This window comes from Poromitra crassiceps (assembly GCF_964638095.1).
Source record: "Poromitra crassiceps genome assembly, chromosome: 7".
NCBI classification, from domain to species: domain Eukaryota; kingdom Metazoa; phylum Chordata; class Actinopteri; order Beryciformes; family Melamphaidae; genus Poromitra; species Poromitra crassiceps.
In genome coordinates, this window is record NC_139628.1 from 32546744 (window position 1) to 32618832 (window position 72089).

A 72089-nucleotide genomic window follows, 5' to 3' on the forward strand; every position below is an offset into this window, starting at 1 on the left:
TGGAAAACTATCTTAGAACTAATCTCAAATTTGTCTTTTTCACTTCCCACCAAAATTCACCTATTCTGTGTCTAAAAGGCAGGAAGCAACACAGGTGCAAGCAGAACATTATTGAGGGTTTCCAACTTCCAATCCATTTGGTGATCCAGTGCCGGGGCCCTCATTAATGTTTTGCTTGCACCTGTGTTACTTCCTGCCTTTTAGACACAAAATGGGTGAATTGGTGGGAAGTGAAAAAGGCTATTGGCTAAAGAATGTAAGAAACGCAGATATTAAGAGGAATATCGAACATTTAAAGCATTCTGGGAACTTGAGTTTTACTTTGTTTCGAACTCAAGCTCTCACTCTAGTGCCAGACATTTTAGAAGACGATTCAGTCTGGAAGCAAATGCTATTACTGTTTTCATAGCACATATGAGCATCAGTAACCTTAAGCATTGAGAAGTTGGCTTGTGAGCATGTGGAGGCTCACCAGTTTGAAAAACCAGTAAAACAAACCTTTTGTTGTTCAGATGGAGAAGAAGATGAAAGAGAAGGGGATCAAAGACGTCAAACTTCGATGGAGAAAGAAGCCTGACAGAAAAGTCTTCCACAAAGAATTGTGAAAATAGAAGAATGCTGTTTTGGGTTGATTTATTAGTTTAAATCTAACTGGTAATAATTATTACAAACATGACCAGTTTGCCTGTTTCGTTTGATGATTTTTTCATTATGTCTCTATAGTGTAGTGCAGGGCTGGGCAACTGGCTGCCCGTGGGCCGCATGCGGCCCCCGACCTCACTCAGTGTGGCCCCTGGGTCAATTTTATTTTTATTTTTCTTACAAGGTGGACGTTTTTGTTTAGGTAGGTTGGACCACGAAAATCTGTGTTTTTATTTTACTGTACAACCCAGAACATGGCGCTAATGGCGTTAACATTGTCCATCCACATACTGTTTAACCTTAGCATTTGAGCTAACGCTATTGTAACAAACTATATCCAGGATGCACATTGCACATGCAACATTATTAATCTGATTAATATCACATATTTGGGTGATGTACCCCATCAAATTGATGTAGCGGGCTGTTTTAAAGCTAGGGCAAAGTTTCTGGTGTCATCTGAATGGAAGAATTACTCAATTTGAATATGAAAAATATAAATGTTGGTAGGCTATAATAAACTTTGATTAGCAGTCCTTTTCATCAAATTAGTAGCTATAATTGGGAGTGATGGTGTTACAGTAGGCTACTGGGGGAAGTGCACGGTCACAATCTGGCCCTCTGGTAGTGAGGATCTTTCTTTGTGGCGCTCTCTATCATCAAAGTTGACCATCCCTGGTGTAGTGGATGGAAACAGCGTGGCTTCTGCGTATGGTGTGAACGACAGCTAAGAGACTATGGATTATAGAGACAGCACATTCCAGGCTCTGGCAATGAATGGGTTTCTTCCGGTCTCCTAAATGGCACCTTGTGATTGGCTATCTCTCCATGTTATGAAACTTCATTAGCCTTTTTCACTTCCCACCCAATTCACCCATTTTGTGTCTAAAAGGCAGGAAGTAACACAGGTGCAAGCAAAACATTAATGAGGGTTTCCAACTTCCAATCCATTTGGTGATCCAGTGCTGGGACCCTCATTACTGTTTTGCTTGCACCTGTGTTACTTCCTGGATCTTAGAGACAAAATGGGCGATTTGGGTGGGAAGTGAAAAAGGCTAATTGGCACCTAAGTCTGCTAAGGGGGCGTGTCTGTGGCAAAACAGATACAGGAAGTGACTGGAAATTGCAGTGTCTCTATAATCCATCTTCTCTGGCTGTGTATCTAGGTTTTATATACTGGGCTGTATTCTCCAGAAATCATTCTGTTTAGAGGTGTGCTGACTGTCAAAGATGAGACGTAAATAAAACACTTACATAACTGAGATGTTCACTAATTGTACATAATTGGTTGTATCGTTTGTCAAAGCACTGTGGTTCTGAGCTTTGCACTCCTTACTATCTGTTCCTGTTAATGTTGATAATATAGAAATCTAAGCTCATTGTACAGTTGCCACCATTGCAAATCACTCTGGATAACAGCTTTGAATAGAGAGACAAATACCTGGAGGGGACAGTTTGTCCTTCTCATGTCCCCTCATGTCAACAGAGTGGCAGACAGGACTTTGAGAGTGAATAAACACAGGAGAAGAAGAAAAAACAATCTGTGTATCAGTGTTGTATGTTGCTCCATAGAGAAGTGTGTGTGTGTGTGTGTGTGTGTGTGTGTGTGTGTGTGTGTGTGTGTGTGTGTGTGTGTGTGTGTGTGTGTGTGTGTGTGTGTGTGTGTGTGTGTGTGTGTGTGTGTGTGTGTGTGTGTGTGTGTGTGTGTGCGTGCCTGTGTGTGTGTGTGTGTGCATCATGTTGACCTCATCATGCCAGTGTCTGTGTCCCCATTTGCCTCATGCAAACGATAAGGAAAGTTCAGAGCTTCACTAACCTGGAGAGTCACCTTGTGGCATCAAGGTACATTTAAGGTACAATTTAATGCTCCTTCCTTCTTCTTCTTCTTTTTTTACACCTCTACATTCAAGTGTCACAGTAATATTAGTTGCATCTTTTTTCAAAACACTGGTTCTGACGTTTCCACTCTTCCACTCATCTGTTCCTGTTAATGTTGATAATGTAGAAATCTAAGCTCATTCTACAGTTCATCAATGTAAAAAACAAACTAACATCTCAGCTGTATAACGTCAAATTGACCAAAAAAGAAATGTTGGAGGTTGGTTATTTGGGTTGCTAGTGAAGAGAATTTGGAGTAAACCATTTTCATCCAGGGGAAAGGGATGAAGGATGAAAGAGACATGTGATCCTGTCAGACCCCCCCAGATGAAATGAAATCAGAGTTGGTCTACATTGTGTCTCCACGTAGCCTATCAACAAGTTGGAAGCCATTTGTGTTTGTGTTGGTGACCACCTGACAGTTTCTGTGTGTCTCCATTTGCCTCATGCAAACGATAAGGAAAGTTCTGCATTTTACTAAACAGGAAAGATCACCTTGTGGTGGCACCAAGGTTTAATACCAGGGTTTGTGTGTTGAATATCTTTCAAGTGGAATAAAATAAATAACTTGTACCTTATTAAGCTACTGGTATTATTATTCTTTCTCTGACCCTTCTAGTCCTTACTGTTTGCTGCTTGTAATGTTGATGAAGTTGATTTCTTTTCTTTTTTTGCAGGCGTTCATATCTGGAGGAAACCCCAGGGGAGCACGGGGAGAACATGCAAACTCCACACAGAAAGGCCCTTTTGATGACCCCACCTGGGCCATAGTCACTGAGGACATGGGGATGGGGACACACCCTCAGCCCCAATAGCGTCCCAGGTGGGAATCGAACCCAGGACCTTCTTGCTGTGAGGAGACAGCGCTACCACTGTGCCACCATGCCCCCAACAGTTGATACAGTTGCATTAATTGCAAGGTCATCATCTACATATTCAGGTTTTTCATTTCATTCAGGATATGGGCTTCTCCTCAAAGATGTAATTTACGAGGGGGACACAGGTGTCATGTCCCCTGCACCTTTTCAGAAGGCAGTATTGGACCCCTGCACTTTCTTCAACTCGAGGCCGACATTGCTGTGTTTCAGCTAGAGGCTGTTGCAGGTCCCTTTTCAAAGCTGGAGTGAGGATACTGCTATCATGTGAAACTAGAAGACCTAAGTCATCCATTAGTACTAACCATGTCACCACCATGTCATGCTAGATTGTCAGGAAGGATAACGCTCCAAATATAGGCAACATTTGGGCAAGGGGAAAAGCTGGAATGGTCATTTTCAAAGGGCTCCCTTGACCTCTGACCTCAATATATCTGAACGAGAATGTGTTCTATGGGTACCCATAATGAGTTTCCCCTTTACAGACGTGCCCACTTTATGCTAATCCCATGCAGTTTTTGGCAAAAAACCATGCAGTTTTTTGCATGTAGTATACATGTACGAAAGTCTATTCATTTAAGGTTGAAGATTGAAGATTCACTTCAATAGGCATAGTGAGTAATCATATTACAAATGAGGAATATGACTTTAAAAAATCCTTCCCTGCTGATTTCCTCAGTTGCCTTTTTATACCCACTCGATACATTCAAGTGTCACAGGAATATTTGGTTGAATCTTTTATCAAGGCACTGTGGGTCTGACCTTTGCACTCCTTACTATCTGTTGATTTGAATGTTCATCATGTAGAACTCTAAGCTCATTCTACACTTGCAACCATTGAAAATCACTCTGGATAACAGTTTTGAGAAGATTAATTCATTTATTAATTTATAAGGCATAATGACGAAGATAGATTAATAGATTTGGCCAGTAAAGTTAAGAGGTTATCAACAACTAAGGTCTTGAAAAGTTTTTGTTCATGTAAAAATAAATTATATCAGTGGTCTTCAACAGAGGCCTGGCCCGGTTGTTGTGTATGTTGTACTGGGCCCACCAAACTGGATTTGAAGGTACGTACTGCGTAGCAGCCTTCAAATATTTGGCCTTCAAATCTAGTAGTTTAGATCAAATTGCTGTTATGTTGTTTTATGTGTGGAAGCAGTGGTAGTAAGTGTGCTGACCTGGGACCAACCTGCCTGTTCAGCCATAGTGAGGTTAAGTTAAGTTATCCTTGATTTATCCCAATGGGGAAATTAATCCTCTGCATTTGACCCATCCTCTACTAGCAACCTTCCTAGAACTAGAAGCAGTTCATATGGTTGTGGGACTTGACCAGTTGTCCTAGACTGCTATGTGAGGTGTGCTTGATGGACCTATTTACAAGCGTATAAAAGACAGACAGAACACAACAGTCTTCAGTTACTTAAAGCAAGGGTTCCCAAACTTTTCAGCAATGAACTTGGCAAGCAGGCCTTTATGTTCTCTGCCCCTGCAGCCTGGAACCAAGCAGGCCTTTATGTTCTCTGCCCCTGCAGCCTGGAACCAAGCAGGCCTTTATGTTCTCTGCCCCTGCAGCCTGGAACCAAGCAGGCCTTTATGTTCTCTGCCCCTGCAGCCTGGAACCAAGCAGGCCTTTATGTTCTCTGCCCCTGCAGCCTGGAACCACTTGCAGACAGACTTGCAGCTAGCTGAGCTGATCCCCATTAGCACATTTTAAAATATAGGAAAGGGCTTAGAGGCAGATTCAATTGGAGGTTGTGAGTGCTTCCGTAGCTAGGCCCGTTTTCCTCCCGTCTCTCCTTTAGTCATAGTGATAGTCATGTCTTTGTTTTATATGTGCTCTTAATGTTTGCTTTCATACATGTTGTTATACATGTTTTGCTTTTGTGTTTTAATGTTTCCTTATGTGCTGCTTTGCGTTTCTGTCTGTCTTTTTGGCTTTTGATTCTGTGATCTGTTTGCAACTGTATGCTTTGACATATGTGCTTTTAATATTTGATTGTCTGTCTGGTTGAAACTGTATTGCTGCTATCTTGGCCAGGGCTCCCTCGAAAAAGAGATCTTGTCATCTCAATAGGACTCACCTGGTTAAATAACGGTTTAATAAAAAAAATAAAAATAATAACAAATGTATATTATGATTTGTTGTGTGGCCATCTTGGCTATTGTAAATATTATATAGTATCTTGTAAGCCCATATGGGCTGGGCACCTTAAGGTGCATGACACTCAAATAAAAATATCAATCAATTAATCAATCAATCAATCAATCAATCAAATAAAGGCTGAATCATGACTACATAACTGTGCCTCCTGTTGCTCCTCTACTGAACTTCCCCCCAAGTATCAAGTTTATTCACCATTTACATTAGATGTTGATGTTAATGAGAGTGTGCACACTTCCATTTGACCTGAAATCAACAATGATGACAGATGACAGTCTTGGTGACATTTAGATCAAAATGGTTGTCAGTGCACAACTCTATCAGCTCCTTCACCTCCTTCCTATAGGAGGATTCATCATTATTCTAAGGAACTTTCTTTTCACGTAAATGTCAGTATTATCCAGAACACTACAACATATTTGAATGTTATTTCCAAAGTTATGTAGTTATATAAGACTGTAAAAGCTTGGCTTCCAGGACTTATTTGAATAGTCTTAAAGTCTCAAAGGGAAGGGCAGAGAGCAGGTGACCTGTTGACAGGAGATGAGATGGTCAATACTTTGCATGTCAGAGGGATTAAAACGTGCTTTAAAGAGGATGTGAGCAGCACACCTGAGGTTATTTTAAAGGAGGTCTGGTTACTATGTTTTGGTTACTATGTTTTTCCAAATAATATTTTGTGATCGGCAGGAAAGATAAAGACAACAATTAGAGAGTTTGACAATGGCATCAGTCTCCAGTCCACTATATCCAGGTAAGACATATGTCTGACAAAGTTTGGACTTTAAGACAACCTTTATCCTCAGAAAAGCATACGGAAATGGCTATTGATTTTTGATAGGATGAATGCACTTGTGTAAATCTTAGGTTGCCCATTGCATCCCTTTGCTCATAATTGTTTTATATTGAAATTGTAATTCAATATTTCTTAATCCAACATAGAAAGTAGTCTGGGTGGACATTTATGATCCCACGAAGGTGCCCCTGAACATTTATTAAATTAATTGAAGCGTGTACAGTAATTATAAATGTCAACCACCTTAATTCCCAGGTAAGAAAATATTTTTGTTGACTGGAGAAACTGTGTCAAGTCTTACCATTCAACAGTATGTCACTGTTACATTGTAACACATGTTCAACAATTCGCCAACATCAACCCAATGGCCGCAATTATGGAGGCAACAAATACCATCTGAACTTGTGTGTCTTCAGATTAAAAGTCATGGATGGATGGATGGATGGATGAGGCTTGTGAAGGTTACATAGCAAGTCAAAGTGAGAAGGAATGACTATTATTTCAATTTAGAGCTGGCCGATTTGATCAAATAATTACAATGTATGGTCTAAGAAGATGTGTAAAAAAAGAAAATTTAGTTAACCTGCGCAAATCCACAGTATATTTTTCTTTGAGTGTGCGACTTTAATTTTTTCTGTGTATTTGCGCAGGTTAACTAAATTTTCTTTATATATATATATATACACACACACACATACATACATACATATATACATACTGTACATACATACATATATGTATATATATATATATATACAGTATATAATATGTATTTCTATGCTGCATTATTTCTAAAAATGTCTTTGATTTTCTTTTCGCTCAGTCTCAGTTATTAGATGGACGATGCTGTTAATTCTGCAGCTCTCAGGTCAGTGTGTGTGTGTGTGTGTGTGTGTGTGTGTGTGTGTGTGTGTGTGTGTGTGTGTGAGAGAGAGAGAGAGAGAGAGAGAGAGAGAGAGAGAGGAGGAGACTAGAGAGGAAGAAAGAAGTCGCAAAGTGAGCGCATGATTGAGAGTGTGTGTGTGTGTGTGTGTGTGTCCGTGCGTGCGTGCGTAGTGTGGTGTTGTGTCTGTGTGTGTGTGGTGGGGGTGTCCTGTAACGATATCACAAAAGTGAAATATAGAAATTAATTTGCAATTAGGTTTTGCTGACCATCGTAGTCATCTGCAGCATCTGTGTTATTATAAGCAATGACCATCAGGTAATGCTTAATGTGTCTTTAGTCACAGGTCTCTGCTCAGGTCTTTATCATCAGTACCACTTTGTTCATGAGAAAAAGAGCTGGGATGAAGCCCAAAGCTACTGCAGAGAGAAGTTCACTGACCTGGCCACCATCGACCACATGGACGACATGAAGAGGCTGATTGATTCTGCAGGCAGTGGTTATGATGGAGACGTCTGGATCGGCCTGTATGACAAACCAGACAGCTGGAGGTGGTCTCTGTCAGATAAGAGCATCTATGGAGAGGGAGGAGCTGTGTTCACAAACTGGAAGAGTGGTGAACCTAATACCTGGCATGGCATTGAGTTATGTGGTGTTATGTGGAATGGGGGGTGGAATGATGATAATGGCAAATCAAAGTATTGTTTTGTCTGCTACCATGATGACACAAATACCCATGGTAAGTCCCCGAATAGAACAGCTCATATTTCAAGTATTTTTTCAAATACAGTATATAAGGAGATCCGTTTGCAAATACCAATGGTGAGTCCCATAAATAGAACCTACATTTTCTTATTTCAAGTACACGTTTTAAGTATGTTTCATACTTATCTTGAGTTCCTGTTCCAGCATGATTAAATTGTATTTAATTTCACATAATTGCCATCCATGCACATTTATAATATGTCATTTTCAACTTTTTTCCTTTTTTATTTCTTTCCTTTGAACTTTGTTTGATCATATTTGTATGTGCAAATTAACTAAACAAATACATGCATTATTTCAGGTTTGCCAGCTGGTAGATATATCTATGTCAGCGAACCAAAGACCTGGACCGAAGCTCAGAGCTACTGCAGGCAGCACCACACAGACCTGGCCAGTGTGAGGAACCAGACTGAGAACCAGGAGATCCAAACAGTGGTACCAGCTCACACAAATGTTTGGATCGGTCTGTTCAGAGAGTCCTGGAGGTGGTGGTCAGGAGGGAACGACTCCTCATTCAGATACTGGCAGAATGGACAACCAGGAAATGAGCTCTCCCAAGAGAACTGTGCTGTCAGTGAGATTGGCAATCATGGCAAGTGGTCTGACAAGAAGTGTGAGGACAAATATGATTTCATTTGCTACAATCGTGAGTTATTACCATCACTAATCAAAGTAACATTGATCATGTGGCATTATATTTGTTTTTGAAGTTGATAAAAGTAAACTTGTTATTAATAATATCAAGTATGTATCTATCTATCTATCTATCTATCTATCTATCTATCTATCTATCTATCTATCTATCTATCTATCTATCTATCTATCCTGTGTTAAAGTGGCAGAGAAGAAGAAGAAGCAGGTGTTCAAAATAAAGGTGACATCAGCAGACTCCACACTCGACCTGAATGATCCTGCTGTGATGGAGGCCATCTTGAAACAGGTTAGTCTCTAATAAATTGCCTTTGTCACTTACAGGCTTTTAACTGTCGCCGAATGCACCGAGGGGCGCGTCGAGGCCAGCGAGCCTGCCGGCACAGCAACACACACAGCAACTCCTCGAAAATGTGACTCGACGCATATGGCACGAACAGCGCGAGTATAATAATGTAGATTGGGAGATAACAGGAGAGAGTGAAAGCTATTACCAAGAATATGCAGTACATTCTCTTCCTGGACTAACCTGTAGTCATTGAAATCCTAGTGAAATCACACAATTGTACTCATTTTGCTGGGGACTCCCCTGCGACCCCTCGTCAAGCTGACGTTCGAATATACAGGACTAGTTGCTGCTGGCAAGGCTCCAAGTCGAGGCGGCCATATAAGTATGTTTTCCACTTTACCAATATGGGATCTGTACTGTATAGTGCAGGCAGTGGCGCCGGAACGAGTTTGCAATAAGGGGGACACAATTTTTTTTTTTTTTTTTTTTTTTTTTTTTTTTTAATGTTTTCTTCCCCCTTGTGGGCGCCGTTTTTTCGGCGCCCACAAGGGGGCCGACGAAAAATTGACGTTTTTATGGACGTTTGGATGATTTTTAGCCATATTTAGATGAATATCTCATTTTAACACATTCACTGCCAGCCGTTTTTTTTTTACTGTAGGTAGCTTCTGCCAGAGGGTTTTTTTGAGGATTCTGGCTCATCTTTCAAGACCCGAGGATTCTTTTCTGCTAAGATTTTGTGAACACAAAATATCTCAAAAGAACTAATAGAATGTGTGCTTTCTCTGTCTAAAAGAGTTAGTTTGTAGAGTTAGTAGTTATGTAGGCATTAGCACTTGAATACAGCATGGTTTCAGCGTCTGAAAATTTAAGCTGAGATAAATAGCTTTTTGTGAAATTCGATAGAACAGTCACTTTAACCATTCATTTTTGGCATCAGTAAGACGTCAGACATCTAAACAATAGTTTTGAACAGTAATTTCCTCCATAACAGCAGGAAACACCCCTCTCCTTCAAACTCCTCCCTCCGTGTGTGTTCTTCTTGGCTGCAGCGGGCGTGTCACAAGCTCGTTTCTGCTGCTGCTGTAACCTCGCGTCACCAGGCTCACTGCTTCTGCTGCTGCTGCCTGTCTGCTGGCGGCCGCTGGGCAAGTCTGGATGGGCTCGCTCGTTTCTTGTGGTTTCGGTTGAGAGCTTTGATGAAGCTTTTGCGATTCTGGTCTTATTTATGCTGCGTGTTTCAAAGTGTGTTCCACCCGTAATCTATTATGCAAATTTGCAATCCCGCACCGCCAGCAATCAGCGCGAAAACGAAAGCGTTTTCGCCAATCCATTTTCATGAGAATGGCTTCCTCACACTGCTTTTTGCTTGCCTTCCTCTACTCTGGAGAGCACTGTCGCCACTTAGTGGGTCGGTGGAATGGGTTGTACACGTTCGGTGGCTCCAATATTTATATAAGAGATGTAAAAGGGTTAGATGCACATCCCACGGTCAAAAAAAAAATATTCTTTTTTTTGACGTATTAACACGTCATTGGCAGTCAACCGTTGGATTTTTTTTGACGTATTAACACGTCATTGGCAGTGAACGTGTTAAATTAACATTAGGATTATACTGTAGTGATGTAATTATTCAGTATTTTTCCTTTTCTCACTCACTTGGTGACCTGCTCTCCCTTTAGGTCATTTTATAATTACACTACAACAGACAGCAACACAGGCAGAAACACTGAACTTATTATTATTATTATTATTATCACTTCGAAACACAGTGCAAAACTTGTCATCTCAACACAAAAATAAAATAACAATAACCGTATACGATTATAGCAGCAGCCAATGACAGTGAGTGCAGTACAGAGTCCAGGTCTGTCTGTCTCTCAGGTGTAATAATCCCACAATGATCACGGCTTTAACAAGTGTCACAGGCTGTGTAAACAGTGTAAAGTGGGCTCTCTGTAACTTGATCCCTGGGTCTGTCTGTCTCAGGTGTAATAATCCCACAATGATCACGGCTTTAACAAGCATCACAGGCTGTGTAAACAGTGTAAAGTGGGCTCTAAGCGTCAGGGGCAGTTGCCCCCTCAGATTAATTTTTTTTTTTTTTTTAGGGGGACCAAATTTTAAGGGGGACAAAATGTCCCCATGTCCCCCTTGTTCCGGCGCCAGTGAGTGTAGGCCTACATGAGTCCGGAAGTAGCACTTCGGTTCATCAGGGTTAAAGTGAATGGGGTTTTAGAATGGGGATTTTGGTGAAATGAACAAGACTCTACTTAAACAAAAGTTTATTTGTGTTTAACAGGATAATCTTCACAAACGAGGACCACTTTTATGACTTTATATATATATGTATGTATATATATATATATATATATATATATATAGATAGATCATATATATATAGCCTATAGATCAAAATCAAAATAAAACAAATCTCTCTGCAGAATTAATCTCAGGTTCCGTGCTCTGTTTTCAGGTGCGCAAGACAAGTGCAAAACTAGCTTAGAATGAACCTAAAATTTGCCTTTTTCACTTCCCACCAAAATTCACCCATTTTGTGTCTAAAAGGCAGGAAGTAACACAGGTGCTAGCAGAACATTATTGAGGGTTTCCAACTTCCAATCCATTTCGTGATCTAGTGCCGGGGCCCTTGTTAATGTTTTGCTTGCAACTGTGTTACTTCCTGCCTTTTAGACACAAAATGGGTGAATTGGGTGGGAAGTGAAAAAGGCTAATTGCTAAAGAATGTAAGAAACGCAGATATTAAGAGGAATATCGAACATTTAAAGCATTCTGGGAACTTGAGTTTTACTTTGTTTCAAACTCAAGCTCTCACTCTAGTGCCAGACATTTTAGAAGACGATTCAGTCTGGAAGCAAATTACTGTTTTCATAGCACATATGAGCATCAGTAACCTTAAGCATTGAGAAGTTGGCTTGTGAGCATGTGGAGGGTCACCAGTTTGAAAAACCAGTAAAACAAACCTTTTGTTGTTCAGATGGAGAAGAAGATGAAAGAGAAGGGGATCAAAGACGTCCAACTTCGATGGAGAAAGAAGCCTGACAGAAAAGTCTTCCACAAAGAATTGTGAAAATAGAAGAATGCTGTTTTGGGTTGATTTATTAGTTTAAATCTAACTGGTAATAATTATTGCAAACATGACCAGTTTGCCTGTTCCGTTTGATGATTTTGTCTCTGTTTGGAAACAAACATTAAGATAAACACATTTTCTAAATTAATTTAAATACCCAAATGATTTTGCTTTGTTTCTTTTTTGTTTTGTTTAAACAACCTTTAATTTAATTTAAAATATAGTTTATTAAAAAGCCAAATTAAATGAGTTGTAAATACTGTCAAAACATTGCTCGAAATGGCTCAATTTAAAACTCACTTGGAAGCCAAAAATCTTATCCAGTGGCAGAGGAGGTAAAATATCATTGTGAAGCTGTATCTATAGGTTTATTGGGGTTTTTTTTGTCCAAAAATCTGTTTAGAGGTGTGCTGACTGTGAAAGATGAGACATGATGAGTAAAAAAAACACGTTATATGGCATTCATTGTACTTCAATCATGAGAGACTAGTAAGAATGTTCAATAAACTTTACACATATAAATAGCAACATGGTCTATTTACACCCGGGTGCAAATAACATCTGCTGTGAATTTAGTAGCCTAAAAGTACTCTTTCATCAATGTGATCCTATCAAAAACAAACAGAAATGCATCTGATTTCATTTATCCACTGATGTCATTCATGCACAAATGACATCACTGTTCCACACCTGAACTCAAATCAACTCTCAATAACTGTCAAAATGAATGAATGCCTGCAAAACTGTTTACAGTTTTCTGATAAACTACTGATGTTGTAATGATACAAAGCTGGTTGAAAATCGCTGGAGTGTTACTTTAAGTCCCATTGAAGACAATTGCAAGAATTAATTTGACATCTCGGACCCTGCCCCCCCCCCCCCCCCCCCCCGATGAAATTGGTCTACATCATGTTGACCTCATCATGCCAGTGGCTGAGTCCCTATTTGCATCATGCAAACGATATTGGAAAGTTCAGAGCTTCACTAACCTGGAAAGTCGCCTTGAGGTGGCATCTAGGTAAATTTAATAACCCTTCTTTTTTACCCCTATACATTCAAGTGTCACAGGAATATTGTTTGCATATTTTTCAAAGCACTGGTTCTGAGCTTTGCACCCATCTGTTCCTGTTAATGTTGATCATGTAGAAATCTAAGCTCATTCTACAGTTGCAACCACTGTCAATCACAAACTAACATCTCAGCTGTATAACATCAATCGGGTCATGGGTGGTCTCTTCATATAATGTTGAAAGAAATTATATTAGTGACTTAAATCCAGTTTTATCCTATTATACATTCAAGTGTCACATGAATATTTGGTTGCATCTTTTGTCAAATAACTGTGGTTCTGAACTTTGCACTCGTTATTATCTGTTACTTTTAATGTTGATGATATAGAAATGGAGCTTACAGTTGCAACCATTGTAAATCACAAAGTAACATCTGAGCGTCATAACATCAAAATGACAAAGAAATTTTGGAGGTTGGTTATTTGGGTTGCTAGTGAAGAGAATTTGAAGTAAAATATTTTCATCCAGGGGAAAGGGATGAAGGATGAAAGAGACAGGTGATCCTGTCAGACCCCCCCCTTCCCCCCCCTGTTCCAGATTAAATGAAATCAGAGTTGGTCTACATGTGTCTCCACCACGTATCGCCAACTTAAATGATACTTTTCCAAAAATTGTTGGTAGCCATTTGTGTTTGTGTTGGTGACCACCTGACAGTTTCTGTGTGTCTCCATTTGCCTCATGCAAACGACAAGGAAAGTTCTGCATTTTACTAAACAGGAAAGATCACCTTGTGGTGGCATCAAGGTTTGATACCAGCGTTTGTGTGTTGAATATCTTTCAAGTGCAATAATTAAAATCAAGTGTCACATGAATATTTGGTTTTATTCCACCAATTTTTGTATTTCAAAATGTATTTTAGACTAACTCAGTAATATAACTTATTACAAATAGGATTTCAGTAATATTATACTTTGTCAAGTAACACAAGTTACAAATTTACTTACTTTTTTTTCATCAAAGCACATATTTAAATAAAGATGCAATAATTTCCTAATCAAATTGTGTGTTTTTATGCAAACAACCACTATAGATGACAATAACAAAGGAAAAGGTTAACATTTAGAATTTTGGACGGTTTACACTGACTTCAAGATGATTAAAGTTATTTTTCGGGATGGTTCCGGGGCGGCAATGTCATTCTGCTACTGCTGTTATTTTGGTGAAAGTAATGCAAAAGTAGTGTAATAAGTAAGAAGTTACTCTACACAGTCAGTAATGTTGTAAAGTAACATATTACTTGCAAATGAGAGTAACTAGTAATATGCAGTATATTACATTTTGAAAGTAACTTGCCCAACACTGTTAATACGCAATCATAATTTTGACAAACATTATTTACAAAGCAAATCTGATGAAGCAATATTATTATAGGCCATGCTTAATTACATTGCTGTAATGTTGCTTATCTGTGGAAGCAGTGGTAAGAGCGCTGATCTGGGACCAGCCTGCCTGTTCAGCCATAGTGAGGTTCATATGGTTCTGGGACTCAACCAGTTTTCCTAGACTGCTATAGATCATGTGAGATGTGTGTGATGGACCTAAGCTCATTAAAGACAGACAGTCACAGGCACAACAGTCTTCTTCAGTTGTTTAAAGGCAGAATCATGACTGCAGTACGGTGCCACAGTTGCTTGCTCCACTACTGAATTCCCCCCCGCCCATAATTTCAATGTCAGTATTATCCAGAAAATGACAACATATTTGAATATAATTTTGAAATGTATTGTCAAAGGAGCTAAATTTTAAATTTGAGTTATGTACGGTTGTAAAAGCTTGGCTTCTTCTTATTTGACTACTCTTACAGTCTCAAAGGGAAGGTCAAGTGACCAGCCAGGTGACTGATGGTTGCCAGGCAGGGGCAGACTGGGACTGGAGCCCTGGAGTTGTAGATGAATTTGGCCCCTATCGTTGCATCGGCGCTGTTTCTAGGCCGAGCGCCTGGCGCAGCGCAAATCAGTGGGCGTGGACCAGCGCACTTGATATCTTGGTCTTGGCGCTAGACGCAGCCTCAACCATTACAACCACGCCTTTTAAGCGTAAAATTATGCACCGTCAGTTCATTGGATAAGTGCAATAAACGAATCGCATGCTTGCCTTTTAAGCTCCATTCCAGTGGTCCAGCAAAACCAGACGAAACCCAAGCCTCTGATCCCCCCCCCCCCCCCCACCTCCCTTCATCCCGTCTGTCTCCATATATCGGCTATTATTCCATATTATGATGCTTCTCAAACCAATATAACTGCAGTTTAAATACTGCAAGCATGTAAAAACGCTACACTATAGCAAGATCAAAGTGAAAATAATGTTCTAAACGCATCGGATAGAAAAAAATATAGCCGGCTGGATGTCATGAGATTAGATGAAATTTGGCCAGAATGATATCGTTTTCTCTCTTCTCCCCTACTGCACGATGCAACATCCTCTGAATGACACCTATCACTTTTACTGGATCTGATTACTTTATTCTATTTTATTTAGCCTACTGGATTTTATTATTGAGTATTTGTATTTTATTTGGCCTATGCTTTATTTGGCCTATCCCCAGGTCCCGGTGGAGGGGAGGGGGAGTGGATGGGAGGAGAGCCCTCGCCCTCCGACTCAGTGGTTTCCACTGCTGTAAATAAAATAATTGTATGAGCACTCAATCTGTTTGTCAGTCAGCTCCACTGCTGCACGACCCGCCTGCACGACCACCAGCGCCTCATAGCGCACCAGCGCGGCTCCGCTCCCCGGATCTCCTGCGTGATGCCTGGCGTCCTGTGAGGAGGAGAGGACGGCCCCGTGCAGGGAGAGGAGAGAGGACGCCCCTATTAAATTAATCTTTTGCTTTGTCATTGTTTTTCATATTTTATTTAGAATTGTAGCCTAATTAAATATCCCCCTCTCTCTTTCTCATTCTTTCTTGCACTTAATGTAGGCTACACGGCACCTCGGACAGCTCCGCTGCCACAGACGGGGGAAACATTTGGAAATAATTCTAACTACTCTGCTTTGCAAACAGAAAATATAAATACAACAGACAATTCTGTAATGAATAGCTGTAATGAGAGTGGGGTTTGAAGAAGCGCTACACAAATGTTTATCCAGTTTCTTTCTCTCTTTCTTTCTCTCTCCCTTTCTCTCACATTAAACGATATACATGCCTATAATGTCAATTATCTGAATGAAATAATAATACATATTAATTAGGAATATTAGTAATATTAGAAGCCTAGCTAATTTCGGGGGGGGGGGGGGGGGGGGGGTAATAAAACGTTGAGCTATATTAATACAAAGTTAATATTGCTAATCAAAATGTTCCAAAACGATTTTTTTATAGATCAAATATGTGTAGTTAGACAGCTATCCCATTTGAAAAAGATCTGACAGATATAACTCTGCTGCTGTCTGGATGCTGCACATAAATGGGGATTATTATGATAGCCTAAACTAAATAAATGAAACTGTGCATTGCAGCTTCACCCAAAGCCTGAGAAGGGTTGCCACTGCATGCTGTAATCTTCCAATCTTATATTCTATTGTGTTCTAAACTATTTTTTTCTATATATTCTATTCTCCATTCACTATCCTGTCCCCGGCACTGAATAGGCCTGCTTTTCAAAAGCGCAAGGCGCTAAATTTAGCCAGCTCGGAAGATATCAGTAGGCCGGTATTTAGTGCCGACACGCCCACTTTGGCCCATTCTGGGACTGCGCCACGCCCATTCGGCCTAAAGCGCATTTGGCAGCGTAAAGCCATATTGATATTGTCCCAAAACAGGCGCAAGGCACGTTTTTTTGCGTTTAAGGCCCGTTTTAGTGCCGAAGGCCTGTGGGAGAATAGGGGCCGAAGAGGCCTTTTTCCAAGCGTGTGAAGGGTGCCAGGCCAGCCGCCAGGATCGTGGCGGCTTCGCACGCTTTGCCCGCCTCTTCAGTTTGTATAGGCACATCACCACTGCACTGAATCCCGTGTTTCCCACAGGATTTGAAGAGATTGTGGTGAGTGGACCTCACACCCACTAGGGGGGTTCAGGGGGGGCTGTGCCCCCCCCCCCCCCCCCCCCCCCCCCCCGAAAGAAAAATTTGCACGTTTTAAATAAAAATACATCAATCTGGTGCACTTTGAGAGTAAAATGGAAGATCTATGAAGAACTACACACATGACATTAATATCCTCTTTACTATGCTGTGGCTTTCCCCAACAGCAGAACAGCGTAACAGTCTGGCACAGCTGCTAAATCAGAGGTGCCCAAATTCTTTCGTATGAAGGGCCAAAAATTAATCTGGATGGAGGGCAGTGAGCCAAAAATAAACGTTACGTGAAATTACATTAGACTATTATTTTGAAATGGACATCATCATGAAAGTATGTACTTGTATCGATTTGCTGGCAACACAGCAATTTTTACGAGACACAGCATTTTTACGAGACACATTCACTCTTAAGGGTACACACAATAACGAAGATTTTGTGTTCCAGCATCATTTTACAATCAACTTCTTTGTATATATTTAGCCTACTACTCCCATGTAAATGCAACAATAGTGAGTTCTAATGTGAAAGAAAATAGGTCCAAAAATGTCAGGCAAACTTGTGTTTAGTAATCACTGTCTAGGCCTAGTTGTCAAATGACCGTTATTGCGAAGAGTAGGCTACTATGTTGTTCTGTATGGGACTGTGGAGGGTAAAGGTACTTGGGTGAGGGAGAGGAGGTACTGACAGTGGTACTTTAGGATTGCATATAATGTATATCTTAAGTGACTTTGATCCAAACGATCCAATTGTATGTTACTGACTCACATTATTCAACCATTTCATTTTTGTATGAGTGACTATAGCCTATAGAATATGTATAACCGAACCATAAGGTGCTAAATGAAGAGTCAACATTTCAAAAGAATGACATTGACACTGTCACATTTTTTGATTTCATATTGTCACCTTGTTTGTGTATTTGAGAATAAATTTGATAATTACAGTATATACTATTCTGATTTATATTCATTTCGAAGGGGGGGGGGTCAAGACTTCATGATTTTTTAAATTGTTTAAAGTGGGGATGCACAATATATTGGCAATCATATTGGTATCAGTTGATGTTAATCCTTTTTTAATACTAGATTAGCAGAACTCTACGCGGCCTTCAAACCTAGTTTGGTGGGAATTTTGGTGGAAATTTAGAATGACAAGAAAAAATACACATTCATATGCCTGCGCAATAGGCTAAGTAGGCCTAAATAACTCAGTTATACGGTTTGCAATTGTAATGTTTAATATAATAAAGTAAGATCTCACACATAACCTTTTGATTCTATATGCTGCCATCTCATGCTTGTTGATTTAATGATTGTTTTGCACCTGCTGCTCACATTATGAACAAATTAATGCTAAGATGACCCTTATATCCTCAGCAGAAACTAACTGACTGCATAGTCATTTTAATAAGTAATGTAATAGTAATAATGCTTGGAAGTAGCCATTGAATGAAAGTAGGCTACACACTTGATTATTATTATTTCCGTGAGGGAATATGCTTTTCACATTTCAAATCCTGTCAATAGAAGCAATTCCGGTGTTATGCACCAGATGGCAACGGAACATAGCTCTGGCCGCAATGCTGCCTTCAGCACTGAATATTATCATCATGCTGCGTGGACAGGGAACACACATCTAATGAAGATGCATTGTCTATCTGTAGGTCTGTCTATTCACTTAATTTTCTTGCAAAATTGTCAAAACCAAGAAAGCAGCCAGATAGGCTATAGGCTACTGGCTTGAGACTAGCCATGGTCTAATTGATAAGAATGTAGGCAATGGTGAGTTTTCTAAGGGTAGGCCTAACATTATTATTGCTACAATATAATTTATTATTTATTATTTCTGCGTGTGTGTGTGTGTGTGTGTGTGTGTGTGTGTGTGTGTGTGTGTGTGTGTGTGTGTGTGTGTGTGTGTGTGTGTGCGCGCGCGTGTGTGTGTGTGTGTGTGTGTGTGTGTGTGAGTGTGTGTGTGTGTGTGTGTGTGTGTGTGTGTGTGTGTGTGTGTGTGTGTGTGTGTGTGTGTGTGTGAGTGTGTGTGTGAGAGAGAGAGAGAGAGAGAGAGAGAGAGAGAGAGAGAGAGAGAGAGAGAGAGAGAGAGAGAGAGAGAGAGGAGGAGACTGGAGAGGAAGAAAGAAGTCGCAAAGTGAGCGCATGATTGAGTCACACACAGTTTGAGCGCACAGAGAGACGATGCAGCCGCTCTATGACCCGACAACAACGGACCCAAATCGGACATGATGGCCTCACCATACAACGGCACCGGGCCAGCGGAGGCAATAAAGGACTACACGTGCGTGCGCTTCTACGTGTCGAGCGTGTCCTTCTCGGTGCTGCTGCTCTTCAACCTCATCATCAACTGGACCATAGTGCGTGAGGAGCGGCTCCGGGGCCATGCGCGCTTCGTGCTGGTCTTCCACCTGCTCGTGTCCGCGCTGCTCTACCTGGGCACGAGCAGCGTCTTCTACTACCAGATCCACCTGGAGGCGCGCCCGGGCCGCACGCTCTGCCTGGCCATGGTGACGCTCCTGATCAGCAGCGCCTCCAACATCCTCCTGACGCTCACGGCCATGGCTCTGGACCGCTATGTCGCCGTGTGCCACCCCATGAGGTGAGGCCAGGCCAGGGCCAGGCACGCTGGTACACAACGTAGAGTAGGCTAGTTATAGGGAACTAATGAGGAACGAATAAGGAACTAACGGTCAGAGTAGCTACAACCAGTAATGATTAAGCAAAGATTCAGTCATTCCAAGTAACACAATGACAGCTATGACTATTTTGGTCATGCGTAATGGGGAGACCCTGGGACAAATATTATCAAATGGGGGTCGGTGGTAATTTGTGGCAGTTTAGGTGTCAGGTAAAATATAGGCTATTACCTTGTGTCCCCTAAAGTAACTTGCTGCATCATACTGAGTTGGTGAGTAGGCTACTACTGAATCATATTACCGTACTTAATCATTAACTATTGATTAGCTGCTCTATGAACTGACCATTAACTAATAGTTAATTCCTCATTAGTTTCCTGACTAGCCTACTCTTAATTGTGGCTACCATATTGTAAAGTGTTACAACATGGGTATTTGCCTATAGCACATTGCATACACAGAGGCCATTCAAAGTGCTTACATGAAATAGGGGGGAATGTTACCAAGCAAAATAATAAACAATAAAATCGCAGTGCAATATAGCAGCAAATTAAGTAAAAAAAAAAAACGAACAGAAAATGTCCTAGATTAAACTTATTCCGCCTAGCTTCGCTTCGTTGAGTTTTCCTCATATCCAATCACACTTTTGTGTGTGATTCAGTGGTGGCCTTAGTGATTTTGGGGGCAAAGGCAAGCATGGGGCCCCCTGAATCCCAACCTTTTCCCTTTTTAATCCATACATTACCTTCAAGTTGGGCTGAGCAAAGTATGCATGCAAGGACCCCCCCCCCCCCCACCCCCGATCTGCATGGCTTTGCTGCTGCTGCTGATCATGATAATCATGATGATTATTTTAGTTCTCTCTACTGACGCAGTCATAAGTAAAATTAGCTTAAAGTCAAATGGTACAATCACAAGAAGTGGAGAGCGTTGTCTGAATGACTATTGAGTGAATTCCTAGGTGTATCGTCTCAATAGCTACATCTTCCTGTCTAAACGCAGGTACACCGTGGGCTGCTGCGTGTGGCAGTGGCCGTGGCTGCTGGGGGTGCTGACCTGGCTACTGGCGCTGCTCATCCCGCTCAGCCTGCTGTCCGACCCGGGCCTGGCGGCCGGGCCGGACGGGGCGTGCGGCCAGGAGCAGCTGAAGAAGGGCCACCTGCAGAAGGTGCTGTTCATCACCCTGTGCACGCTGCTCATCCTCTACAGCTACGTCAGGATCCTGGCGGAGGGACGCCGGCTAGGCGTGCTCAACCGGCGCAACCGGGTCGGATGCAAGACGATCGCCATGCACGGCACCCAGCTGGCCGTTTACCTCCTCCCCAACTTTGTCACGTACGTGCTCACCGTGCTGCATCGACGGCAGCTCATTCAGCAGGAGACCAGAGACCTGTCCGCCGTGGTCATCTTCACCTTCCACAGCTTGGCGCAGTGCGTGGCGCCCGTCGTTTACGGCCTGCGTAAAGAGGAACTTTTGGAGCAGCTGAGTCGCCGCTTCCCCTGCTGTTCCCGCTACTTGAAAAGTATGCTTGGCTGGACTGCGGTGCGCGCCGGCTGGGCACCTACGCACCCCAAAACACGGTATGTCCCCCCAAACTGATGCACAGCCATTTGAATTTGTAGCCTTTAAAGTCACGTGTGTGAGTGAGGTCAAAGCACTCTATGTGACTAGGCTATCTGAAAGTTAAAACTTCCCATCTTTTGAATGTGGAGTCATTTTCACATGTGAAACAAATATCATTTAATGAAAGGTGGGAAAAAAACACCTATGAATGGCTATTCTAAAGTCGTATTTTCACATCTAAAGTAGGAAAAACTGTCACATGATGTCAGGATCAAACTTCTCCAAAAAGCACAGATGCTTTGAATTCACTGGTGGTTTTCACAAGTCATCTTAGTAAGTAATAAGCCACTTGAAGTACTGATTGACAGTGAAGAGCTAATAGCGGGGGCATAGACTTATGCTTAAAGGAATAGTTCCCCCAAAAATGAAAATTCTGTCATCATCTCCTCACCTTTATGCCAGATGAAACAACACAGTTGAAGTATACAGATATACAAGTCTGTCCCACTATGTCCATAAAACACAGGGAGGTTGCCAGCACAATCTCCAAAACAGCTGAAGCCAGTGAGGACCAGTTCTACAGAGTTCCAAAAAATACCTATATTTATCTCCGCCAGGAGATCATGTGAGAGAACATGCTTGTTGTGCTGATTTTGGGACGTGAGAGTTGAAAATAAAACACTTCCTTTTCATCTGTTTTGGTCATTCGACCATGTAAGATTGCCACCTGAAACCACTTCCTGTTTATTTTCTCCCGCAGAGAAAGAGCCATGACCACCCAGACCATGGTGTCTGTGGAGGTGCCACAGGCCCTGGAGGAGGACACGACGAGGTCAGTGTTGGTCAGGAGTTCTTCACATGACCTGCACTCGTGCCAAGGTGATATGGATTTGGATAACGCCTGACGGGGGAAAATACCGGTCGAATTCAGGATCCTGACTGCCATGAGAACATTTTGAATGTGTGGTTGGATATAGTTGTTCTCAGCTCAGGGCAGGGGATTGAACTGTCGAGGAACCGCCTTGGATGTGAACATTGTCGGCCTCCTGGACTAAGCAACGGTTGGAATTCTTTTCAAAATTTCAAAAGATGCGTGAGACACATGGATGAAGAGAGGAAGGGGGCCCATAGAGACTGCTTATGTAATAGGGCCCAGACTTTTGTGCTACACCCCTGTATACATAGTGTTCAAGATATATTTTATTCTTTTTAACTTATATTCATTCAAGGAAGCACACATGCTCTGCTTCACGGGGGACAGTAGAAGCACATATGCTCTGCTTCACATGGGACAGTAGAAGACTCTTCCAGTGGAGCAGTTGGTGGTTCACTGCTTTCTCCATGCAGTTTTTCCCGGCTGGTCCGAGGATTTGAGCCTAAACCCTTGAGGAGACAAGCACACTTCTCTGGCTTCCAGGCTACGGAGAGCATCAGTTTGGACGTGACGGGGCGTCGTAGCTGTGGGGAAAGTGGGACCGACTCCCCAGGGCCCCGATGCGCGAAGGGCGCTCGCATTTCAAAAGATGCGTGAGAGACGTGGATCAAGAGAGGAAGGGGCCCCACACACCACAGAGACGGCACTCATGTATAGGGCCCAGAATGTTGTGCTACATGGCCCCTGGATGTGAAAGGACAGTGTAGCCACGACTGATTCTTCATAGGGATACACTGAATTAAAAAAAGGGGGGGTGGAGAGATTTTCATATAACACAGAAAGAGTCCAGTGACACCAACCCACCCCTCCCCACACACACACGTTCTGAACTGAAAACTGAAAGTGCTGTCATCATCACCTACTCACTCTCGTGCCAAATGAAACACATGTGAAATGTGTTTGTCCATATCGTGCTTCTCAAACGTTTTCTAAACTAAACTGACACAAATTAGACCACGGACCCCCATCTGATAAGATTTTGGCCCAGGGTCCCCCATCTGATACGATGTTTGCTTTTCGGCGTCTCATTACAGAAGGTGTATGAAACCCATAACCAAAATAGTCATTCTGTCATTCTGTTAGTTATGGAATTGTAGCGAAAATAAAATATCTGTTTTTGCTGGGGACCCTCCTGCAACAACCCACTCAAGGACCCCTGTGGGTCCCCGGACCCCACTTTGAGAAGCAGATGTAACACACGTGGGGGGTTTGCCACCACAACTTTGTAGTAGGCGTCTCCAAAACAACTGAAGTCAATGGGAGCCTTGGAGTTCTAAATCAAAAACAGATCCTCACACTGTGAATAGAAAGGCCTATAGCCGACACCAGGGATACTCAACTTGCTTTGCCTGGGGGCCACTTTCGTGAAATGATAGGAGGCCAGGGGCCACTTAACAAACAATATACATTTTTCTGTAGCAGATTGTAGGTTTTTGGGGTGTCATCCGGAGTTTAGTCTGACAATGTTGTGCACACTGGATAGTTAGGTTAAGTTAGTTAGGTTAAGTACATACATAAGTGCCTGGGTGTAGCGAGCAGACGGCGGTTCATTTCATTGTGAATTCACAAAGAAAACTAACGTGAATTTATTAGAAAATGAATTGATTAAGTTCATTTTGTCTTCTTTTAAATTATGTTTTTAGTTTTCTTATTTCCAGACAAATTAGTAGAGTATGATGTGATTTTACCTGCTGACGGTTTCGGCTGTAACCACAGCCTTCTTCAGAGGCCGGGCCGGGAACCCTATGTTGACAGGTTTCCCGGCCCAGCCAGCTGATAAGACACATCATCACCAGGAAGTCAGATGACAGCTCTGAAGAAGGCTGTAGTTACAGCCCAAACTGTCAGCAGGTAAAATAACATCATAGGCTACTAATTTGTCTGGAAATAAGAAAACTAAAAACATTATTAGAAAATGGTCAGGGGGCCACTCTGCACCCTGTAGCGGGCCGCATCTGGCCCCCGGGCCGCAAGTGGACTATCACTGGCCTACACCATTATGTTGCAAATCAATCAGCTGTATGTAAGAATTACACTAAATTATGGTGTAAATACTTGTTTTTGGTCTCCATTGACTTTGTTGTGCTGGCAACCTTCCTGTGCGTTATTATGTCCAAACTTCACCACGTTTCAACTGGCGTGAGGGTGAGTAGATGTCATGATGACCGTTTTCATATTTGGGTGAACTAGTCTTTTAAGTAGACGGCACTTGAGGCATTTCATATTCAAAGTTATACAAGTAATGAGCCAAAATGTTTGACCCAGTTTGATTTCCGGTTTCTCAGCCAGAGATGCAAAATCTTTGAGTGAAAATGGTGACAGATACCAGGGCAGACTCAGAAACTACTCTGAAATCATTCACTCAAGTGCCCTATTTTTGAATCAAAATGGTGACTTGTCACCTAAAGGTGACTAGTTTGCATGCTTAAGGGTTCATAAACTGAATATGAACGTAGACACTGAACCTGTGATAAACCGCAAATCTGAGGGAAGTTCAGAGAAAAGTCACTATGAAGAAATCCCTGGAGAAAGTTTGAATTTTGCTTTAATCTTGCTGTGAAGCTACCTCTACCTAACCTCTACCTGATACCACTAAATTAAATAAAAAGCTTTATGGAATCTGTAATACTGTAAACAAAACACGATTTTTTGCATTTGGGTCACATGTCAGCAGGCAGCTCTGAGTTTGTTCCATTATGTTTCTGTCAGACAGAGCCTCTTATGCGTGGGGGGAATTCTCAGCCACAGCAGGGCCTCTAAACCACAGCGCTCGTCTCTCACTCTCATCCACCACCTAGCAGAGTAGCTATTGTCAGAGTCAGCATGCAGGAGGCAGGAAGGGGGAGGCTGTTTGGCTATTGCTGTACCATCTCCACACCATCAGGCATCTGTGGAGAGATTCCTGTAAGTGCCACACTTGGCCCTGGAAGTGGAAGAGCCTGTCTGCAGAACTGAAAGTAACCACCTTGCAGATTTTAAACACAACCGAAATAGGAAGTGAGTTAGGAGGGTAAAAATACAGCTTCGCATACAGAATAGAAAGAAACGGTCTCTCTCTTCTGAGTTTCGATATTTATTTTTTTAACATAGGTTACAATACTTTTGTACAAGCACCTGCTGCAAGAGTTTCAAGAAATCAGAAATACAGTCTGTGTCATCATGTCACAATCAGACGTGACAAATCAGTTCAGAATCCGCACTTTACATGTAAGTTCTGCAAATCCACGAGGGCAAAGGCCAAAGGAAGGTCTGTTTGAAAAGATGGAAAATGTCTGTACCTGTGTTTGAGTAAATTAAAGTGTTATGCACTGCCACCTCGGTCACTGGTCGCCTACAGTTCCGGGGTGAATTATTTCCCCTAGTAAGTGTCCACCACAAAACCATAAACCTCTAAGTGCATTCTAACATTCTTGCTCCGCCAAAACTTTTACTGCTACAAAGTACAAATGCAAGTTATCTGTGTTTGTTTTTGTCAGATGTGTGTGAGACACTAGGGCTGTCTTCGGCTCAGGATTCGGCCAGTTGATCGGATTCGACTGTCCAATATCAATATTCGACTATTCTATACAAATAAATAAGAACATCTTCAGTGATTATTTCGACCACATTAACAGTCGATGCAACAGAGTGATGGGGACATATTTTTGAGCATTTAAAAATCAATAAGAGACTGTATGATCATGCGAGATTTGAATTTCCAACGTTGGGCTATTGGATAATGGATTTGTCTGAATAATGAATGTAGCCTACATGGATAACAACTTCAACTGTCCTTTAGCCTATTTCTCAAAACTAATATGCCTAAATAAATCTAATCAAGAATAAATTAATAAATGAAATTAAGATTGGAATTTAGATGGGGGGGGGGAATGACTGCTCGACTTGTGGAATCTCCATTGACCCAGGGGTCTCTCAACTGATGATTGGTCTTTTAGAGGACAGCCGTTAGTTAGAAAATCACATGCTCTCTTACTGCAACATGGAAATTGACAATAAAAATGGCTGGGTTTCCCAAAAGCTTCTTTGCGCTAAGAAGCTAATTCAACCCTTCTTAAGGCCCCCTTAAGAAGCAAACGCGTTTCCCAATTGCTTCTTTACGAAGGCATGCGTTTCCCAAAAGCTTCTTAGCGCTAAGAAGCTTCTTTGACCCTTCTTAAGGCTCCCGTAAGAAGCCAACGAAGCCAACGCGTTTCCCGATTGCTTCTTAGCCTAAAATTATCTTCCAATTATCCTCCGTTAAGAAGGCTGCGTTTCCCAAAAGCTTCTTAGCGCTAAGATGATCTTTCGTTAAGAAGGTTTTGTAAGAAGGGTCTGGAGCCTTCTTAACACCTTCTTAATGACAAAACACTGGCAGATCCAGCCGCGTCAGGCAAAAGGAGATACTTGTGTCCACTGTTCCTCTTGTGTTTTTCCCTTTTTCCTTTCTTTCATGCACCCTTTAGTGTTTAAAATTGGGGAACACTTGAAAATCTCCCCTGTATGTATGGTTACTTGTGTTTTAAATGTTTTACCGTAGGCTATATTTCTCTAATCAGAATGGATTCCTTTTATAATGTTGTGGATTTATATAGCACCTTTCACAGAACCCAAGGTCGCTTAAATTCTGTAGTGTTTCTCTGTTTTGTTGTATGCTGTGTATATAAAGCAATTTGAACTGCAGTCCATGTCTGAAATAAATAATGTTTAATAAAGTTTAACATGACCATGATTAGGTGTTAACGGTGTTTCTCAACCACTGAGTCGTGGCCCACTGCTGGGCTCAGAGTGCCATCAAGTGAGCCGCTCCAGTTAAGATGCTTCTTAAGAGCCTTCTATTTTTTTTATTTTTCTCGACTGTTAAGAAGGCGTTTGGGAAACACTTCTTTGGAGCCTTCTTAACTCCTTAAGAAGCTTCTTAACTCCTTAAGAAGCTTCTTAACTCTTAAGAAGCTTCTTTGTTGGGAAACTCAGCCAATGTTGGTTGAGCAAGAATCTTGCATGGACCACATGGGCACCTTACCACAGCTAGATGGGACAAAATAAAAGCTCAGCACATAAGTTAGCCCACTATATATACACAGTCATATAAACACAATGTTTGGGCAGCAAACACTTTGCAACTATTTTTGAAAAAAAATGCCATAAAGCCGGTATGCAGACTGATTTGCTGAATTACCCACAATTACAGTTAATGCTGTCGGCTACTTTTGGCTGAGGAAATAAACGCTTGCACTTTGAGCCGTTAATGCGCCGGTCATTAGGAAAGAATGAGTTGCCCTGCACATTTTCAAGTCCATGTGCCAGTTCTCCTTCTGTTTTTAACTCGCGACACAACAGGAATTTCATAGAAGTATCAGTTGACTGGTTTCTATGGCAACAGCTCTGTTCCTGATATTGATGTTGTAGTGAGAGTGCGCTTAACAACATGCAAACAAGGCATGAGGTACATAAAGAAACACCACTGAATCCTATACAATTGTGTCTTCGACTAAAAAGAAAAAGCAGATATTGTACAAATGAAAGAAAAAGTCATTTAAAATACCTTTGTGTAGAAATTAACAGCTTAGGACAAATCAGTTCCAAGCGTCCTCTAACTGGCACTCTACATTGAAGCTGCATTGACGTTGTTGTATTATTCATCTTCTATTAACACAGATAAAACAAGGGCACAACTGATCATCGATGTTACAACAGATTCAATAATAAGATCATTTGATCAACTATGGTACATGTGAGAGCTCCATCCACACATTGGAAAGACATCCAACCATCAGCTGTTCTCAAATGCAGGCGGTAGATATAATTCATTGAGTCAATACTACCCTCATCAAAACTGCTATAGAGATAAAACAGGACTGGTGTGAGACATTGTGATGGTAGGCGATAAACAAAGTACAGAATAACAGGTGAGGGGAGGTTTGAGAAGTAGGTCAGCAGTGGGTTTGCACCAGCTGTGCATAAGTTGAAACGTAACATAGTTTGAGTGTAAAGTCTCACTAAGTTTACGCACTACTAAAAATATATGGGTTGCAGGTGGGCAACATGTCCCAAACTATCAGCCCGACTGTTTATATTCCACTTAATTACCTTACGTCTCCGTGGTGCAACTAAACAAAAACTTTTATGTCAAACTAACTAGTTTCAACGTAGCAGTTAGTGTCGACCTTACACCCTAACTTAAGAGAGAACCTAGGTTCAGCTGGTGCAATAGGCTGCAGGTCTCTGGTTAGAGATCCCGAGGAGGAGGGGGGAGTGGTTCAAATAGGTCAGAAAAAGGCAGAGTCTAGAAGCCCAGAGGGTGAGGAGAGACGATTCCTCCGTTGTCCACCACGGCCACAGAGATGGCCCTCAGGTTCTTGAAGAGCTGTCTGGACTGGCTGGAGCGCAGAGTGCTGATGTCCTGCATGATCCTGTCATGGGCCTGAGGACAAGGAGGAGGAGTGAGAGTGAGATATCACACCTTACTTTCAACCAAGCGCTAATAGGTCTGACCCAATACGTGGGATTTAATTTCAAAGTATATCAATTTGACATCAATATCAATTACAAAATATTTCAGATAAAATTCATCGGTCAAAATTTCAAAAACACAAAAGGATCTCTCCTCAATGACAACTATCTGTGGAGAAAGTCTATAATTTATATAATTAATAAATGACTTACTATCAAATTAAATTACTATAACTTAAAACATAATACATTTTTGAATATCTCATTTTGCGTTTTGGAATGAAACGCTTTATATCTCTATAAATAATATAATATAATAATATAATATAATTATTTGTTACTACTCGCTACACTACCCTGTACCCAATAACCGAGAGCATCACGCGCCAATGCTGAGGAGAAACTCTTCGGGCAGAGAATGACGAGGCACAAGAATAAATTGCTACCTACGCTGCGGTGGAACAGGCTGCTTCAGGCGTGTGCCGTGATGCTTTTTAGATACCAGTGAAACGTGTGGGTTTAGTACTTAGATAACACACAAAAGAGATGTTCTATTTCAACAGACAACTCTTGTCAGCCCACACTGATACAGAGGAAGCTCACCATTTGAAAACACAACATGGGCTCAGACTGCTGCATGTACTAAGTTAGACTTAACTGGTTAAATTACATCGCCTCGTTCTCACTGAAACCTGGCTCACTAGAAAGAAATCTATTGAATGATTGAAACGGTCATTTGACTTGATTCAGTGCAATTCGGCTTGTGTCCAGATTTTTCTGGGGAAACGTCTTTAAATGAGACACATTTCTCCATTGATCTCTCCGCTTATACCAAGATGCCATAAAGAAAACACCTGAAACTATTTCAATAGCATTGAATCAAATGGTCTCCCCACGGACGTTTGTTTGGCAGTGTGGCCGCAACTGAAGACCTTCTTACCTCCATACACCAGGTCTCACAGAGCATCTTCTCGTGCTGAGCTGAGGAATGGCCCTGACTCAGAGAGCGGGAAGCCCTGTGGTGGAGGAAACACACAAGAGACACCGCTTTAGGCTGTGTGCGAGTGTGTGGACTAGGACTAGACTATAACAAGACAGAGAGACACCATATTGTTTATTTCAGCATTAGGACTAGACTATAACAAGGCAGAGACACCATATTGTTTATTTCAGCATTGTGCCTTTCAGTGTGTTTGTGTACCTTGACAAGACGACCACCATGGCGTAGAGGTCAATGGCGCCATCAGCGACTCTCTTCAGAGCAAACTGTTGATCTGCAACAGGAAACCACTTGTTGAGTGTCACAAAGCAAACATCGAGTGACAATCTTCACAGCTGGCAACAAGCCCAAACCTTTGATGTTATTCTAACGCAGCGCGGCTATCTTAAACCTTTCTCCGTTTTAAGCAGTATTGCTGAATGGCAAATGTGTTGAAAGATGTTTTTTCATTCTACGAGACTGACAAAGGAATCGGAAATGGCTGAAATGACTCTACATCCAGCCTGATTTCCTCACAAAAGCACTGTGCTAGTTGAGTCAAATGTGTCTTCAAAGTTTTTATCCCAACACCCACACACACACACACACACACACACACACACACACTCGCGCTCACCAATGATCTTCTTGCCGTGTTTGATCAGAAGCTCCTCAACGACGGCTCCAAACTGTTCGATGGCTTTCACCGTCTACAGAGCAGAGAGACACAATCATAAGGGAGGTTATCCACATAACCAAAGATCACAAGCTCTGTCCATGTCCATGGACTGTGTCTGTCTGTGTCTCTGGACTGTGTGTCTGTCCATGTCTCTCCTGTCAAACGGTCGTTGAGCGATACAATGAACGTTAACCTTAGAGTAAAAAGAGTATTCGCTAAAATGGCTAAAATGCAAAAAGGTGTCACACAATCAAAACCCAAACACACCAGTTCACCGCTGTGTGCCAGTTCGGGGTGGACAGTACCCTGCAGTGTCAGACCGGTGCTCAAACCTGCCTTCCTAGGGTGACAGACACACACGCACGCACGCACGCACACACACACACACACACACACACACACACACACACACACACACACACACACACAAGAGCAGAAAATGTTATTAGGTGATGTCTGAGGAAGCACACACAGGTGCGGCAGCAGCAACTGGCAGAACAGTATCAATAAAAAACAAGTACAAGAAGATAATGAAGGAACAGGTACTAAGATAATTACAAAAATATATAGAGGTAATGTAGATCATATAAAAACTATAGACAGTGCAAAAATGCTAATATACATGCAAATGAATTAATAATATCAAATAAATAATAAATAAATGTGTGCATAAATGATACAGTAGAGCTATTCTCTCTTTTCAATACTTCACAGCAAGAACACCTTGATGCAAAAGGAGGAGATGGAGAGAGTGAGCAGACTTGAGAGTGAAGAGATTCAGACTAGGAGGCCAAATCTGATTTGTGAACTTTAGTGAGTAGTGACCTATTAATGATTCTATCCAGATTTGTTTTATGAGTCTGGACGCTCCAAGTCTGATTTGTGTCACTTGTCCCAAACCACATATGGAGGTCTGGACACACAGATCCGACTTGAAAATCAGATTTGTGGCAGTGCGGACACACTCCCAAATCAGATTTGGGAAACCAATCAAGATAATGATGATTAATGACTTTATCAGCAAATCAGATTTGCCTGTAATGTGAACATGGCCAGAGTGAGCAGACTTGAGAGTGACGAGAGTGAGCAGACTTGAGAGTGAAGAGAGTGAGCAGACTTGAGAGTGAGCAGACTTGAGAGTGAAGAGAGTGAGCAGACTTGAGAGTGAAGAGAGTGAGCAGACTTGATAGTGAGCAGACTTGAGAGTGAAGAGAGTGAGCAGACTTGAGAGTGAGCAGACTTGAGAGTGAAGAGAGTGAGCAGACTTGATAGTGAGCAGACTTGAGAGTGAAGAGAGTGAGCAGACTTGAGAGTGAGCAGACTTGAGAGTGAAGAGAGTGAGCAGACTTGAGAGTGAAGAGAGTGAGCAGACTTGATAGTGAGCAGACTTGAGAGTGAAGAGAGTGAGCAGACTTGAGAGTGAGCAGACTTGAGAGTGAAGAGAGTGAGCAGACTTGATAGTGAGCAGACTTGAGAGTGAAGAGAGTGAGCAGACTTGAGAGTGAAGAGAGTGAGCAGACTTGAGAGTGAAGAGAGTGAGCAGACTTGATAGTGAAGAGAGTGAGCAGACTTGATAGTGAGCAGACTTGAGAGTGAAGAGAGTGAGCAGACTTGAGAGTGAAGAGAGTGAGCAGACTTGATAGTGAGCAGACTTGAGAGTGAAGAGAGTGAGCAGACTTGAGAGTGAAGAGAGTGAGCAGACTTGAGAGTGAAGAGAGTGAGCAGACTTGATAGTGAGCAGACTTGAGAGTGAAGAGAGTGAGCAGACTTGAGAGTGAAGAGAGTGAGCAGACTTGATAGTGAGCAGACTTGAGAGTGAAGAGAGTGAGCAGACTTGAGAGTGAAGAGAGTGAGCAGACTTGATAGTGAGCAGACTTGAGAGTGAAGAGAGTGAGCAGACTTGAGAGTGAAGAGAGTGAGCAGACTTGATAGTGAGCAGACTTGAGAGTGAAGAGAGTGAGCAGACTTGAGAGTGAGCAGACTTGAGAGTGAGCAGACTTGAGAGTGAAGAGAGTGAGCAGACTTGAGAGTGAGCAGACTTGAGAGTGAAGAGAGTGAGCAGACTTGAGAGTGAAGAGATTGAGCAGACTTGAGAGTGAAGAGAGTGAGCAGACTTGAGAGTGAAGAGAGTGAGCAGACTTGAGAGTGAGCAGACTTGAGAGTGAAGAGAGTGAGCAGACTTGAGAGTGAAGAGAGTGAGCAGACTTGAGAGTGAAGAGAGTGAGCAGACTTGAGAGTGAGCAGACTTGAGAGTGAAGAGAGTGAGCAGACTTGAGAGTGAAGAGAGTGAGCAGACTTGAGAGTGAGCAGACTTGAGAGTGAAGAGAGTGAGCAGACTTGAGAGTGAAGAGAGTGAGCAGACTTGAGAGTGAAGAGAGTGAGCAGACTTGAGAGTGAAGAGAGTGAGCAGACTTGAGAGTGAAGAGAGTGAGCAGACTTGAGAGTGAGCAGACTTGAGAGTGAAGAGAGTGAGCAGACTTGATAGTGAGCAGACTTGAGAGTGAAGAGAGTGAGCAGACTTGAGAGTGAAGAGAGTGAGCAGACTTGAGAGTGAGCAGACTTGAGAGTGAAGAGAGTGAGCAGACTTGAGAGTGAGCAGACTTGAGAGTGAGCAGACTTGAGAGTGTAAGTGAGCGGGAGACAGCATTGAGTGAGTGATGCAACCTCTTGGCTCTCTTGGTGAGCTCTCCTGCCAGCAGCCCTGCATTGCCCAGTGGGTTCTTCAGGGCCTTTTGTAAGCTCTTCAGTTGGTTGCCAGCATTCTGGAGGGAAATGGAGGGGGACACACACACTTTATCAATCACCAGGCTTAAGTGCATAAGGTCATATAGCTAAACAGGAAAGGCGCATATTATTTGATTAGTTGATTAGTTGTAACTATTAATTTAATCGCCAACTATTTTGATAATATTAATCAGTTAGAGTAATTCTTTAATGATGTGGGGGGGGGTCTCCGATTACAGCTTCTTAAATGTGAATATTTTCTGGTTTCTTTACTCCTCGACGGCAGTAAACTGAATATCTTTGGGTTGTGGACAGAACAAGACATTTTGATTGAGGATGTCACCTTCAGCTTCGGGAAGCACCGATGGGCATTTTTCACCATTTTCGGACATTTTATAGACCAAACAACTAATCAATCAAGAAAATAATCGACAGATTAACCCACAATTAAAATACTCGTTAGTTGCAGGCAGCCCTACTATATACATTCATGCATTATCAGTATACTCAATGAAAAGGAATGACTGATTTTCAAAAGTTCAGTCAGCGTTGTAGCGCCTGGTATAGCACACATGAAGAGAGCAAGCAGAAAACACTTCCTTTCTACAGCTTCTCCACTCTTTCAGGTTAAGATTGTGTACGTGGTGTGTGTGTGTGTGTGTGTGTGTGTGTGTGTAGAGGTGTAGGTGTGTAGGTGTGTGTGTGGAGTCAAGGGGAACATAAGGCCTTATCAGATACCGCCGGTGGAGTTTGAGGTGGGAGAAAAACAACTGAACTTCACTTTCGTAATTGATTACCTGGAAGCCGTTGAGAGCCACGAAGAGCCGCAGGATGTCGTTAGTGCCCTCGAAGATGCGGAATATTCTCAGGTCCCTCATCACCCTCTCCACTCCGGTGTCCTGCAGAGGTGGAGACGTACAGAGAGGTGATGATGATGACCCTCTAACTTTATCCTCTACAGTCAAGACTTGAGCCTCGGTGAAATTAAAACCAGATTCAAGATGTAAACCCAGAACTAAACACAACCTGTTGCATTGCTGTTGTTCCCCTTTTCCCCCAGACACCTCATACCTCAACTCATTTCACAACTCATGTGTGATTGCTAGAGGAAACTTAAGTGGGTGTTGTATGAAATTTGGACCAAGGTTGCGTAAAACTGCTGCTTTTGTGTAGCGTCAAATGTGACAGGGAGTGGTCAAATCAAGGTCATTTTTCATTTTCTTTTTTTACAGATTATGAAAGTGCAGATTGTAAGCCTTCAAATGATGTGTTTGAAGGCTTACAAATGGCTTTGAAATCTGAAAATAGTTATAGAAGATATGCTTACCGGTCTCTGAATGTTCGTACTTTTAAAAGCAACATGGAAAACTTGGTTTGCAAATTAGTTTGCTAACAAATGATAAGTATTTAGTGATCCTAAAACTTATATTGAGTGCATTCTTCAACATCTAAATTTGAGTAATAAAACAACCTTTTATCTTCACTTGTGTGATTTCACGGTTGCCTAATTACCGGCCTTTCACCAGACTGTGTCACAAATATTGGTCATATTAAGGTGCTACTTACCCGTTTATTTTTAGCATAATGATATTTTACCTAACACAACATCGCCCCCACATCTTCAGATAGTCTTGTGATCTTCTGTTTATTTCATGTCTCTTGTGGTTTCTGTATTTCTGTATGCGTGTCTGTGTCTGTGTGTGTGTCTGTGTGTCTGTGTGTGTGTGTGTGTGTGTGTGTGTCTGTTAGCCTTCAGCCTCCAGTTACGCAACCGCACGGGCAGACTGAGTGTGGGTGTGCTACCTCTGAGATGGAAACACCTAAACAAAACATCTTTAAGAAATGAGAAACGAATGATGCAACTACAAAGTTGTGAGAAGTTGTGCTCTGTAGTGTTCTAAATGCCGGCTGAACATGTCACTGCTATTGAGCTAAGAGCGCTTACCACTGCGACAACATGCCCCCCCCTGCTATTGAGCTAATTAAAATGGACATAAATTCAATGTTTTTCCATGCATCATCATAATAAAAATGTGCTGTTGAGTAAATATGATAGGCTGAGATCCGTGATGATGACTGTAAATAAAGAGTTGGCACATACTTCACAGTCTCAGCGTTCAACAGAAAATAGTAAGGCGGCGTTCACACGCAACGCGCTCATTAGAGCTGCCGGCGTCTTTCCGCAATTCAGTCTCTATGTAAGGACGCGCTAAATGCGCTCCTCTTTCAAGGAACGCACCTGGCGTTTAAACGCTGGTGGCGTCTAGCTTTTTTTGGCGGAGAGCTCTGGGCGTTATTAAGCTGATAGAAGTTGAAAATTTGGAGGAAAAGCGCACTGCTCGTCTTTTCACTCAACCTACCTCTTCTCCTCGCAGAGGGATATTCAACGTGCGCTGCGGCCAGAATTGGCGATAATCTGGCTTTCATGTTGACAGTCAACAACATCAAACAGACAAAACCAGCTGGCTGCCGTGCGTGTGGTCGTTGTGTCCTGAACTGTACTGCACGCGACTGCAGGGTAAAACAAAACGAAGCACCAAAACAAAAATGCTCCGTGCGCTGTGTTTTGTGCACAATGGAAGCGCTCTCAACATGATTTCCATAGCGTTCTTACTGAAAAAAGCGCGTTTGGTGTGAACGCCGCCTAAGAATGAAAAATGTAAAAATGCCAGCGGGCATGAACAGGAAGTGGCGGCATCAGTACAATGCTAGTTGTTCCATGCAGGTGCAGATGGCCTGTGTGCGTGTCCAATGCAGGTTGACCACTCACCTTCATGAAACCCATGCCACCCATAACTTGAATGCACTCATCAGTCACTGTCCACGCTGCTTCCTGTAAGTAAATCAATCAATCAATCAATCAATCTACACAGATACAGATCTGTACTGTGTACTTGCTGCGCCAAGCACATTAAATGTTCCTATTAATTCAGCCAACTGCCTCAGTAGTTCCTACTTCCTCAAGCTACCAAGAAGTGTGCTGTGCAATCTTCCACAGAATAAGGAACAGCATAAATAGTCATCTAGGTGTCAGGGGTTCCCATGTGGTATCCTCGTCTGGTGCCCCAAGTTCCCGTTTCACACCCCTAAAAGATGGAGCATTACAGCAATAATACTCGTGAAGATGTTGTTTTTGTTTTGCGGTGACATACCCATCATCAAAATAAAGAACACCCTCCAAGTTGTTTTATATAATGGCTAGCAACGCATGTGTGTTAGAGCTCTGAATCTTCACTGGCCTCACGATTCGATTAGATTACGATTCAGAGGGCTACGATTCGATTCGATAACGATTATCGATGCATCTCGATGCATCTTAAATCGATGCATCACTTTTTTCCCGAATACATGATTTTTTTTCCTCACTTTCTTTTTTCTCACTGTGTGGCTACTTTTAAAATAAAAGTACATTTAGAATTGCATTGTATTATGATCCATAATTAAAATAAACAACTGCATGTACTTCCATTATATTTTATTTGATTATATAAAAAAAATAAAAATAATAATAATAATAATAATAATCGATTTTTGATATTTGTGAATCGATGCAGAATCGTGCAGGTCCGCATCGCGATGCATCTTATAATCGATTATTTTTGACACCCCTAATGTGTGTGCTGAGTGACTGGATTGTTTTCTTCAAATAGTGTACTATACATACGTGAGTGTAATAACCAGGTGAACACAAAAAAGATCGCCAACTAGCAGATATAGCAAGCAATAAAATGCACAAATGAACAATCAGCAGGATTGGATTGGAACATGTTTTAGACCAGTGGTTCTCAAACTTTTTTGGCTTCAGTACACCCTTTCCCTGATTTCGGAAGCCAAGTACCCCCTTTACCAGGCTACAACATGGTACCCCCTTTACCAGGCTACACATAGCCGCAGTTTGGAAACCACTGTTTTAGACCAACCTCTGTGGTACAGATAGAGTACGACAGGACTTACAGAGGCAAAGATCTTGCTGATGGCAGCTTCTATATGGAAATCCGACGCTCCACTGTCCATGTTGCCGCTGATCATGTAGGCCATTGACTGCAAACACACAAAAGAGTCAATGTCAGCCTGGAAATTTGGCATCCAAGCAGCATAGCCCCGGGATATTGCCTATTACAATATTAGGTTCTGCAGGTAGGTATACACGTATGTCACGCACGTCCCCACAGGGCTCTTGGCATTTTCAATTTTCACAATCTTGTCAACTTTCCACTGGAAAGTTGATTGTGAAAGTTTCCACCGTCTCTGTCCAAATTCTGAATCAACCCTGTGCCATATGGCAGATACTGTATAGTGGGTGAAAAACACCATCCATTTAAACCCACACTTATTAACATGTTCTTCAAGAGTAAAACGGAAACAACAGTTGGTGAATCACAGTATATATAAGAGGTTTTCTCCGTTTAGTGCCAAGATATTGGTAATTTGGCTACTTTGGCTGTGGCTTTAAATGGAATCCTACTACTATAATTGGAGAGCTGTCTGTCTGCTTGGTTGTCCGGAGTTGCAAGGCACACCGTTGCTCTGATTGCCTCCATAATTTGCATAAACACTTTTCAGGGGTCTGGAATTAATCTGGTATGGGGGAAAAACTGATATCATCACTAATAAATCACTGATCATGATGTCACTGATGATGTCACAATGTCTATGATGAGTGGGCTGCTCGATAAATCGATTTTGAATCGTAATCAAATTCATTAGTTAGGACGATGTTAAAAAAATGAAAATCGTAAAATCGTTTTTTTTAACTAGGGTAATTACGTTACGGTGGGGCGGCTCTCTGTCATGTACGCGTGCTGTAGCAGCACGCGTACATGACACTACCGGTACTTGTCTTTTCTCCCCGCTGTAAAGTCTCTCTGGGAGGCTGTGACTACTGTGCTGGCTACTAAAGACAGCAGCAATTAACTTATTTCAACCCCTCCAAAAAGCAGTGTGCGAGCACTGAGCAGCGTGTTGCACTGCGGGGCAGGCTGTGCAAGATAACGATTACCACAACACACACGCGCTCGCACGAACGAACGAACAAAGACGTTATCACTGGATGCTGAAATGTTGCCTTTAGTTCACATAACAACACGTGAGGCCACCGAGTAATGTTAGGACTCACTCAAAAGCGCAAATCCACCAGTGTCAAGTGACTGCAGGTTAGCAAGCAACAGCCAGGAAGTTAGGCAAAGCAAGTTAGGCTAAAACAGGGAGTTGGGTCGTTCTGCCTTCAGAGTAAAAGCGTAATTTGTCACTTATGAAAAGAAGAGGAAAAAAAGAGCTCTGCAAGGCAACAAATGTTTAGAGAAGTATAATAGTATAAAAAAATCGAAATCGAAATCGAAAATCGAGTTTTGAGAGAAAAAATCGTCAATTTAGTTTTTAGGCAAAATCGAACAGCCCTAGCAGGCATATGAATTGACCAACCACGGACCTCCTTATTTGCGTGATGGTACATTTGGAACGATGCACCAATGCACGCAGAGAGCTGGACTTCCACCATGTGACTTGTGATTCAGACCCTCCTTCGCTGGAAGCGTGCTGATGTAAGAGGTTGGGTCTGACCACGTGAGACTATCTCAGCCATAACTCACTGATGACATCACTCGAGCCATTGTGATGTCACAACATCCCTCGTTGTGACGTCCCTCCCCCCCTTGCTTTCTTTCCAGACCCCTGAAAAGTTTTTCGGCAAATTTTGGAGGCGATCGGAGACTTGCAACTCCAGCTCAAATGGAGCAGTAGGCTAAAGATGAATTGTCAAGCCTTCTGACCTCGGTGACGTAATGCAACATGGCCATGCGTGCCATCTTCTCCTGGATGGCTCCGTAGTTGTGGATCTTGTCCCCAAACTGGGTTCTGTTGGCTGCATGGTCCACCTGAGGCAAAGGGACACAGTGAGGTTAGAGACGTCACATCTCCATTCATATGAGCAGCTCATGGCATACCACATAATGCTGTTTTCAGCTGCAGGCTTTACATTATTACTATGTTCCACGTACAGCTGCAACAACTCATCGATGAGTTGTAAAGTATTAAATTAAATGCCAACTATTTTGAGAATAAATCCATCGGATTATTATTATTTTTTTATTTATCGAATAAAGAATGATCTGATTCCAGCTTCTTAACACATTGAATGCCAGCCATGTTTTCATTCCTGTAGGTAAGTTGTGCCAGGGGTGTTTTTGACGATTCTGGCTCATTTTAGAACAGCCGAGGATTCTTTTCTGTTAAGAATTCATGAACACCAATCATCTAAAAATAACTAATAGAATGTGTGCTTTCTCTGTCTAAAAGAGTTAGTTTGCAGAGTTAGTAGTTATGTAGATATTAGCCGTTGAGTACAGCATGGTTTCAGCGTCTGGAAATTTATTCAGAGATAAATGGCTTTTTGTGAAACAGTCACTTTAACCATTCATTTTTGGCATCAGTAAGACCGTCAGACATTCTAAACAATAGTTTTGAACAGTAATTTCCTCCATAACAACAGGAAACACCCCTCTCATTCAAACTCCTCCCTCCGTGTGTCTTCTCCTCCTTCCTCCTAACAGCGGGCGTGTCAGAAGCGCGTTGTGCTGCCTGCCTGTCTGTCTGCGTGCCTGCCTGCCTGCTTGCCTGCGTGCGGGGACGAGTCTGAAATGGATTACTGTAAAATCGCCAAGCCATTTCCTTGAATGGCTTGCTCCCGCGGTGTGTGTGTGTGTGTGTGTGTGTGTGTGTGTGTGTGTGTGTGTGTGTGTGTGTGTGTGTGTGTGTTCGCGCGTTGCTCCGCGGCTCTGGGGGGAAGAGATCTCTGTCCGTTCTGTGTGTGTGTCCGGGCTTCTGACTGTAAAATCGCCAAGCCATTTCCGCGGGAGGCGGCTGCTTTTGGGTCCCGTGGCTGTGGCTTCTCTCGGTCTCTGTCGCCACTTAGTGGTCGGTAAAATAGATTACACACATGCTCTTGCTCCAAATAGTTATCTCGAAGATGTAAAAGGGGTTGATTGATGTCCCACCGTCAAAAAAAAAAAATGTTTATGTAAGACGAGTTAGCTCGTCCTTGGCACTTAAGCGCTGGATTATGTAAGACGAGTTAGGTCGTCTCTGGCACTTAATGTGTTAAATGTAAATATTTTCCGGTTTCTTTACTCGCCTATGTCATAAAATTGATTTGGGTTGTGGACAAAACAAGACATTTGAGGACATCATCTTGGGCTTTGGGAAACAGTGATTGACATTTTTCACCATTTTCTGATATTTTATAGACCACAACTAATCGATTAACCAGGCAAATAATCAACAGATGGATCGACAATTAAAATAATGGTTAGAGGCAGACTTGATAAAGGTGAAAGAACTATGAATTGATTGATTGATTTTTATTTTGGATAAAGAATGACAAAATCCACCAAGGGATGACATGAAAAAGCGTTGAAACACTTATTTCCATCATGGTCCCTAATGAATACATGTGTCTCCAGCTCTGAGGTGCAGGCTCTGAAGAAAGAGGAATTGAAGCATCATCATCCTGTAGACTTTCATCATACTTCAGGACCGGAAACAAACGTTAAGACGTTGACTACGGTACTTTATGAGAAGAAAGAGGAACTCTGACATGGTTGCAAGTCAAGGTCACCTCCAAGGTGCCATTTCTGATATGAGCGGCAACGCTGATGGGGCAGAGGAAGCAGCTTGGTGTGAAGTTCTGGGTCAACTAGGCAGATGAGAAAATGTCACTTCCAATCAGAATATAGTCCCAGAAGAAGTGTAGATGGTTACAATAGTTGCGCTAATTAAATAAAACATGGTGAAAGTTTGCAGGCGGGGATGTCCCCATCTCAGTATTTGTCAAAAGTGTCTGCATTGTCCTCTGTTGTGGTTTAACACTGAAGTTCAGCCAAAAGAAAATGTCGAGATGGAAAAGGTAGTTTGCCCACTGCAGTTTTCTGCAAATGTGGGTACATTTAATGGTTCTGATCTGATGCAATGTTACATCTTCTGCACTACTATAATAATCTCATCTGAAGCATGATCACTGATCAGATCAACATTTTACAGGCAGCAGGAACTTCGAAGCAGCCTGGAAGTTATGATTTTGTCTGTTTCTACCTTCAAGAAAGTTAGTTTGTTTTTAATCCATAAGAATATCATAAATACATTCTCTAATTCAGTCGTATTCTCCTTTAAGGGCCCGCAGCTCAGACTTCTTTGCCCACTTAAATGTTTTCTCACAATACTCCTAATCTCTAGCAATAATCAAAATTACCCATACAAATCTTTCTCTGGAACACACAAAAGACAATTTTCTTACAACAATGTATTTACCAACATATTAGTTGCATTAGTGATCACCGATTATTAGTTTTCAGAAACTGGACTGCATGTTGTTGGCAGATATGTGGGCGGTTTATCTGTTGTTTCATGATTTTCTGATGATGCAACTCTCAAATGGGTTGGCTCATGTTTAAACGCATATCACAGAGGACAGTCCCACTTCGGTGTAGCTCAATCCCTGCCTATGGCTTACAAGAAGGTAGCCACTCGAATAAAGCCTGCCCTACGCTAGTTTTAGACAAAATGCTTCTCCACTTTATTTTCCTGTGGGCTGTCCTTTATTTAGTTTAGTTTTATTTATTTTTTAATTCACAGGCCAGTAGGCAGACAGGAAGGATGGGGAGAGAGAGAGGGGGGACGGCATGCGGCAAAGGACCACAGGTCGGATACGAAACCGGGTCGGCCGTGCGAAAGACTAAGACTTTGCTGTGCACGCCTCTACCAGATGAGCCACAGGGTCAGAGCTCCGGTCTGTCCTTTATTTTGGCTAAATTTGGCACTAAAATAATCCTTTTCATATGTACTTTTAGAACAAAATTATTCTGCTGAGCTCTGATCAATGTCACACGATATATATGGGCTATTCTGTTATCTGTGGCTTGTTAGTATACAAGCTCAAACATTAACGGCCCAAGAAGCTGACTGGAGAGGCCACACCAGGATCATCTAGAAGCTGACTGGAGAGGCCACACCAGGATCATCTAGAAGCTGACTGGAGGGGCCACACCAGGATCATCTAGAAGCTGACTGGAGGGCCACACCAGGATCATCTAGAAGCTGACTGGAGGGGCCACACCAGGATCATCTAGAAGCTGACTAGAGGGGCCACACCAGGATCATCTAGAAGCTGACTGGAGGGCCACACCAGGATCATCTAGAAGCTGACTGGAGGGGCCACACCAGGATCATCTAGAAGCTGACTGGAGGGGCCACACCAGGCTCATCTAGAAGCTGACTGGAGGGGCCACACCAGGATCATCTAGAAGCTGACTGGAGGGGCCACACCAGGATAATCTAGGCCAGTGGTTCCCAACCTTTTTACACCAAGTACCACCTGAGAAAGTAGTTGGCTCTCCAAGTACCACCATATGACCGACGTTAAAATACAGTCTATTCAGCCAGGCCCGTAGCCAGGGTTTGAGAAATACCGAGGTCATTTTAGCACGGCGTGGGGGGACCAGGGGGGGCTGTGCACCCCCGGATAGAAAATTTTGTCAATTTTAAAGTAAAATGCTTCAATCTGGTGCACTTTGAGAGCAAAATGAAGAGGCTAGATCTATAAAGAACTACATACATCATGTTAGATTAATATCCCCTTTACTGTGCTGTTGCTTTAAAATGATACAAAAAATAAATGTCTCCCCAAATGTTATAATTTATATTCTGCATACAGGTCACATGGCAGAATACTGCTCAATTAAATACAATGGCCCATCTACACAAACATCACTTACAGGGGAGTTACTTACCCATTCACTTCAATAGAACTGTCCCCAAAGTCTAGCCCCAATCTAGCCTCAATGCAAAATCTGAATGTTGTGAGTTATCTCTCTTCTATAGCACACAGAGAGGAAGCAAATTGTTGCATTTCCGATCAACTGTCGCATTAAAACATCAATGACAGATTAATAGATCTGGGGACAAGGGCTATTTAAAAAAAAAAAAAAAAAAAAAAAATTGGTGTGGAAAATACCGAGGTCATGACCTCGGTGTCCTCAATGGTAGCTACGGGCCTGTATTCAGCTATGCACAGTTCACGCAGGAGGCAAATTTATTCCAACCTGCAGCCTATGTGCAACCTGCAGCAGCTGCACTTGTGCTGGGTTGACTGCTGTCTTCACCTCCTTGTGCTTCATCGTTGCTGCTCTCCTCTACTACAGCTCTTTTACGATTCTCTCCCGTTTTGATCCACTTTAGCATCCCTCCTCGTCTTTGTTCACCACTTGTGTAACCATGCGGGGCGGGCAGGTAATTGTGCATGCGCAACAGGTATAGTGTCCGTCAGAAACAAATATTTGTTTCTAAATCTCAAGACAACAAAATAAACCTCAATTTCAATGATCACAAGTTTATTTTCATTCGTAGTATTATTTTGATAGATAAACATGTTTTACAATTGATTTTAAAGTTGGGTTCACTTTATTTCATAATTTAAACATTGGGATTCCAGGGATCAAGTACCACCAGCAGGGGGGGCGCAAGTACCACCTACCTTGAGAAACACTGCCAATAATATTAATAATTATTATTATTATTTCACTTTCACATGTTTGAAAACTACTACTAATGACCACCATGGATTTTGCACAAAAACTTTGAATTTTCACAGAGCCTTCCAAGTACCACCAGCAGGGGTCGCAAGTACCACCTACGGTACGCGTACCGTAGGTTGGGAACCACTGATCTAGGCCATTGGTTCCCAAACTGTGGTCACCAGTGGTCCACGGGGCCCCGCCTGGTGGTCGGCCAGAGAATTGCAAAAAAATAAATAAAAAAAATTACAGACAACAGTTTTTACATACACATTAACCCTGAGGAGTTGCCGGATTGGGCCGATTTTCGGAAATATCGCGATATTTGGGAAACATCACAATTTTGAACATTTACTTTCAGAGGCTGCAGCAGGCGTTTTAAAGCCAGAGTGAAGTTTCTGGTATCATATGAAACTAGAAGACTTAAGTAAGGAATGGATTTGTACCAACCATATCATGCTAGCTTGTCAGGAAGGTAGCTAAATAACACTCCAAAGTTAGGCTACATTTTGGTGAGGGAATTTCCCCCCCCCAAAGGGGTCCTCTTATTCACAGCCTAATGTTGGCAGGCGTGTGTGTGTGTGTGTGTGTGTGTGTGTGTGTGTGTGTGTGTGTGTGTGTCCATTTTGAACCAGCTAGTAGCCTTATATTGTTATTTAGCCTTTCTGCTGCTATTGCATGGTTAAATCAGCCAATTTTATTTTATGGGGCGGGTGGGGGGGGGGGGGGGGGGGTTTGGTGGTATACGCAGTGGAAGTGGTCCCTTGGAAATTTGGTTTGGTAGGTAGTGGTACTTGGTCGGAAAAGTTTGGGAACCCCTGATCTAGGCAAATGAAAATATACAAATGAAAAATACATGGAAAAACAACAAATGTCACAAGAGGCCATTTGAGCACACAGCACCCTGAAAACGTAGCAGGAAGTTGCTGTGCAAAAATGGGTGATACTGCAATACAAGAACAAAGATGGGGAATTTCCCACAAGCCCACAACACCGAAAGACGGAAACGGCGATGGCAAGAAACCAGTCTAACACTCACTTGTTCTTACACTACGAATAGCAGTTGCTGAGGGCTGTTCCATTAGTTTGTATGGCTGGGGAAAAATACACCAAGTCCAACTCATCGCACTCTTGTCTAATATGTACGGTGCCATTTGTGAAGAGATACTCACAGCTTTGGTAATGACTCCCTTCATGGTGCCGGAGAGGGCGGCGGCCATGCCAAAGCGGCCATTATTCAGGATGTTCATGGCCACCTTGAAGCCGCCGCCCACCTCGCCCAGCACGCAGTCGGCCGGCACGCGCACGTTGTCAAAGTAGACCTCCGCCGTGTTGGACGCCTTGATGCCCATCTTCTTCTCTGGAGGGCCGCTGGGGGGGGGGGGGGGGGGGAGGAGGGTCAGGTCACTGTGGCTTCAGCCTGAATAGACTACTTGCACAACTCCACTACTTCCTGAAATGAGTAGGGCATCTTGGTTTCCTGTCCTACACTATAGACCAAATCACCGTGACGTCACCATGTAAACAAATTTACTTCCGGGTACCACTTGGGGAAGGCGGCAGGTTTAAATGTGCGTGTTGTCAAATAAATGCTGTCAAACCCTCTCGCTGTTTTCGGCCGACTACTTTCAATTTAAATGGTTAAACGGTTGGTAAACATGCTTGTCCGACGTATCTAGCCTTTCTTCTGTGTTTGTTTTATGTAGTGTTAGCTAGCTAATAACGTTTGTCTGTCTGTCAAACTCGCTGTTTTTTTGCAGACTCGTGAGAAGAGCCTGGTGACACGAGGTTATTACAGACAGAGCTACTGACGCCAAGTTAATTTAATTTAGCTTCAAGTCTACTCTGGTCTGGTCCAACAGGTAAATTAGCTAGTCTGGTCTCCACTAACGTTAGTGAAAGTGTTGTTATGAATGATATTAAACAACAACACAACACGGACGAACCATTTTTGTCTTCTTTGTCTGTTTTTGTCTTCAACACGTCAGTTTGTGCCGTCCACCGCCATTATAATGTGTGGACCTCAGGGGTACCCGGAAGTAAATGTAAACATCCCGCTGATTTGGTCTATTGGATGAACTGATTAATGTCAGGTGTGCCTGACTGCTGCAGTCACAACAACAGTGATCAGGCACACCTGACATTAATCAGTTCATCCAATAGTGTAGGACAGGGAACCAAGATGCCATACTCATTTCAGGAAGTAGTGGAGTTGTGCAAGTAGTCTATTAGCTCAGTATGTCTAGACACTACATTGGCCCAATTCCAATTCGCCCCCTTACTGACTCACCCCCTTAGAGGCACGTTCACGTGAAGGGAGTGAGGGCTTAGGGATGTCCCACAGTGAAATCGCAAAGTGAATGAGGGCTCAGAGTGAGCCCTTTCTGCCCCCTTACCGTAAGGGAGCAGCTATGGCCACTTACGGAAAGGGAATTGCCCACAATGCATAGCGTTGTGACGTATAAAACGGGGAAGGCTGCAAATATCTGTCAAAAAAATAAAAGAACACGCACGAAACGAACGCGGTGTTTGCGAGTGCTCTGGAATGCCTTAATTGACAATGAAACATTACATTAATAGGGATTTCAGATTAGACAAAAATATTATATCAGAGGAATGCAAGTAGTTATTTTACACAATCCTAGGATAATCATCGATCATTTCTATTACAATTGCAATCCACAACTTTTTTGATGAATGAGAAATAGTTTTACCGAATCTGTATTGTACAGTATTGACATTGTGTATAATGTTGCATGGGTGACATGTCATTATTATGCTTATTTTAATTATAATTACACATGTTGCAGATTGCAGATTTTGCAGTAGGCTACATTTATTTTTAAATTACCTGTTGTCCACTCTGTAGAGCCATAGCCTGGATGAGAACAGACTCATCAGGGAATCTATCCCTCAAAGCGTCTTGACAATAAACAATATATAGCGAGCCCCAAACCTGCCAGAGTCAACATCATCTTGTCAAGTGCAAAGGGCTCTGCTGTCCCAATCCTCCTATTTATCCAATGTGGATCCCTTCCACACTTGATGACTCAACCACTTTCAGATGGTGGCCATTAGAGGGACTGAGGGTTCAGGGCTTGAGTCTTTAGGGGGCGGATTGGAATTGGGCCATTCAGTCACTACATTCAGTGCTAAGCAACAGGTGGTGCAACGCTAATGAGACTGCTCACTGTGTCACTCCTCCGAAGCTCCTCTCCACGATCAAGGCAGTGATCTTGTCTTTCATCTCTCCCGTCTTAGGATCCTTCATTGGCGTCTTGGCGAACACTGTGAAGATCTCAGCCAGGCCTCCATTGCTGTAAGGATTTTTTTTGAATGCAGCAGATTGAGAAACGGGTATCTCAGCTGTGTTGATAGGGGGGACACTTCTCGACAAGGCAATTACATTGTGTTTCTGGAAATATTGTACCATACTGCCCCCTTGTGGGGAAAGGAACACAACTTTCTGCATGTCTCATGGCTCTGTGTGTGTGTGTCTGTTCTCACCTAATCCAGATCTTGCCTCCATTGAGAGTGAAGTACTGACCGCAGTCGGACTGTACCGCCGTGGTTTTGATAGAGGCGGCATCTGAGCCACTGGCTGGCTCAGTCAGACAGAAGGCTGCTATAGTCTCTCCTGGGTGGATGAACAAGCACACGTTCATTGGTCAAACAGGCGCACAATAAAGCAATGGTGTAGGAATGATAAGGGTAAGATACTGGCACATTTCTGTCTTTAGTCCTCTTTTAGTCACTTAACTACATAGGTCAAGCTCATCAAAAGAATAATAAAGATGTGGCACGCTCAAGCAGCAGTGCTCAAATTCACACCGATGTGCTTTCTTTTTCCACATGTATCAATCAATCAATCAATCAATCAATCAATCAATCAATCAAGGTATCAATGGTGCCAATTAAAAGTACAAGTCTTACCTGTGGCAAGCTTGGGCAGGTATTTTTCCTTCTGTGCTTGGTTGCCAAACAGCAGAATGCCCTTGAAGCCAATGGACTGGTGGGCGCCGAGGGTGATGCCAACGCCCAGGTCGTGCATGCCCACGATTTCAACCAGCCTGGCGTACTGTGAGAGGAAATAGCCCGTTGTCATTTGCTGTTGGGTGAATCTGCATTAGGGTTGGGGCAATTTTTCTACATTTTTGAAACGTTCACTGTCACCCTCCTAATCGGCAATTGCCAAAGTATTTGTCTCTGGACGGCAGTGGAGATGAGACTGGAAGCCCTTGTTGAAAAAAAGAGATCAACATTGCCTAAATAGCCGTTTTTGGGGGTTTTGCCCCAGATGTAAAGGGAAACCCTAAGAAGACACACAAGCAACTTGCTGAATTTGTGAAAGAGTTGCTTTCATATGTAAACACTACTCGCATCACATGTCCAGTGGAGGAAATAAAAGTCTCAATCATATTTGCTTTGAGAGTGTAAGTATCGCTCATCCTGTGGCTCCTCCTTGAGGCCATAGCAGTAATTAACAAAGCATTCAGTCAACACGGCTGCTCTAATAAAGGTTGAGGCGGGGAAAAGCATTGTATCTTGTGTGTTGGTTCATTATGTGTATATCAATGTGAATTTTGTTCTTTTGTTGCAAGTGTAATAACTGCCTATGCATAGGGTTAACCTGCATATTGAGATTCATCTGACTAGAAATGGTTTTGGACAATCTTACAACCTCACATTTTATTGCAATTGACAAAATGTTTTTATCGCAGAAAACAGAGGTAGCAAAAAAAACAGAGCCAAAGGTGCATGATCAGTGTACAAGCAGCATAGATCCAACAGATGTGACTCATCAGCCTTCATCTTCTTTTCCCCCAATGTCGAATGCATTAACTTCCATCGGAGACGAGCAACACAGTCAACGCATTAACTGCAATTCTGTCTGGAGAACTCCGTGGGTGGGAGTCGGGAGAGGCGAGCCAAGCGTGTGTGTACCTGTGTGTTTGAGAGGCCAAGGCCACCCAGGTCAGCCGGCACCTGCAGACCAAACGCGCCTAACTCCTTCAGGCCCTCCATGGTGTGATCCTCTACCTTCTCCAAGGCATCGTTCTTCGCCGGATCATTCACCTCCTGCACGGGGAGGGGGAAGCAGACACGTGGAAGGAGAGAGCGAGTGAGGCAGGTGGGTGCGTAATATGAGGTGAGGCTCGAGAAAGGAGCGGAAAATTTCATAATAATGTAAAAATATACCTCAAAGAATTTGGCCGTTGGCCCCACAAGCTCTCGGAGAAACTCCTCCTGCTCCTCATTCATAACTATGGGAGAGAAAAGCAGCTTTTCAACAATATGGGAACCCAGAGTCTATGGGCTCCATCTTTCCGACTTGCGTTAGCGCCCGTTTTGCGCTGGAATAGCGCCGCGCAAAGCCCTAATTGTGGGCGTTTCGGCCCGCTGCGCTTCACGTCCTCTCGGCGCACATCTCTGTATAGGCGTGTTTATGCCCAAAAGCATTGTGGAGGTGTGGTCATGCCCATAGAACCACAGCGTCACGTCAGCAGCTTCCTCCTCACTCAGAGGGACAGTGAGAGAGAGAAAGAGGGACAGAGAAAAGATAGCCTAGATGCTCTCCGGGAGAGGGAGAGAGGGAGAGAGAGAGAGCGGTGTGAGGCTGTCATAGAAATCAAATAACGTGCTCATGCCCACCTGTGATTCACCTGTGTATTATTGCCATTTCACACGCTGAAAAAGGGCTGCTGCCCAAACGTCTCCTTTTGGGGCTCTCTTCTCCTGCATCTCCGTTGCGGGCATATACTGCATGCGTAATTGCGCAGGTACTGAGAGCCGGCGACGAGTGATGCTGCTCTATTTGAAGTTGAATTTCGTTCCACCAGCACACATTTTATTAATCAGCTATTTTCTATTCGTTTATATTAATATATATACATCGAATCCCGCCAATTTAGCCCGTCATTTTCCCCTTGGCGCACATAAAGACACATACTTCCGTCACTGTCTGCTTGATGGGGAGAGGGTGTCTCTCTCTCTCTCTCCCCCGATGAGGGAAGTGGAGAGGGCTATTGCGGTGCTATTAAACGTATAATCGTTGGAAAAGATCAACATTTGCTTTTTATTTTCTCCTACCCTCTCCTACCTAAAGTAATGTTACACCACAGACCTGTATGGTCGGGAATTATGTAGCCTAATAAAACCATGACAAACTAATTCTCATTTTTAAATCAAGGTGTGTTTTTTCTGCAATGTAGGCAATAGTTGAAAATCAACGTGGCATTCCGAGGAGAGAAGAGTGTGTGCAGGCGCAAGTGGAGTAACATCCATGCCGTGCGTAAATGGATCCAATCAAGGATTTCCTGCACTGCACGGAGATGTGGAGACTGTCTGCACTCAGGCGTACGTCTGCGTTTGCGCTAAGACCAGCTATTTCCTGGCGTTAAAATTGAGAGCACCCAAGGCGATTTTTTCTAACACATTGCGCTGGAACGCCTATTTTGGAACGGGCAACTCCCAAACCTCTCTTTGCGCTCGCCACATACCAACGGTATCTTCCCCACAGCGCTAAATGACACTTGCGCGAGACACATGATAGGTTAGAGGCCCACCGACACGCCTGGGCCACGCCTACACCTGTGTCATCACAGCGCAAAACTGGACGGTGGAGGCAGATATCTGGGAAGATAGCAATAAGAGGCGCGCAAACGCAGCGCAAAGGCGGCGCAAACGATAGCGCCGTACAACGATAGGGCCCTATGAGTCTAAAAAGACTCTGGGACAGACGGAGGATATATCTGAGATTCCGGTGTAGAGTGGATGTCCGCTTCCGTGCGCCGTAGTAATGTTTACAGTCCGATTGACACGAGAATGGTCAGCTGGAGTTGATCAATCTGTACTTTATGTACCGTAAATTCCGGACTATAAGCCGCACCTTTTTTCCCGTTTTTTGGCCTTTTTTGGCCCCTGCGGCTTATATAACGGTGCGGCTTACCTATGGATTCTTTCAAAAAAAAAAAAAAAAAAAAAAAAAAAAAAAAAAATCTCTCTTTTTTAGCACTCTTTCTAACTATAAATCCTATATACGGTAACTATAATAAGTTTTAATTTCCTCTCTTGCCCTCTTTTCACCACACTGTATGACACTGCATGACACTGTGTGCACTGTAAAAAACAACACAGGTGGTGTTGTGTTATGTTGTTTTGTTGAAATGTTAATAAATGGGAGCTTCCTCAAACAGCCATCTCTTTCCCGACAATCCCCTCTGTGCATGAACCCTTACATATGGTAATTAAACATTAAAACACAATAAAAAAATAATAATAAAAATAAAATAAAAACATTAAAACACCCGCGGCTTATAGTCCGGTGCGGCTTATATAAGAAAAAAATAGTCAACTTTGCAGGTGCAGCTTATACACCGGTGCGGCTTATAGTCCGGAATTTACGGTAGGTGTTTTAGGTCCATACGACTTTTTCGGCTAATCTCTATAAATAGATATAACTGCATATGAGACGTCTTCGGACTGTAAATAATGGCGGAACCGGAAGTCTTGGCGTGGAGATCTGCTCTACATCGGAAATCCTGAAATATCGGCCATTTGTCCCAGAGTCAGACTGATAAGACTCTGGCTGCCCAGAGATTGGCAAGTCCACAAAATAGTAGCAAGTAGCAACATGAATAGGCTCTGGTTTACCTGAGGGGTAGGGGAACACCTGAGATGTGCTGATCTTACCTGAGGGGTAGGGGAACACCTGAGATGTGCTGATCTTACCTGAGGGGTAGGGGAACACCTGAGATGTGCTGATCTTACCTGAGGGGTAGGGGAACACCTGAGATGTGCTGATCTTACCTGAGGGGTAGGGGAACACCTGAGATGTGCTGATCTGTCCCTTGAACATGTTGACCGCAAACGATTTGGATTCCTGTGGAGGGGGAGAATACCAAATTCAGGCTGAGTGTAGCTTCTGTCATCTCAAGTTGCTGTCACACACTGCCTTAAGACAACTATTGCCCCGATTTTAGCCACAATTCACAATCGTCTGTCCTGTTTGCACTAGTCTACAGATTTGGGGCCGTCGGCGAGGCCAGCTGGCATAGACCATCTATAAGTGTATGAGGGGTACAGACTCTCAATCTCTTGCCCCCCGACGTCAGTCGGCACCACTGCGTTTATATCAAACATGTTTGATTTTAACCAGCATACTCAGTCTGGACGCAGTCTGTACTCATCAACAACTCAAATGAGAATGTATCCCATCAATAGCCAATGAAAAATTATGAAGCTATGCCATAACAAGCCAATACGGTGTTTAGCCCACACCGGCAATCAACTAGTTATATCTTCATACAATAAATGTATAGATAGGCCTACCAATCTTGCTGGTACCAAGGCACCTGCTGGTACACAAAAGCTTGGCTACCAGGTGCCGATTTTAAACTGGAAAATCAATCAGTTTCAGCCCTCACTTCTTAGTTTTGGCTCCATTATTATGTAGCAACAGGTATTTGATTCCCATTGCTGCACATGTATGTCTGATGTATACAGACCAATACAAATTGTAACTGCTCGTCTACTGTTCAAAAGGCCATTTTGAATGTGATTGGCCACCTACTGTCCATAAAGGGGTGCGAGTATGTGAGTGTGTGTGCGAAGAGGAGAGTAATAATGGAAAAATAACATACTACAGCAACTGCCTTCTTCTCCACTTTAGCAGCAGCAGCATCAGTACCCACTGCTGCTGGCTTCTCCAACACCGCCTACAGAGAGAGAGAAAGAGAGAGAGAGAGAGAATCCGAGTGGAGGGCAGGCCATCAGTCGGATAAAGGTAGGGGGATTTAGACAGACCTGATAAGAATTTAACTGGCTTTAACTGACAGCTGTCTATGTGTTAAATTGAAGTTTATAACATTTATTTTCGCATAAATAAAGCAGAAACAAAAGGTAAACACAGATACAGGCAGACTGCTGGCTATTGTTGTGGTGCAGTCATTGGTCAGAAACCAACATGATGAGCCAGAATAACCAGGTATGTCAGTTTTTCCAAATCTAGCCAGGACACCGGCTTGGTGTGCTGCCCAGAGGGGCTATCAGAGTCCCAAATGGGTGAGAGGTGAGGCCAAGGACAGCCAGCAGCTCAGTCAGTCACCCTAGCCTGGGTAAACCCAGCCTTCAACGTGACGTCACAGGCTATGCCTGTAGCGTACGTTTTTCATAGCACTGATAGCACATAGAGGACGCTGGGTTTACCCAGCCTAGAGTCACCCTGCAGCAATGATGTGGGCCACGAAATTCATATTTTACTGGAGGGTGACACACCATGATTGTAAAGTCCAAAGGGTTAATCAAATATTTACGATAGCTCATAATCTGTTTATCTTGTTGCCACTACACTCACATTAGAGGGATGAAGGAATCACGTTTATAGCAATCTTTTATATCAATCTAGATTACTAAACTAAAATGATTATTAAACGGTTATTTCACGCAGCAGTATCACTTTAACCGCCCAAGCTAAATTACTGGCTTCCGGTAGGACTATTATATCTTCGGATCTGCAATCGGACGTCGGAGACGGGTAGGAGAGTGTTTTGCCTATTGCCTTATGGAAGGCTATGTGACCCTAATACTGCACGAGTGTATACTATATACAGTACATAGTGTTGGGGAGTAGTGAACTACATGTAGTTGAACTACATTTTGCAGTAGCTTGCTGGTAGTTAAACTACATTTGTATTTGCATACTGAGTCAAGTAGTTAAACTACTTTTTTGTGTAGTTTAACTACTCAAACTACAAACTACAATTTTGGGCAATAAAATGAAAATTATATTTATTTTATTTTGCCATTACTGTTGAACCAGAACCCCCTTTGACAGGACTGCCCCTTTTTCTTGTCCTGATCGCTTTGAAGGCAACATAGACAGTGAAGGCAGCCAGGATCCCACTAACATTACTGTACTTCTTGACAAGACACACAGCCTATGCCGCCTCTGATTGGCTTGCCCTGATATTCTTACCATAACCTTAACCAATCCTAGCGCAAGACACACAGCCTATGCTGCCTCTGGCTGGCTTGCCCTGGGATTCTTACCCTGACCTTAACCAATCCTAGTCAAGTCTTTACTCTTTATTATCTGATCAAACAAACCCCAGAAGAACCAAGATATGTTTACAACGACAAAAATATAACATTGAATGTATTGGGTGTCAACGAGCTTCCCTGGACAACAGTAATGTCACCTTTATAGGGGTCATGTGACCACTGAACTTTCCCCCACTTTCAGTGGGTGGGGAGGGGGGATGTGGTGAGGACATGTCCGTCCGCCAGACAGACAGACAAGTGACAACAAATAAGCTCTGAATGTAATGTTCTGCCAAAATCACACGGTGTCTTTCGCCACAGCAATGTAGCTAGCTGTCAAATAAACCAGGATATTGAAAGAAACGCGAACGTACCTCTGCAGCCTGGCCTGCGTAAAGACGGGCATTCTGGACAGCAACCACGGCCCCGCTTTGACGTGGAGCCCTAAACATTCAGACAAGAGGTGACAGGTGTTGTGGCATTTGTTTTGATAAGGCAAAAATAGCTTCAAATGTCTTTAGCGTACTTACCCAGACAACACGGGCGGAATGCGAAGAATAGTGCCACACAGTACCGAAGACCCCTTACGAAGCAGCATGATTTCTTATGCTGAGTGAACTTTGGGTCCTTGACGAAAGGCAGGAAACTTGTAACAATATATTTAGCTTTCTTCTACTTAGACTCAATTATTTCAGATTTAAAGCACCGAGCTGCACAGACTGTATTAAAACTCGTACCCTACGCTCGAGCCGCCGACAGCTCCGCCAAATGACACAGTAACCCGAATTTTCTTACCTCTGTTCCGTCAGCAACAATAATACGAGCTACAATAAGCATTTCCGGACCGGTTTTCAGAGTAAAATAAGCTTTTTGCACAAGCCTGCAGCACACAAAAGCCATTGAAAAATTATAAATGTGCACAGTAAAACTATACATTAAGCATTTAAAGCTATACAATACAAATTATGTTTCTGTGTGACAATAACTGTTTTAATAACATTGAGAACGTTCTTCTCAGTATCTCATACATTACGTCGCTTTTACTTTGAAGGCAACCAGAAGTCTTAATGTTGCTAGCTCACGGGACAAATCCCAGAAAATCGGAGCTTGCTTTTCATCTAGCACCGGCTTCCTGCCTTCTTCTTCTTTTCTTTCTTTTGAATGGCGAATTGCACCCAGGCGGAGCATTATCGCCACCAACTGGTAGGCCATGTTAAATTATTGTAATCAGTCCTGTGGTTTGAAGATATGTAAAGAAACGTTTTAAAACCTTTCTTCCGGTATTCTTTACAAAAAGTGTTTTAAGCAGAGAGCTTTGATATCTACATTAACGGTATCTGCTTTAAGGCCCCATGCTGCTGCTGCTCCTGCTGCTCCTCCTCCTCCTCTCCTTCCTTGGTGTTTATCGGCAGCCAGTGGTGTAGTGGTCCCCGGAGCAGTGGGTAGACTGTAACTTACCCCGCCCCCCCGGCCGCTTTTTCACACACACACACACACACACACACACACACACACACACACACACACACACACACACATATATATATATATATATATATATATATATATATATATATATATATATATATATATATATACATACATTATGCATGGCTGGTAGATAAGTCATGAACAGCATGTCAGGCCTCATGTTCTACCACCAGAGGTCACTGTAACCAAGCAAAGGAACGTGCAGTCAGAACGTGTGTGTGTGTGTGTGTGTGTGTGTGTGTGTGTGTGTGTGCGTGCGTGCGCGTGCGTGTGTCCTAAACTGGTCCTAAAGTACTCAAATACAAGTAGGCTACTCAAGTAGAAGTTTACATTTTGGTTGTATTACAATAACAAAACAGCATTTACATAGTAATACATAATACATGAAATTAAGGTAACTTAATATATTAAAATATTAAGGTCATTTATAAAAAAAAATATCATTTATACAAATCAGGATACGGAGCCTGTAACTTGTGCATAAAAATGTTGGTTTCCGCTAAGCAAGATAATCTAAGATCAGTTTTATGTAATAACAAAACAACATTTACATAGTAATACATAATACATGAAATTAAGGTAACAATATAATATTAAAATATTAAGGTCATTTATAAAAAAAATATCATTTATACAAATCAGTATACGGAGCCTGTAACTTGTGCATAAAAATGTTGGTTTCCGCTAAGCAAGATAATCTAAGATCAGTTTTATTCACTGACTTTGAATTATCCTAACACTAAAATAATTGCAGCAACTGAAATTCTATTACATAGCAGTGAATTCTCTACTAAGAAAATAAATGATGATAAATCTATTTTAAACGATGACTAGTTGGGAACACACCCTCACTTGTGTCACAGAACAATTGTAATGACTTTTGTAATCATATGCATTTCAGATGGTTTTGAAATCACGATACCAGATATATTAATATATTAAGCCATGTGAGTTGTTATACTGTATCAATATTAAAATATTAAAAAAATATTGCTGTGCGAAGTCCACAAGCCAGCCGTCCCCTGGGGGTGTGAGTGTTGGGAAAACAGAGATAATAATAAAAGGGTCTTGTTGCCGCGGATGTAGACCTGCTCCAGCTGTGCCACCCGGCCATCGCGATAAGTCACTGTGTTGATGTTCGACATTGGGAAGTTCATGTTGTCCTCGGCCTCGATGAGTTTGCCGATGGACATTTTTCCACTTAGTCCTTACGTTATGTCTTATACTATAATACTACATGTGGCACCTTCAACTTTCCTGTATAAGGAATCAAAAGTATTTCAAAAATGTGTTTGGTTTGAGTTTGTGTTTGTTTTATAAGTATTTTCAGCCAAATTAGCCTGCCCGTGTTGAATAACAGGGACTCGGTTGGCAAGTCGGCACTGCCATTTGAGCAGGTTATGTCCGTGCCTTGCTCAAGAGCACTTTGTTGGTGCAGTACATGCTGATGGAAGGATCGGCGACGGCTTGTTCACTCGTCATGTATTTGAACCAGCAACCCTCCAGGTACAAACTCTCCTCTCTATTCACCTCATGTAGCAGAGACAGTCTGCCTTGAGAGACTAACAGGAAGTGTAAACACAATCGGAAGTGATTGTTTACACTTCCTGTGGCAGAGCTTATCCCTGCAGGCTGCTTCCAGTGAGTCACTAGCTTTGAGCAGAGAGATGATCTCTGGTTTGACCTGGGGTAAAACAGCCGGCGCTTTGAACAGGAAGTCACAACACAAACGGGTCAAGTGGGCGGGGCTACATAAAGGTGAATAGCATGAGGCTGCCACAAGGCCAGGCAGGCAACAGGTTATACAAGTCGAAACGATGACAGCTGCAGTAAAAACGCTGGCTCATGTGAACAGTAACGTGGCAACTTCTGTAAACAAACTCTCCACTTGTTCATGGGTGACCAAGTTCAGTGTACAGTGGTTGTCAGTGTGCACTAATGAGCAGTTAGGAGACACACACACACACACACAGGGGGGAATAGTCGGGCGTCCATACAGGCAGATTGGCCGTGTCTGCGGGTGGGAAGGCGGATTGGGGGGTATGTGTCCTGATCGCTGCACTAGCGCCTCCTCTGGTCGGTCAGGGCGCCTGGTCGGGGGTCGGGCGGAAAGGCAACTGGTGGGAATAGCGTGATCCTCCCACGTGCTACGCCCTGCCGGTGAAGCTGCCCACTGTCAGGTAAAAGTCATCTCTTCATGTTTTCTGCGAAGCTATTGGATACAAATTCATAATTACAAATAATAATTATGAATTTGCATTCCATATGGGCAGCAGTCTAGGTCTTTTTCAAAATCAGCGAGCATGTCCCGTCGGTGCAGGCGGTTGAGCAGATGTGATCTGGACATCTGTAGGGAGAAACAGAAAGCATAGGAAGGTTCTCAAACAAAACTGTCACTCTAGCAGGAACAGGAAGAAGAAAGGTACTGAAACAAAGACAGAGGTACTCACGTCGGCCTCTTGCTGGCGGCGTTTGGCTGCCATCTCCCTTCGCCCCACAAGCCGAGGTCGCTTTGCTCCTGTGTCTGGGCCTGCACTAGAAGGAGAATTTTCATCAATTACTAAACTTGGGAGAGAGACATTTGCTTCTGCCTTTCACTCATGAGTTTTCTTTCAAAAACTATGGGTTGGGCAAAGCCAAATGGGTCAGGTCAGTCATGATTGTTCAGTGCCTGCAGGCTGATTTAGACTATGTTCCAGATAACTGAATCCACATCCATACAGCTAGTCTCCCTGTGCCTTCACTTTATGCTGATGACTTGAAAATCAGAATCCTTGGGCCTGACCAATATTGTCAGAATCGGAATCAGCTTTATTGGCCAAGTATGTACACATACAAGGAATCGGACTGGGGTTTGCTTTGCTCTCATAGTACTCCCACACCAAAAAAGAAAGAACGCTATGCACAAGTTAAAAACAGGCAGGGCAAAAGGGTACATTTAGACATCAGCAACATTTTACAGTAACTACTATTCGCCTTATGTTGCCGGACGCAATTGTATTTGTTCTTCCGGTTCAGCGTTAGCCGGCCGGTAAACATCGATAAACTGTAAACTATGAATGAAGTTTGGCAACATTCAGCAGCTACACTGCGGCCAACTTCAGACATGCTCATAGCGTTACTGGTGCGAGGAGCCGCGATGGCTGTACCCGGTCGGCATTTAATGTTAGTTACAAAAGCACGTCGACAGTGTTTTCTCACTGCCAGTAAACTACAGTAGGGATTGACAGATACTAGCTAGTCTGACTGGTCACACAGCCAGCACTCCTCGCTGCTCATTAAAAATGTCCAAAAAGGCATTATTCTGATAAACTGGTCACATATTTGGAATGTTACGTTCTCATATGAAAAAATATTAAAACTTTATAAGTTTTTTTTTTTTTTTACTTGAAAACAGCTTTTTGGCAAGTCTAACGCCGGGATTGCACTGCTTGCATTTGCGTTGCGTTGCGGCTGTTCTCCGGTTTTGCTCCGTGCTCTGTGCTGCGCCAACACTAACCGGCTGCGTGCAGAGCACGTCACGGCGCTGCTCCGTCAGACAGCTGGAGTGACGAGACCGACAGGTTCTCATGGTAAAATCGCGCGAGACAATTTGTATGTGGGATAAATACAACGACAAACAGGCAGAAGATCATTGTTCCCAACTGGAGAAGCAGAGGAGGGGTGGACTTGCTTGGTGTTGTCCTTGTAAAAAGGATGGGTCGTGTCATAAATTATTTTGTGGTTTTCCACTTCAATTATGAACTTTTCCTCATACATGTTTGTCCTCTGGCTTGATATTGAATGCTGTGAGCACCTCTGCCCTGTTGATTTCATGCCTGGCTCCGCCCAACTTGCTGCAGCCCTGCTCCGTCATCCGTGAAAAATAGAAACCTTGCGTATCTTTTTCGGAGAGCTCCGGATCGTCGGAGCTGGGACGGAGTAGACACGCAACGCAGCGGAGTAGGTGGGAGTTGACACAATGATTAGAGTGGAAACGTATCGGCTCCGATGCCGTACCGCAGCGCAGACGGACCGAACATGGACCTAGTGGAATGTAGGCGTAAAAATGATACAGGTGGGAGTAATCTACTTACGGGTCTAAAACGGAAAGACGATTACAAAATGACGTTATGCGGAAGCGTCCTTATATGGGCAAATAATAAGGTGAATACAATAGTGTCTGTTTTAAATACGTATATATGATAGAATGTACATGTAATATACAAACCAGCCACACAGGATTGTAAACAAAGGCTTATACAGATATGTCTCCAGATATTGCATACATGTATATATACATAATATGTCGTTCAATGTGATTTTCAAGCTTAGTCGTGCCCACAAGGGCGCTGGTTGGCCTGATCACCCCCCCCCCCCCCCCCTTTGAATAGAGCAACACCAGACAGACCCAGAATCGCTCAACCAAACCTGAAGTGGGCGGGTTTGGGTTGTGATTCAGGAGTCTGGAGGTGGGGCCAGTCGGCAAGCTTTCACTTAGGGGCACTTTACACGAGGACGGTTTCCTATGGTGACGGGGAATTATTGTATCGTTAGTGCCTCCCTTTTAGACGGCGACGGCGAATTTGGGCTTAGGAAACGACACATTTTGAAACCACCTTCCAGAGTGAAATTCTTTGAGCTGATCGTTCCATGTAATCGCTTTGAAACGGCACATTTCAGAAACTCTGACGTGCCTGCACACGCGACACACGCGATTACGCCATAGCCAACCTTCAGTTACATGTTCATAACGTTACTGCTGCGAGGAGCCGATGGCTGTACCCGGTCGGCATTTAACGTTGGTTACAAAAGCACGTCGACAGTGTTTTCTCACTGCCAGTAGCCTAACGACAGTAGGGTTTGACAGATAGCACACTCAGCGCTCCCGGTCCTCGTTGCTCGTTAAAGATTTCCAATAGGCGTTATTCTGATAAACTGGTCACATATATGTTACGTTCTCACCCGACAAATATTAAAACTTGAACTATTTTAAAACTAAATGTGGATTCAGGAAGCACAGGAGGCCTTTTCTCTGGAAATACCTTTTCTTCGCAGGACCCTGCGTCTCCCGGCTCCTCTTCGCAGCTTGTCCACGTGGGAATTGTGGAGGCAAGTTCTCTTTCCCGACACGGCTCTCAGCAGTCTTCTCGAAGCTCCATCTCTGCACCACTCCTTTCGGAGTCTTGAAGACCCATGTCTGCTGCACGGTTGGGTTCAATGATGTTTTTTCTGTGGGATGACAGAGAAAAATGGCAACGATGACACATTTCCATGCCAAGTCAAGAAAAGATGGATTTAATGAAACTCCTCATCTAAAAAGCAGCATTTGTCCAAAGAGGACAGCTTTAGGGGAACGGGAGGGAATTGCACTTACTGCTAGAATCTGGCACTGAAGACTCCCGGGCCTGACTGATATTCACCGGCTTGCCCAGCTGGTTGCTGTTGAGGTCCAGGCTATGCACAAGTTAAAAACAGGCAGGGCAAAAGGGTACATTTAGACATCAGCAACATTTTACAGTAACTACTATTCGCCTTATGTTGCCGGACGCAATTGTATTTGTTCTTCCGGTTCAGCGTTAGCCGGCCGGTAAACATCGATAAACTGTAAACTATGAATGAAGTTTGGCAACATTCAGCAGCTACACTGCGGCCAACTTCAGACATGCTCATAGCGTTACTGCTGCGAGGAGCCGCGATGGCTGTACCCGGTCGGCATTTAATGTTATGCTTCCCACACACTAGAGGATAAAAGGCCCGATTTAATGCCCGATTCCCCTCGGGGGGGCGTGGCCCGATTCGAGGCTAGTCTCAACCGATTTTTTGTCAAAATAATTGTCAAGTGTCTGGTGTCAATAAATTGTTGATTGAATCGGAGCCTGCCCGATCTCGAATCGGGCATATCAAACATGTTTGATATTTACGATGGCTGTCTCCCGACGGAACCCGCAATAGCCAATGAGAGCGAGCAGACCGGGACGCGTCGACGTGTCATACCCGGATGTTAATGCAGCGCTCACAACAAACGAGCAACAGCAGTGCCATGTAGCTCCTCTCTCCCCAGCATCCTCACAGCAGCTTAAAACAGGGTGGACAGCGGCGGAGGGCTCTCCAAACATGTGCCGAGCGGAGCGGTTTGTTTGCTTCAAGCGAGCGGATATGCTGTAATATGAGCTCTCAGACAGGACGTTGTTTTAGCTCATTTTGCGAGGGTGTCCGCCTGCTTGAAGTGGACCCGCCGCTCGGTGCATGTTTAGAGAGCTATCTGCTGTTGTCTGTGGGAAAAAAATTCGGTTTTGTGGGATATAAACAGCCTACAGTCTAGTTGCTGGAATCGCTTTGAGTCTGTACTTCAAACGGCTGGTGTGTGGTCTCGCAGTCTGGCCGAATCGTGTAGTGTGTGCGTTCAGGCGATTTTAATGTTAAAATCTGATGAAATTGTCCTTATGTCTGTGGTCTCTCATGTTTTTAAAATCGGTTAAGATTTGAAAATCCTCTAGTGTGTAGGCAGCAATAGTTACAAAAGCACGTCGACAGTGTTTTCTCACTGCCAGTAAGCCTACAGTAGGGATTGACAGATACTAGCTAGTCTGACTGGTCACACAGCCAGCACTCCTCGCTGCTCATTAAAAATGTCCAAATAGGCATTATTCTGATAAACTGGTCACATATTTGGAATGTTACGTTCTCATATGAAAAAATATTAAAACTTTATAACAGTTTGTTTTTTTTGCTTGAAAACAGCTTTTTGGCAAGTCTAAAAATGATACAGGTGGGAGTAATCTACTTCCGGGTCTAAAACGGAAAGACGATTACAAAATGACGTTATGCGGAAGCGTCCTTATATGGGCAAATAATAAGGTGAATACAATAGTGTCTGTTTTAAATACGTATATATGATAGAATGTACATGTAATATACAAACCAGTAAACAAAGGCTTATACAGATATGTCTCCAGATATTGCATACATGTATATATACATAATATGTCGTTCAATGTGATTTTCAAGCTTAGTCGTGCCCACAAGGGCGCTGGTTGGCCTGATCACCCCCCCCCCCCCCATCCTTTGAATAGAGCAACACCAGACAGACCCCGAATCGCTCAACCAAACCTGAAGTGGGCGGGTTTGGGTTGTGATTCAGGAGTCTGGAGGTGGGGCCAGTCGGCAAGCTTTCACTTAGGGGCACTTTACACGAGGACGGTTTCCTATGGTGACGGGGAATTATTGTATCGTTAGTGCCTCCCTTTTAGACGGCGACGGCGAATTTGGGCTTAGGAAACGACACATTTTGAAACCACCTTCCAGAGTGAAATTCTTTGAGCTGATCGTTCCATGTAATCGCTTTGAAATGGCACATTTCAGAAACTCGGTCGGCATTTAACGTTAGTTACAAAGGCACGTCGACAGTGTTTTCTCACTGCCAGTAGCCTACAGTAGGGTTTGACACATAGCACACTCAGCGCTCCCGGTCCTCGTTGCTCATTAAAGATTTCCAATAGGCGTTATTCTGATAAACTGGTCACATATATGTTACGTTCTCACCCGACAAATATTAAAACTTGAACTATTTTAAAACTAAATGTGGATTCAGGAAGCACATGAGGCCTTTTCTCTGGAAATACCTTTTCTTCGCAGGCCCCTGCGTCTCCCAGCTCCTCTTCGCAGCTTGTCCACGTGGGAATTGTGGAGGCAAGTTCTCTTTCCCGACACGGCTCTCAGCAGTCTTCTCGAAGATCCACCTCTGCACCACTCCTTTCGGAGTCTTGAAGACCCATGTCTGCACCGTTGGGTTCAATGATGTTTTTTCTGTGGGATGACAGAGAAAAATGGCAACGATGACACATTTCCATGCCAAGTCAAGAAAAGATGGATTTAATGAAACTCCTCATCTAAAAAGCAGCATTTGTCCAAAGAGGACAGCTTTAGGGGAACGGGAGGGAATTGCACTTACTGCTAGAATCTGGCACTGAAGACTCCCGGGCCTGACTGATATTCACCGGCTTGCCCAGCTGGTTGCTGTTGAGGTCCAGGCCCATCTGCCTCTCTTTTGATGCTGCTAATTGAACAGGGTCTCTCTCGTGATGCCTAGAGGTGTACACATACAAACATCTCACATCATCCTTAGCACAAGTGCTCACTGTTCTATGTTGCTGGCACAAAGTATCAAATTATCAAACCCATATTAAATGAAGTGGAGCTCACGTACAGAGTAGGTCCTTTTTTGTAGACCAGTGTCTTGAGTTTTTGTAAGACGTCTTTCACTTTTGGTCTTCTGTGATTGATCTGAAAAGGCAGACATTAATGAGATGAGGCAATTGAAGTGGTGAGTAAACTCTCAAAAGGGCTTTTCACTTTTACAGACACAAACACCGACCATGAAGTATGCAAAGGACATAAACCCTAATAATGCAATCAGATATTGGGAGTCAGTCAGTTACATAAGTGCCCAATCGGTTGTTGTTGCGCCATCATGAGGTGACCTCAGGCATTAAAAACCTCTGAGTGATTTTTGATTCTAATTTATCGTTCCAGTCTCATATAGCAGCTATTACCAAGACATCATTTTTTCATCTTCGTAATGTTGCCAAAATCCGCTCTATTTTATCTCTGCGCGACGCCGAAACTGTAATTCATGCATTAGTTTCCTCTAGACTTGATTACTGTAATGTCCTTCTCTCTGGCCTCCCTAGTTGTGCTACGAGAAGTCTTCAGCTGGTACAGAATGCTGCAGCTAGAATATTGACTAAGACTAGAAAATGTAATCATATCACTCCCATTCTGGCCTCGCTTCACTGGTTACCAGTATATGCTAGAGCTGATTTTAATGTTCTTCTTTTAACATATAAGGCCTTGCATGGCTTTTCACCACCGTATTTATTAGAACTTCTTACACTTTATGTACCGGCACGCCCCCTTCGCCCTCTCCATGCTGGTCTTCTAGCCATTCCCGTGGTTAAGAAAACGGTTGGTTCGAGAGCCTTTGCCTACCGCGCCCCCTGTCTGTGGAACAAACTTCCACTATATGTTAGGGAATCTAGTTCAGTTGACATTTTTAAATCAAGACTGAAAACACACTTTTTTTCTCTGCACTACGGCCTTCCCTAGAACTATGGTTGGGTTTGTCACATTTTAAAACACCCCTTTATTGGGATGTTTTTTAATGTGGCTGTTTTACTAGTTTTTATTCATTTTATTTGTATTCGAACACCCCTTTTAACTTGTTGTTTTTTAATGTGGCCCTCACTTATGTTTGTTTTGTTTGTAAACATCCTTTTAACATTAATTTTTAGAGCATTGTTTGTTATACTTTGTCCTATGCTCTTTTTCTAAGTGTAAAGTGTACTGGGACCATGCTTCATGGTGATTTTGCACTTTAAATAAAAATGTATTGATTGATTGATTAATTATTGGAAGTTGATTATCTGTCCCACAGATATTCACAGTTGCTCTCACAGAGATACTGGGTACATGCCAAAAGGTAGGCAGGTGTGTTACTACCGTGCTGTCAGACAGTCCAGCCGGTGTCATGCCGAGTTTTGCACCCCCGCCGAGAATTGCATCCCCACCACATTTTGGGGCTGTTTTAACTTAAAAACAGGGATGCAAATCTCGGCAGGTACAAACCGCCGAGACTTGCCTCCCCCTCCATAGCTAGGAGAGACCCCAGGCCTCGAGGTCACTTGTACCCGGATTTTAAGCACCAAAGTCGGCCTCCATGAGCCAGAAGAGAGCCCCAAGGATGGAAGTCACCTCGATGCGGATTTTATGCATCAAAGTCGGTCTCCATGAGCCAGGACAGACCCCCTGGTCTGGACAGCACGTCTACCATGCATTTGGCGGCGGGAGTGCAAAACTCGGCATGACACCGGCCCTCACACTACTAGTCAACTCGGACACTTTCCGAGCTAAATCAGCAAGTTGGGCCTGCTGTTGCTGTGCTCTCAACAAGGGTTTTACATTTTGCAGAATGTCTGCTCAAAACTGGGTCAGGTTCGGGAAGCAGAGCAGCCGTGACAGCATTTGCTGCAACAACAGCATTGGCCCCAAATTCACACACGGTGGCTACCCGCCTCTCCCGGCCGCCATCTTCCCCACACAGCAGCGCCTCTCTTCGTAAATCGAAGAAAGATATCTTAGATGGACACGACGGACAACCCTTTTTAACTACCTTCGCAGCGCTAAATCACGCACATTATCGGCAAATTGGCCACGTAAAGCAAACTCGTTGCCCGAAAAACAGTCCCGAAAGTGGCTACTCAAAAAGTCCATCTTTACCGAACAACTAAGTAGTTAACACGAGAGGTGACTGGGAGGGAGAAGCCATCGCTGCTAGCTAGCTAACCCAACAAGAAAAAGCAGTTTGCTAAACTTGCATCTGAAAATGACAACATAAACAATCGTTGCCTTACCTCCGGCAGCTCCATGGCACAATCAGCAATGAAATTCAAACGTAATCTGCTTCTCGTTCTTCTTTTACACGATGAAACTCCAAGTGCTGTGCAGGTGTCGTCTCTCTCTTCGTCCAAATCTCTCGTGAAAAAGTGGGGATGCGCGCATGACCCGCCCCTCTCTGCCTCTGATTGGCTGACTGCACTCGGCTGCTCTCGCCAGAAGTCAACTCAAGCGAGCCCACATCAAGAGCGATGCGAGTTTTGACCCACCTGTCAATCACAGCCACAGATGTGTACACGTTGGAAGCGAATTTCTGAAAAATCGCTCAGCGAAACTTCGCCGTTGGTATGCACGGTTGCATTGACTGATATAGGTTCGGAAAATATTATTGACGTGCGAATTAATCGCACGAAAAAAACGTGCTCGGTGTGTAAGGACCTCTTAGTCAATGTCACGATGCTGCTTTGGGGGGGGGGGGGGTAGGCTACTTCCAAGCATTATTACTATAACTAGATAGGCTATTAGTGGTGTGTTTGCTGGGCAGCTAACATTCATACTTTATTAAAATTACTATGCAGTCAGTTAGTTTCTGCTGAGGATATAAGGGTCATCTTAGCATTAATTTGTTCATAACGTGAGCAGCAGGTGCAAAACAATCATTAAATCAACAAGCATGAGATGCAGCATATAGAATCAAAATGTTATGTGTGAGACCTTACTTTATTATATTAAACGTTACAATTGCAAACTGTAGCCTATAGCTGAGTTATTTAGGCCTAATTAGCCTATCGGGCAGGCGATAGGCTAGGTAGGTTATCATGTAGGTTATCATGATAGGTTATCATGTGTTTTATCTTGTGATTTTATGTCTCCCTGCCCTGGTGATTTATGTCTGCCTTTATATGTTTTGCTGCAAATCAAATCGCCCTTCTGGGACAAACAAATACATTAACTTGAACTTGAACTTGAACATATGAATGTGTATTTTTTCTTGTCGTTCTAAATTTCCACCAAAATTCCCACCAAACTAGGTTTGAAGGCCGCGTAGAGTTCTGCTAATCTAGTATTAAAAAAGGATTAACATCGACTGATACCAATATGATTGCCAATATATTGTGCATCCCCACTTTAAACCATTTAAAAAATCATGAAGTCTTGATCCCCCTCCCTTCAAAATAATATAAATATGAATATAAATCCGAATAGCCTATATATAAGTAGGCCTATCACATTTATTCTCAAATATGCAAATAGCCTATGTTTCTGAATATGTAGCCTATAAATGCTATAGGCCTACATTATAGTAGTTATTGATATTCAGGGCACTACGTGGCCTTCAAATCTAGTGTGTGTGTGTGTGTGTGTGTGTGTGTGTGTGTGTGTGTGTGTGTGTGTGTGTGTGTGTGTGTGTGTGTGTGTGTGTGTGTGTGTGTGTGTGTGTGTGTGTGTGAGACATGTGTGTTGTTGTTGTTGTGTTGTGTTTGTAAGGAGCTGGCATATTGGGGGTTAATGTTGTATGAGCTGGCGCCTTGGGGGTTAATGTCGTATGAGCTGGTGCCTCGGGGGTTAATGATGTAGTAGGCTATATAATCACACAACCGTGGCTCTGAATGGACAAGTGATTGAATAAGGTCTGTCCTATATCATACAGTCTATTTGGTCTAGGACACATGATTGTTTAAAGAAGTTTATTATGAGCCTTTGTTGCCCTGTTTTTCATCCTATCTAATACAAATTGGCTAGGCGGGCAGGCGGCGTCTGCCTCTCTGTCAGTCATGATTTATATCACAGTTCACATCACAAACGCTGCAGTGGCGCAATCGGTTAGCGCGCGGTACTTATACGACAGTAGCCAGCAGAGCAATGCCGAGGTTGTGAGTTCGAGCCTCACCTGGAGCAGAGTTTTTAAGGGACGCAAATGGTGTTCTAGCCTCACAGCAAGAAGGTCCTGTCTTCATTCCTGTCATTCCTGTCTCCATGGTGCCCAGGTGGGCTACCTACCTCATTGAAATTGTGTGGACATTGCATCTTCTCCCCATTCCTCCATATAACATCAATATCGAACCCACGGAGGACACATTTCATTTCACGGCTCCTCCTCCAGTGTGTGTGTACTGGCTGCCATGTGTGTTCCCATAGATCTGCATTTGTTTTTGGGTGGTTTTGTGTGGGTTTTGGTGGTTTTTGAACTAGTTTTCAAAAGCCAAACCACTGATGAGAGAGAGCAACTGATGGTAAGACTCCGTCCTGTCCTGTCCAAGTTTAGACAGACTACTAGGCTATAGACACACACCACCACCACCACAACAACAACAACCATGTCGACACCTATCAATAGTGGTTGGTTGCTGTTTTTGAACTCTGTTACTATATCATACTAGTCTATTTGGTCCAGGACACATGATTGTTTAAATAAGTTAATTATGAGCCTTTGTTGCCCTGTTTTTCATCCTATCCTATATAGGCTATAGCCTAGGCCTATATACATGATGTAGCCTAATACAAATTGGCTAGGAGGGCAGGCGGCGTCTGCCTGTCTGTCAGTCATCATGATTTGTGTCACAGTTCACATCACAAATGCTCCAGTGGCGCAATCGGTTAGCACGACAGTAGCCAGCAGAGCAATGCCGAGGTTGTGAGTTCGAGCCTCACCTGGAGCAGTTTTTAAGGGGTGCAAATGGTGTTCCAGCCTCACAGCAAGAAGGTCCTGTCTTCATTCCTGCCTGGGAATATGTCTCCATGGTGCCCAGGTGGGCTACCTACCTCATTGAAAGGGACTTTCTGTGTGGACTTTGCATCTTACCATGCTCCCCTGGGCTTTCCTCCATATAACATCAATATGGAACCCACGGTGTGTGTGTACTGGCTGCCATGCGTGGTGTGTTGTGTGTTGTCTGTGACAAATAAAGACAGGGTTTCCGGTTTCAAGTTATGTCCGGCCAGAAGCAGACCAATACCAAAGAGCATGGAAGGAAAGAGAGGACACTCCGGCCATTTTTGGAAACAGAAATTTAAAAAATTAAAAAAATCATGAATTCCTGATTCCCTCCCTTCAAAATAAATATACCGTAAATCAGAATAGTATATAAGTATCAAATTTATTCTCAAATACACAAACAAGGTGACAATATGAAATCAAAAAATGTGACAGTGTCAATGTCATTCTTTTGAAATGTTGACTCTTCATTTAGCACCTTATGGTTCGGTTACACATGTTCTATATAGTCACTCATACAAAAATGAAATGGTTGAATAATGTGAGTCAGTAACATACAATTGGATCGTTTGGATCAAAGTCACTTAAGATATACATGGTATGCAATCCTAAAGTACCACTGTCAGTACCTCCTCTCCCTCACCCAAGTACCTTTACCCTCCACAGTCCCATACAGAACAACATGGTACTCTTCACAATCACGGTCATTTGACAACTAGGCCTAGACAGTGATTACTAAACACAAGTTTGCCCGACATTTTTGGACCTATTTTCTTTCACATTAGAACTCACTATTCTGTATTGTTGCATTTACATGGGAGTAGTAGGCTAGATATATACAAAGAAGTTCATTGTAAAATGATGCTGGAACACAAAATCTTCGTTATTGTGTGTACCCTTAACTCATTGAGTGCCATGGACGTCCTTCGACGTCCAATTAAATAGTGACGTAGAGTGCCACGGACGTCCTTCGACGTCCAATGCGTTTTTTGACGGTGGGACGTCGATCAAAGCCTTCCGCAGCTCCTGTACAACTATAGTAGCTATTGGAGGTCTATAACCTATTTTACAGAACCCTTAGGTGGCGACAGTGCTCTCCAGATTACAGAAATGTCAGGAATACACAGCCTGAAATAGCCTTGATGAAAGAGAACCCGCTCATGCTGCAGTCCAGAGCCATGTAGATTGTTCTGGCTGCAACTGACGGTGCGTGCGAACACAGTCAATCCGCGCACACAACTGAGTCCTTCTGCCTCTGTCTGTCTGTCAGCATAGTTTCTCCACATGATTAGCCGCTAGAAAAGCAGCAGCGCGACACTGAAAAGCCAAACCTTTCACTGCAGTCCGCGTGTGGCTTCTCCATGTTGCGCTGCCTGGGAGGCGGCGCTTCCCAGGCTTCCTAGACGCTTGGTGCGAGGCTGTGTGTTACTAGTGTGGGGAGGAGTTTTCAGCTGAGGGGGGGGGAGGGGGGGTGGGGCACGCAGGGCAGGACACAACTACACCACATCACTACATCAGAAAATATTACCGTATCTAGAGTCAGTGAATGTGCTTGAAATGCTGCATTTCACAAAAGGCTGAATATCTCAGCTTATAATTTGAAATGCCTGAAAACGCTGAAAACAACCTATCTTCTCCGGCTCATAACTAAAGAACGGAAAATGGTATCAATAAACTTTTTTTTGCTGATGATACAATAGAGTCTCCTTGTTCTTTTTGCGTGTTCGGTGTTTACATAGTAATATCACACAATATTCTGTGGGCCTCGAGAAATCACTGAAAACGCTCTGAAAACTCTGGCACTGGGAGCGTCCGTTCTCCAAAAGTGGCTGGCACTCAATGAGTTAAGAGTGAATGTGTCTCGTAAAAATGTGAAGAGTAAGGCACTCGATATACTCCTGTGTTGCCAGCAAATCGATACAAGTACGTACTTTCATGACGATGTCCATTTCAAAATAATAGTTAAGTGTCCTGTGATGCCAGCAAATCTGACAAACTGTACTTTCAGGGTCATATCCTTTTACAAGTACACAGTCAGTGTGTACTTGGCACCCTCTAGTGTTGAACTGTGGTTAGTGTGCTTCCTGGTTTGGCAGCTCTGAGATCAGGCAGTGATTTAGGATCCGATTCCTCTCCTTAAAAATTAGATGGGGATTGCAAATCAGAGTCTTGATCAGCTCTTATAGGCATTCTACTCCCAATTAGCCAAATACTGTATTGATACTTCATTAAAAGACCACTACTGATCCTCTTGACCTAGTCTGCATTTTAAAAAAAAGGCCCAACAGAAAGAAGTGCAAAAGCCACAAATAAACCAATACACAGTATGACTGTGGACATGAGGCTGAGCACCAACTTTTAGTTTGCTGCTTACAAGTTACAGACGTCAGAAAGTGGGTAGTGTGTTTCTCGCCTTAGGTTTGAAATAGTGATTGTGTATTCTATAGTTACTTGGAAAAGGGGAAACAATGAGACTTTGTGTACAAATGTGGCAAGACCACAACTGTGTTAAGAAATACTTTGGCGTTTTCTTATTTTCTCTCTCAATGTTAAACCCTGTTCTCACCAAATTTGTAACAAGCGCCCTCAAATGAGCTCAAAAGCTACCACCAAATCAAGTGGAAATCGCACACTAGCTTCACATGAATGGTCACTCACACCAAGACAGAACTTCCAGCCAATTCTCCCTCCGACTACATGACATCCACGAAGAACTCGCTGGGGTTGCCCATGGCCAGATGAAAAGACTGGCGCGAGGCAGTCAGCTCTGGGGGTACGGAGGCGAGGTCACGGGTGGGCGGGGCTCCCGGAGGGCCTCCTGGTGTGGAGGAGGGGAGCGGGGCTAGGGCCGGGTGCATGGGGCCTGCGGTCAGCTGCTGGGCGTGTTGAAGGGCGTGCGCGATGGTCCCATGGCCGGGTACGGGTGCTGGGGCACCATCATCACCATCATGGGGTTGTAAGGCAGGGGGATGCCCGGCGGGTAGGGCGACATGTGGGGCTGGGGCAGGCGGTGGTGGTGGTGCGAGCGCTGGGAGGAGGCGTGGCTGTGCTCGCTGGGAGTGGCCGAGCCGTGGCCGCGCCTCAGGCTGCTGCGGGTGGAGTATTCCGATTCGCTGCCGCTGCCAGAGCGAGAGTCGGCCCCTCCCCCTTCTCCAACACCGCCGGAGGGGGATTTCTCTCCTCCCCCCACGGTGCTGCCAGGACCATTATTGTTGCGGCGCCCCTCGACATTGGGAAAGTTCATGTTGTCCTCGGCCTCGATGAGTTTGCGATGGACATTTTTCCACTGAGTCCTTACGTTATGTCTTAAAAAGTCATCTCTTCGTTGTTTTCTGCGAAGCTATATTGGATACAAATTCATAATTACAAATAATAATTATGAATTTGCATTCCATATGGACAGCTGTCCAGGTCTTTTTCAAAATCAGCGAGCATGTCCCGTCGGTGCAGGCGGTTGAGCAGATGTGATCTGGACATCTGTAGGGAGAAACAGAAAGCATAGGAAGGTTCTCAAACAAAACTGTCACTCTAGCAGGAACAGGAAGAAGAAAGGTACTGAAACAAAGACAGAGGTACTCACGTCGGCCTCTTGTTGACGCCGTTTGGCTGCCATCTCCCTTTGCCCCACAAGCCGAGGTCGCTTTGCTCCGATGTCTGGGCCTGCACTAGAAGGAGAATTTTCATCAATTACTAAACTTGGGAGAGAGAAATTTGCTTCTGCCTTTCACTCATGAGTTTTCTTTCAAAAACTATGGGTTGGGCAAAGCCAAATGGGTCAGGTCAGTCATGATTGTTCAGTGCCTGCAGGCTGATTTAGACTATGAGGCCATT

General features: G+C 43.3%; 2 protein-coding genes across 2 annotated transcripts; one reads left to right on the forward strand and one right to left on the reverse strand.

Annotated features, from left to right (window-relative positions):
- Window positions 1-19357: 19357 nt before the first annotated feature.
- On the forward strand, window positions 19358-22243 carry LOC310779766 (putative G-protein coupled receptor 148; the record flags this gene model as incomplete). Its single annotated transcript, XM_083640257.1, has 3 exons — window positions 19358-19728; window positions 20768-21346; window positions 22090-22243. The coding sequence occupies 3 exons, from the start codon at window positions 19358-19360 to the stop codon at window positions 22232-22234; spliced, it is 1095 nt and encodes a 364-aa protein (XP_083496383.1). The 3' UTR covers window positions 22235-22243.
- A 4526-nt stretch (window positions 22244-26769) lies between these two features.
- acadvl (acyl-CoA dehydrogenase very long chain) lies at window positions 26770-54456 on the reverse strand. Its single transcript, XM_083640256.1, has 21 exons — window positions 54415-54456; window positions 54208-54304; window positions 54052-54121; window positions 52279-52353; window positions 51446-51518; window positions 48836-48900; window positions 48581-48715; window positions 47570-47714; window positions 47144-47273; window positions 46828-46953; window positions 44809-45007; window positions 38843-38947; window positions 37029-37115; window positions 35845-35907; window positions 33872-33973; window positions 33015-33112; window positions 30618-30690; window positions 30309-30381; window positions 29894-29966; window positions 29633-29708; window positions 26770-28663 (listed from the first exon to the last, which is right to left on the reverse strand). Exons 2-21 carry the CDS (start codon window positions 54273-54275, stop codon window positions 28526-28528), a joined length of 1974 nt encoding a protein of 657 aa, XP_083496382.1. The 5' UTR covers window positions 54276-54304; window positions 54415-54456; the 3' UTR covers window positions 26770-28525.
- Window positions 54457-72089: the final 17633 nt, after the last annotated feature.

Coding starts and splice junctions, on each gene's coding strand:
- acadvl (XM_083640256.1), bottom strand. CDS start 54,275: ATGCTGCTTCGTAAGGGGTCTTCGGTACTGTGTGGCACTATTCTTCGC. Junction 47,715..48,580: donor TTGGCCTCTCAAACACACAG/GTACACACACGC, acceptor TTCCTCTCACAG/TACGCCAGGCTGGTTGAAAT. Junction 33,113..33,871: donor TGGCTCTCAACGGCTTCCAG/GTAATCAATTAC, acceptor ATTTCCCTCCAG/AATGCTGGCAACCAACTGAA.